We start from the raw sequence: 62,864 nt of genomic DNA, 5'->3' as shown, positions 1-62,864 counted from the left end.
CATGTGTACCCCATATTTTAGTTAGCCATTTGTCTGTTGATGGATACTTGTGGGGCTTCTCACCTTTTGGCTCTTGTGAGTAATCCTGCTGTGAGCATTGATGTACAGGTATTTGTCCAAGTCCCTGCATTCAGTTCTTTTAGATATATACCCAGGAGCGGATTTCCTGGGACATTTGGTAAGTCTCTGCTTTTGAGTGGTTCTACCATTTTATATTTCCACCCCCAATGTTTAAGGGTTCCAATTTCGCCACATCGTCATCAACATGCATTTTCCTTTTTTAGAAATTATAGCCATCCTAGAATGTGTGAAATGGTGCCTCATTTTGGTTGGCATTCTGATAACTAATGGTACTGTGCTTATTGGCCATTTCTATTTCTTCTTTGGGAATTTGTATTCAAATTGATAGCTCTTTAATTTTCAGGCAAAATACAAGGAAGATGTTATCAGAAGAGCAATAATTGCAGAGAAAATACTTCACATTTCTTAAGGACTCATGAATTCCTTCTCTTACATGGTATATCAGTCTGGAAAGTAAGTTCCTCTCTTACAATTCTGATTCCTTGAGGGTTGTGTGTGCTGTTGATACGTTTCTGCCGTTTTGTTAATCCTGGTGTCCAGCTCAGCATATCTGCAGCAATCCTTGGTTACAGATGAATTTCACGGGATTAGGGGTAGGGTAGAAGACAGGCTTGGAAGAGGTGGGAAACCAGTTCTTTGTGAAGAACGTTTAATTTTATTCCACCATACCCAGGACACTAGGAGGACTAAAGCCTTCCCAGCATGTTTCCCGGGTCGCCTGCCCCTCTTCTGCTCGGCCCGTCGCCGCCTCACTCTGTCCTGGAGTTGGGAGAGGCTGTGCTCTGTGGAAAGGCTTTCTGCCCTTAATGGTAGAGCAGGATTGAAGACAGTGGTTCAAACTTACCTCGATGGGTCCAGTCTGGAGATGGAAGCTGGAGGAGGAAGGGGGACAAACAACCTTTTCTCCTTAAATTTTCTCCTTGAAACCCCAAGTACAGTCTGCGGTGTTTCCTCTGCCTGCCCCATTACTTTGCCAGCCCCCTCCTGGTAGTCCCTGAAGGCCCAGCTTGGAAGCCTCAGCAACCTTCTCTGAGTCCTGGGACCGGGCCAGGCCTCTCCTCGTCCAGTTGCACCTCGCAATAGGTGAGGGATTTTACAGTGAGCATCTGTACACCCACCACCGGGATTCTATTAAATTTTTTAAAGTTTGGCAAATAATAGAAAACCAAGAGGTTTAGATTCTAATGTCCTCTTACAATACTGACTTGAAATGTTTAATATTCTGAAACTTAATTTGGTATGCTTGAGTAGAGCCTAGAGTAAACGGTGAAATAACCAAGCTGTCTTAAGTAGATAATTGAAGAAACAAGCAAAGGGAAGGGGTTTTTCCCTAGGTCTTCCCTGGAATAATGGAGTTAATTCCTCGGGTTCAAGGTTGGAATGCACATGGTGCATAATAGCCCATCTGCTCCTCCCCACACACACACCTATTTTTTTTTTTTAACTGTGACACTGGAATTGGCAGGTGATGGTGAATTTCTGAGTCTTTTGGGGTACAGTAGCATCTGCTGTTGAAGTGCATCTAGTGTCGTAGATGTAGTGTCTGCAGAATATGAAAGCACAGTCCTAGCGCCGCCCGGTGGTATGTCGGTTAAAACTCTGTCTAAACTCTGTTCAGTCGGTGCCATCATGGGTCAACAAGCTCCCTGCAGCCTGGGTTTGTAAATAACTATTCGAAACACAGCCACATCGTTCATAAATGCATTGTCCATGGCTGTTCTCTTGCTAAAATGGCAGAATTGTTGAAACAGACTTTGGCTTCCAACCAACACAGGCGAAGCAGGATTGAATCTCAATAGTTGCTGAAATGAAATTTCTTGAGGACCGGGCATTTTACAATAGGTACTCAGTAAATACTGAGTGAATGAATAAATTACACGGAGATGTGTCTACACACAATTTAAAAGTCTGAAGCTTTTCAAAGAAATTAGATTCTAATACTTCAAGTATACAAATATAATTGAAAAAATAAATATCCATCTACCGTCCACACAGTGTTAAGAAAGAAACGTTCCTCATACTGTTGAAGTTTCTTGTGCATAGCTTCCTGATTTCATTCACTTACCTCCCCACAAGAATTATCTATTATCCTAAATTCGGTGCTTAGCATTCCATGTGTTTGTTTATTTCATCATTTTACTTTGAGATAATTTTAGATTTATAGAAAATGTGCAAAAATAGAGTTTTGGTATACTTTTGTCTCAGCTTCTGTTAATATCTTGCATAACCATAAAACAATTAGTAAAATTAAGACCTGCACGTTGGCTACCTTAACTAAGCTATAGACATTTTTGAATCTCACAGGTGTTTCCCGTAACGTCCTTTTTCTGTTCCAGGATCTGAGACCCCCCACCCCGAATTCCGTTAGTTGTCGTGTCTCACAGACTCCTCCAGTTTGTGACGGTTCCTCAGTCCTCATTTGTGACCTTGATACTTTTGTAGAGTAGTGATCTCTTATTTTGAAGAAATCCTCAGTTTGGGTTTGATGTTTTCTCATAAAAGTTAGTGTTTATTCACCAGCTGAAGGATATTGGCACTGTTTCTGCTTTTTAGTGATTATGAATAAAACTGTTATAAACATTCACTTACTAAGTTTTATGTGAAGATGTTTTCATTTCTTGGTAAATAGCTGGGATTGCTGTGTCACAAGGTAGGCACATGTTTAATTTTAGAAGAAACTGCCAAAATGTTTTCCAAAGCAATGAACATTTTGCAATCCCACCAGCAACGTGTGAGAGTTCTGGCTGTTCTGCATCCTCACCACACTTGGTAGCACCAATTTTTTTTCTTGTTTTTTCAGTTAGTAATTATTCTAGGTGCATAGTGATATCTTGTGGTCTCAGTTTGCATTTCTCTTATGACTAATGGTGTTAGCATCTTTTCATGTTTATTTACAGTCTTTATATCTTCTTGGTAAATGCTCAAATCATTCACCTATTTTTTTATTTTTTCTTCTTGTTTGGTTTTAAGAGTTCTTTATATTATTGTGGTTACAAGTCCTTTGTCAGACATGTGATTTGCAGGTGTTTTTTGTACCTTTGTCAAAAATTAGTTGTGTAGGTCTCTTTCTGGGTTCTCTATTTTGTCCCATTGGTCTGTATTTCTGTTTTTCACCATATCACCCTATACCTTTATATTAAGTTTTGAAATTGGGTAGTGTGAGTCATCCAACCTTGTTCATTTTCCTCACAATTGTTTTGGCTATTCTAGTTCCTTTACCTATCCCTATACATTTTAGGAGCTTGTTGATATCTACAAAAATGTCTCCTGGATTTTTATTGGGATTGAGTTTCATCAGTGTTTTATAATTTTTAGCACAGAGGTCCTGTACGTTTTTTGTTAGATTTAAACTTAGGTATTTGGGGAGTGCTATTCAAATGGTATTGCTTTAAAAATTTTTAATTCCATTGTTCGTTATTAGTAAATAGAAATACAGTTCATTTTTATACATTGACCTTAACATCCTGTAACCTTGATGAACTCAGGTACTAGTTCTAGGAAGTTTTTTGGAGATCCTTTGAGATTTTCTGTGTAAACAATCATGTTTACATAGAAACAAGCAACAGTTGTACTTATTTTCAATTTGTGTGGGTTTTATTTCCTTTTCTTGACTTAATGTGCTGGACTCCCATACAGTGTTGAATAGAAGTAGTAAGAGAGGGCATCTGCTTATCTTGAAGGGAAAGTAGTCACTCTTTACCAATAAGTATTATGTTATCTATAGAACTTTTATAGATCTCTTTATAAGGTTAGGGAAGTTCCCTTCTATTCCTAATTCGCTGAGTGTTTTTGTTTATTTGGATCATTAATGGATTTTATCAAATACTTTTTCTGCATCTGTGGAAAAGACCACCTGATTTTTCTTCTTTAGTTTGTTAATATGTTGAATTACACTGATTGGTTTCCAAATGTTGAACCAGGCTTGCACTCTCAACATAAACCCCACTAAGTCATGTTCTATTATCCTTTTAATATACTTGACTTGCTAATATTTTGGTGATGATTTTTGTATTTATGCTCATGAAGAATACTAGTCTGTGGTTTTCTAGTCTTACGGTGCCTTTGTCTGGTTTTGGCATTAGAGTAATGCTGACCTTAAAGTGAGCTGGGAAGTGTTTCTACCTCTTCTATTTTCTGGAAGAGATTGTGTAGAATTGGTATTCTTTCTTCTTTAAATGTTTGATAGAATTAATCAGTGAAACCATCTATCTCTGGAATTTTCTTTTGTTGGGAGGTTTTTTTAAAACTACAAATTAAATTTCTTTACTAGTTATGGCAGTATTTAGATTATCAATTTCTTACTGAGTGAATTTTGGTAGTGTGTGTCTTTTGAAGACTTGGTCTATTTCATCTATGTTGGCACATAAATGAACACAAAAGAGTTGTTTGTGGCATTCCTTTTATCTCTTTAATGTTTAGGGGATCTATACTTATATCTTCTCTTTGGTTCCTGATATTGATAATTTGTATCTTTTTGTTTTCTTGGTCAGTTTGGCTGCATGTTTATCAACTATTGATTTTTTCAAAGAACAAGCTCTTGGTTTCAACAATTTTCTCTATTGCTTTTCTGTATTTAATTTTATTGATTTCTGCTTTCCATATTTCCTTCTTACTTTGAGTTGAGTTTACTCTTAGTTTCTTAAGAATGAAGCTTAGGTTATTGATTTGAGAACTTTCTTTTCTATTACAGTCATTTAATGCTATACATTTCCTTCTAAGTACTGTGTTAGCTGTATTCCACAAATTTTGATATATTCTCATTTTCATTTAGTACAAAATATTTTAAAACTTCATTGATCCTCCTCTTTGACCCATGGATTATTTTAAAGTGTGTTTCGAAATTTTCAAATTCAGGATTTTTCAGATATCTTTGTTATTGATTTCTAATTTAATGCTTTTGTCATCTGGAAACATGTTTTGTATGATTTCTTTTCTTTTTAATATGTTAATGTTTGTTTTATGGTCCAGAATATTGTCTATTTGGTGAATGGTCCCTGTGTGCTTGAAAAGAATATATAATCTGATACTGTTCTATAAATGCCAATTAGGTCTAGTTGGTTGATAGTATTGTCTGTTTTTCCTTTCACTCCTATCAGTTTTACCTCATGTTTTAAAGCTATATTGTAAGCTAAAATACACATTTAGGATTTTATGGTTTGGGGAATTGATCCCTTTATTGTTATGTAAAATCCTTCTTTATAATAATCCTTATTCTGAAGTTTACTTTGATATTAATACAGCTACTCCAACTTTCTTTTGATTAGTGTTTGCTTAGTTTTATACCTTTTTCCTTCATCCTTTTACCTTTAATCTATTTACATCTTTATATTTAAAGTGAATTTCTTTTAGACATTATATAGCTGGTGTCTTGCTCCTTTAGTCGATCTAACAGTCTCTTCTACTTGGTGTATTCTGACCATTGTCATTTAATGTGATTATTTTGTATATGTAATGGATTAAAATGTACTATTTTATAAGCTGTTTTCCATTTTTTTCTGTGTATCTTTTCCCTCTTTTTCTGCCTCATCTGGGTTAACCAAACATTTTTAATGATCCCATTTTATCTCTTCTATTAACTTATTATTTATACTTACTAAAAATTTTTTATGGTTGACCTAGGGTTTACAATATATATCTATAATTAATCAGAGTCCACCTTGAAATAATAACATAATCACTTCACATAGAATAAAGACTTTGCAACAATATATTCCCAATTCCTCCTTGCATCCTTTTGTTGCTGTTGTGATAGTTTACTTCGTTTTTAATTTCAGAAATTTTTATTGAAGTATCAGTGGCATACAATCTTATATTGGTTTCAAATATACAACACAGTGGTTCATCAGGTGCCTGTATTATTAAATCCTCACCCCCTCCTAGTGCGGTTCTATCTGTCAACATAGGAAGGTGTTACAGGATCATTGACTGTATTCTCCATGCTGCTCTACAGTCCCAGTGACCAAGTTATATTATGATAGAGAACTTTTGTGCCTCTTTATCCCCCTTATCCTCCCCACTCACCCCAGCCCCTCCTCCATGGTAACCCCAGTCACTTCTCAGTGTTTGTAAGTCTTTTTGTTTATTCTGTTTTGCTTTGTTTTTATATTCCACAAATAAATGTAATTATGGTATTTGTCTTTCTCTGCCTGGCTTATTTCACTGACCATAATACTCTCTAGATCCATCCATGTTTTTGCAAATGTCAGGATTTCTTTTTTTATGGCTGAATAATATTCCATTGTGTATATGTACCACATCTTCATTCATCTGCTGATGGACACTTAGGTTGCTTCCATGTCTTGGCTATTGTAGATAATTCAGTGATAAACATAGGGGTGTATATATCTTCAAATCAGGGATTTTGTTTTCTTTGAGTATATTCCTAGAAGTGGAATTACTGGGTTGAATGGTATTCCTACTTTTAGGTTTTTTTTAGAACCTCCATACTGCTTTCCACAGTGCCTGCACCAACTGACATTCCTACCAACAGTGTGGGAGGGTTCCCATTTCTCCACATCCTCACCAACACGTTATTTCTTTGGATACTGGCTGTTCTAACTGGTGTTAAGTGATATCTCACTGTGGTTTTGATTTGCATTTCCCTGGTGATTATGTGCAGCATCTTTTCATGTGCCTATTGGCCATCTGTATTTCTTTGGAGAAATGCCTGTTCAGGTCTTCTGCCCATTTTTAAATTGGATTATTTGTTTTTGGGGTGTTGAGGTGTATGAGTTCTTTATATATTTTGGATGTTTGATTACTGTAGCTTTCTGGTAGAGCTTGAAGTCAGAGAATGTAATCCCCCCAGTTTTGTTCTTTCTCAGGCTTGCTTTGGCTATTCAGGGTCTTTTGTGGTTCCATATGAATTTTAGGATTATTTTCTCTAGTTCATTGAAAAATTGCATTGAATCTGTAAATTACTTTGGGAGGATGGCCATTTGGCAGTATTCTTCCTATTTAAGAGCATGGAATAGATTTCCATTTATTTGTGTCATCTTTAATTTCTCTCATTAGTGTCTTGTAGTTTTCAGACTAAAGGTCTTTCACCGCCTTGGTTAGATTTATTCCTAGGTATTTTATTATTTTTGCTGCAACTGTAAATGGAATTGTTTCCCCAATTTCTCTTCTGCTAGTTTGTTGTTAGTGTATAGGAACACAACAGATTTCTATTATTACTTTTGTGTGCTGTAACTTTGCTAAATCCAGTTACAGTTTTTTGGTGGAATTTTTAGGGTTTTGTGTGTGTAATATGTCATCTACAAATAGTGACAGATTAACTTCTTCCTTACTAAGGTGGATGCCTTTTATCTCTTTGTCTTGTCTGATTGCTATGGCTAACAACTCCAGTACTATGTTGAATAAAAGTGGTGAGAGTGGAGATCCTTATCTAGTTCTTGATCTCAGAGGAAAAGCTCTTAGCTTTTTGCCATTGAGTATAATGTTGGCTGTGGATTTGTCCTATATGGCCTTTATTATGTTGAGGCACATGTCGTTTATACCCATTTTGTTGAGAGTTTTTATTATGAATGGATGTTGAATTTTGTGACATGCTTTTTCAGCATCTGTTGAGGTGATAATGTGGTTTTTATTTTTGTTAATGTGTAGAACATTGATTGATTTATGTATATTGATATCATCCTTGCATTCCTGGAATAAATTCCACTTGGTCGTGGATGATTCTTTTTATGTATTTTTAAATTCAGCTTACTAATACTTTGCTGAGGATTTTTGCATCTGTGTTCATAAGGGATATTGGTCTATAATTTTCTTTTTTTGTAGTGTCTGTCTGGTTTTGGTATTAGAGTGATGCTGGCCTTATAAAATATGTTTGGATGTATTCCCTCTTCTACTTTTTGAATACTTTAAGAAGGATGGGTGTTAGCTCTTCTTTAAATGTTTGGTAGGATTTGGCTGTGAAGCCATTTAGTCCTGGGCTTTTCTTTGTTGGGGAGTTTTTTTATTCCAATTCAATTTCATTGTTAGTAATTGGTCTGTTCAGATTTTGTTTCTTCCTGGGTCAATCTTGGGAGGTTGTATTTTTCTAGGAATTTGTCCATTTCTTCTAGGTTGTCCAGTTTATTGGCATATAATTTTTCATAGAATTCTCTAATAATTACTTGTATTTTTGTGGTGACCACTGTGACTATTCCTTTTTCATTTCTGATTTTGTTTATTTGTGTACTCTTTTTTTCTTGACAAGTCTGGCTAGGGGGTTGTCTATTTTCTTAACCAGCTCTTTGATTTGTTGGGTTTTTTTATCGTTTTATTCTTCTCTATATTATTGCTTTCTGCTCTGATGTTTATTATGTCCCTCTTTCTACTAACTTTGGGTTTCATTTCTTTTTCTAGTCTCTTTAATTATGAGTTTAGACTGTTTATATGGGATTGTTCTGGTTTCTTGAGGTAAGCCTGTATTGTTATGTACTTCCTCTTGGAACCACCTTTGTTGTTCTGGACTGTTTATTTTTGTTTTCATTTGTTTCCATGTATTGCTTGATTTCTGTTTTAATTTGTTCATTGATCCATTGATTATTTAGAAGCATGTTGTTTAGCCTCCATGTGTTTATAGGCTTTTTTGTTTGTGTGATTTATTTCTAGTTTCATACCATTGTGGTCTGAGAAGTTGCTTGCTACAATTTCAATCTTTTTAAATTTATTGAGGCTCTTTTTGTGGCCCAGTATGTAATCTGGAGAACATTCCATGTACGCTTGAGAAAAATGTGTATCCTGCTGCTTTTGGGTGGAATGTTCTGTAGATATCTGTTAAGTCCATCTGATCTAATGTGTGTTCAGTGCCTCTGTTTTCTTACTTATTTTCTATCTGGTTGATCTATTGATGTGAGTGGTGTGTTAAAATCTAAAATGAATGAGTTCCAGTCTATTTTCCCCTTTAATTCTGTTAGCTTTGTTTTACATATTTAGTGCTCTTAATGGTGGGTACATAGATGTTTATACTGGTTGTATCCTCTTGTTGGACTGACCACTTTACGTAATGGCCTTCTTTGTCTCTTTACTTTCTTTGTTTTGAAATGTTTTGCCTGATAAAGTACTGCTACTCTGCTTTTTTCTCCCTATTATTTGCATGAAATCTTTTTCCACCCCTTCACTTTCAGTTTGTGTATATCTTTGGGTCTGAAATGAGTCTCTTGTAGGCAGCATATAGATAGGTCTTGTTTCTTTATCCATTCTGTCACTCTATGTCTTTTGATTGGTGCATTGAGTCTATTTACATTTAAGGTAATTATTGATAGGTATGTAGTTCCCATAAGGTTCATGGATAGCTTTCTAACTATATATATAACAGTCTATATTAAATTGAAGATTGCTGTACTTCAAACACAGTCTGAAAGTACTTTTTTTCTTCCTCCTCCTCACTTTATATATTTTCCTTTTTTCTTTTTCTTCCTCCATACATTATGTAAATGTCATAAAATGCATTTTTTTATGTATTCCTGAACTGATTTTGTGGATAGTTGGTTTTACTACTTTTGTTTCAGTTTCATATTGTTAAGTAATTGGTCTGCTACCTTTATTGTGGGTTTATTTTTACTTCTGAAAACTATTTAGGCTTAGGAACATTTCCATCTACAGAAATCCCTTTAACATATTCTGTAATGCTGGTTTAGTGGTTATAAATTCATTCAGCCTTCATTTATCTGGGAAGTGTTTTATTTCCCCTTCAAATTTGAATGTAGTCTTGCTGGATAGAGGATTCTTGGTTGAAGGTCCTTCTGTTTCAGTACATTAAATATTTCATGCCACTCCCTTCTGGCCTGTAAAGTTTCTGCTGAGAAGTCTGCTGATAGCCTTATGGGGTTTCCCTTATAAGTAATCTTTTTTCTCTCTTTGGATGCTTTCAATACTCCTTATCCTTAATCTTTGTAATTTTAATTATGTCTTGGCAGTTGTCTTCCTGGGGCTTTTTTTGCTAGGGGCTCTCTGTGCTTTCATGGCCTGAATGATTATTTCCTTTCACAGATTGGGAAGTTTAAAACAATTATTTCCTCAATGAAACTTTCTATTCCTTTGTCTCTCCCTCCTACTTCTGGTACCCCTGTTATGCAAATATTGTTTCATTTGGATTGGTCACACAGCTGTCTTAGCATCCTTTTATTCCTAGATTTTCTCTTTGTTCTTTATCTTTGCTGTGTTCCTGTTCTCTAATTCCCATCTCATTGATTGTTGCCTCTACTTGAAGCAATCTATTATTCATTCCCTCCACTGTATATTTCATTTCAGTTTCTGTATTCTTCAGCTTTGAGAGGCTCTTTTTCAGTATCTCTTGTTGAAGTCCTCCCTGAGATCTTCAGTATTTTTCTGCAGATCAGTGAGCATAGTTTTGGCTGTTATTTTGAAATCTTTATCAAGAAGATTGGTGATCTCTGTTTCATTTAGTCCTCTTTCTGGTGTCTTATCCTGTAGTTTTGTTTGGAACATATTCCTCTGCCTCATTTTGTCAGGTTTTCTGTGTCTTCCTTTGTATTAGATGGATCTGCTGTGCTTCCTGGTCTAGAGAGTAATGGCTTTATGTAGAAGGCATCCTATGGTGCCCAGAAGCTAGGACTCTCCTCTCCACACTTGGTTCTCCTCTGCGGTGGAGCCCCAGGTGCTGTTGGTGGGCAGTGTGTGTGGCTGTCTTTCTGTCTGCTGGCAGTGGTCTGTCTCGGTCCGCTGCAGCCAGCCCTTTGTGATCAGAACAGTGGCTTCTTCTGGGATCATTGTGGGTGGGGCTGCCCTCTGCTCTGCAATGCTGGCAGGGCTGCCAGGTTAACAGGCTAAGAGAGGGCTGGGTAAGTTGGGAAAGCCTCCCCCTGACTGCCAGGCAGCAAAGTCTCATGCTTTGGGGCTGAGTGGGCTGGCACACCAGAGGGGATGGAGCATTCTGGGGCTCCCAGGATTACCTGACATGTTGGCCCAAGGGAGGGCCGGGGAAGTGTTGTCCACCTGCCCTTTCTCCTATGGAGGAAGTTCCATCCAACCCTCACCCTCTGGCACCCTTCCACTGCTGTCCAGTCCTTCAATCTGCTGCCTCTGCTTTGGGTTTCAGCCGCCCTGGCAGAGTGTGCCCAGCCTCCACAAGTGGCTAGGGTCTTAGCCTCCCGGGGTGTTCTGCCTGTCTGCCCTTGGTGTCCAGCCCCACTAATCACCAGAACCCAGCGCCATGGACTTGTGCTCCCAGGGTAGATCTCCAGAGCCAGGTGTGCAGAGTTCCTGGGTGCCTGTCCCCACCCCGCTCTGTTCCTCTCCCTCCTGCCTGTGGGCTGGGATGGGGGAAGGCTTGGGTCCCGCTTGGTTGCCCCTCTGCCACTTCACCCTTCTTTGGGTGGTCTCTTCTTCCCCAAGTGTAGGTGGCCTGTTCTGCTGTCTTCAGGTCATTTTCAGGGTCAGCTGTGTTTGCTGTAGTTGCTTCCTTGGTGTGTGTGTGGGAGGAGGTTTCCACCTGCCTTCCTACACCTCCATCTTTTTTTCTTGTAGATACAGTTTACTTTTATGTATCTTCTAAACACACAGTACATTGTTAGTATAAATTTTGCTTTGTACAGTAGGCTATCTTTTAGAGCAGAAGTTACCAAACTAAGGCCTATCGGCCACATTGACCCTGCTCCTGTTTTTTTGTATGGCTAGCAGTTTAGGAATGGTTTTTAAATTTTTTAATGGCTGGGAAAAAAAAACGTTTTGTGACACTTGAAAATTACATGAAATTTAAGTTTCATTGTCCATAAAGTTTTGTTGAAATGTAGCCACAGTCATTTCTTTGTTTTGTCAGTGGCTGCTTTTATACTACATGGCAGAGTTAAGTGGTTGCAACAGAGACCATAAGGTCCATGAAACCTAAAATATTTGTCCTTAAAGAGGAAAAAAATTACCCCTGTTTTAGAGCAATTAATAAGAACAAGATTGATTTTAATTTTACCTACATTTATTCCATTTCTAGCCCTCTTCTTTGTATGGATCCATGTTTCTGTCTGATACCATATTCCTTCTGCCTGAAGAACTTTAACATTTCTTATAGATTAGGTCTGCTAGCATTAATTCCCTCAGTTTTTGTCCCAGAAGTACCTTATATCCTCTTCACTAAAAATATATATTTTTCTCTAGTTTAACAGGGTTTTTCACTTCATTATTTTCTGGTTTGCATCACTTCTAAGTAGCAATTTGCTGTACTTATCTTTGTTCCTCTGTTTGTCTCTTACTATGGCTATCTTCAAGATTTTCTTTCTGTATTTTTAAAAATACTAAAAAATGTAATATGTGAAGGTGTCCTTTAATTAGCCATTTATTTCTTTAAACCCCATTCTCTCTCATCTCTGGGATTCCAGTTGTACATGGGTTAGGCAATTTGGTATTGTCCAGCAGCTCTTAGATGTCTTTTTTTTTTCCCCCACCCTCTTTTTTTTCCTTATATTAAAGTTTGGTATTTCTTACTGACTTACCTGATTGTTTCCTTGGCTGTGTTGAGTCTGCCCATTAGCTCAGGGAAGGCATTTCTCATATCCAGCATTGTGCTTTGCATTTCTAGCTGTTCATTTTTTTTTTTTTTTATGTTTTCCATCTCTCTGCTGAAAATACCCATCTTATCTTCCATGGTATTGCATGTTTTCCATTAGAGTCATTAACATTAAATTGTCTTAAATTCCATGTCCCAATCTCTAGGTCAAATTTGTATCTAGTTCTGATGTTTTTTTATGTCTCAATTTCTTTTTAAGTCAGACATCTGGACACCGAGGTATATAAATAACATTTGTGTCTGGAAGTGGGAACCTTTCCTCTTGCTAGGCCTGTAATGGGGCAGGGCGTGGGTGGAGGTCATGTGATCAGTGCTCAGTCTGGGTTTGACGTTTGTTGTTGCTGCAGTTACCTTCAGGTCACCATGGACTTCAAATTCCTATGGTGACACCTGGGGTTTAGGGTGGGTGCTTATTATCACTATGTCTACCCTCAGCTTCAGGTCTTCTCTTTGCACCTAAGGGAAGGTCTCTGCCTGCCTTTGCTCTTCTCTGCACCTCTCCCACTGGTATTCCAGTCTTGTTCCTAGAGGTTTAACTTGGGAGTGGGGTGGGGGGGGTGGTCCTTGTTCTGATTAAGCCTTAGGTTTAGGCAGGAATCATGTGTCTGGGTCCCAGGAGAGCAGCCTTCTCATTTTTTTTCCTGCTCCTGCTTGGCCCAACGCATACTCCTGCCTCTCCACCTGGGATAAATTTTCTTTTTCCTGTTCCCTTCTCCCAACTGCTATGAGTTTTTACCTGCACCCTAAGGATGACAGTGTTTGTGCCTTTCTCCCACAAATTAAGGTTTGTATTTAAGGCAAAAGCACACAGTGGAGTTTGTTCTCTTCCAGCTCTGCCTGTTCCATTCTGCCAGATCTGCAGAACACTTTCTTGGGACTCTTTCTGATCTTTTCTATGAGCCTTAGAGAAATAATCTAAGAGAGTTCAGAGTTTTGTGTGTTTTGATTAGGTCAAAACTGACATTTTTGTACAGATCTTTTATCTGTGTATAACTTCTGTTCATTATTGAGAAATCCTTTCTGTCAGTGGATTTGTCCTTTTTCCCTTGTAATTCTGTTCGTTTTTGTTTTATATATTTTGAGTCTATATTATTAGGTACATCCCCCAGTATGAGAGCTGGAACATTGACAAGTAATTTTCATCTAGGCATTTATGAGCTTTTCCCATCCCAGATAGGCAGAACCCTCCCCAACCTGGGGGTAACTACTATCCTGTCCCACTCTTTTCCTTTTTTTCCCTTGATTTTTAAAAAAATTAAGGTATCATTGATATACACTCTCATGAAGGTTTCACAAGAAAACAGTGTGGTTATTATATTCACCCTTATTGAGTCCCCCCCATATCCCATTGTAATTGTTGTCCATCCGTGTAGTAAGATGCCACAGTCCCTATTTGTCTTCTCTGAGCTACACTGACTTCCCTGTGACCTCACACACATCATGTGCACTAATCATGCATGATACCCCACAGTCCCCTTCTCCCATCCCCCCCTTCCCTTTGGTAACCACTAGTCCCTTCTTGGAGTCTGTGAGTGTACTGCTATTTTGTTCCTTCAGTTTTGCTTCGTTGTTATACTCCACAAATGAGGGAAATCATTTGGTATTTGTCTTTCTCTGACTTATTTCACTGAGCATAATACCCCCTTTTCCCTTGATTTTTAAAATACTCCACAGCTTTCTCATTTGTTGGTTTGTGAGTTATATTGCATTTATATTTAAGTGGTTTACTTTAAAATTTTAATATACATACTTTGGAAAATCTCACATTTATCCCTAAATCTGCTGTCCTCCTCATAATACAAGGAGCTTAGAATGCTCTAACTCCTCTTTCTTCATAAGTACGTACTCTTCGTCTAATATTTCCATCTTACCCTGATTCTCTCGCACAAACTATCAATATATTTTTGTTTTATACAATGTTAGTTTCAATTTGTCCACTTTTTTCTTTTGCACACCATTCCTTTTGCACCTCATTCCTTCTGTGATCATTTTCCTTCTTGAAATAATTCCTTTAGAATATCTTTAGTGGGAGTCTATTGATAGTGAACATTCATTATTGGTATCTAAAATCTATTTGCCTTTAATCTTGAATAATATTTTAGTTGGGTATGCAATTCCAAGTTGACAGGTTTTTTTTTTTTCCTCTTAGTGTTTTGAAGATAATTGCCTTCTGGCCTCTGTTGCTCATGAGAGGTCTGGTGTTGGTCCAATTTCCAATTGTCATTCTTTGATAAGTTCTTTTTTTCTCTGGCTGTTCTAAAGATTATATTTATGTCTTGGTTTTGCTTAATTTAACTAAAACATGTATATGTAGATCTATGTTCTGTTTTTTTCTGCTTGGGATTTATTGTGACTTTTAAATCTATAGAGTCATGCTTTTCATCAATTCTAGAAGATTTTCAACCATTAACTTTGAAATGTCAAAGATGTGTTACATCCAAAAGTAAATAATGAAAACAATATGGGGAAAGAGGTGGGTTGTGTCCACAGTGTCTCCTTTCTACACAGGAGATAGACATCCTAAATATCTCTGCTGTGAGTGAATTGTTACACCACCATCTAGAGGTAAACACTGACACTGGGAGCCATTCAGGGAAAAAAATGAGAACAGGGTAATGAGGCCACTCATATTCTCAGAAAGAAGTTAACACTAAACAAACATTGTAACTCCATAAATGTTTTACCCTACACCCAAGGATAATCCTCTCCATCAGCAATATTTAACTGGAAAGATCAGGCTGGGTGTCTCTCCCTTGAGTTCCCATGGCATCCTATTCTTCCAAGATCATCACACAGCACATGGAATTTTATGACTTGTTTTCTTGTCTGTAAGTTACAGTGTGAGCTAGACTGAACACCACAAGCATAGGGACTGTGCCAGGCCTATTAAAAGTATGTCCCCAGACCCGGCCTAATGGCTGGTGTGTAATGAAGACCCAAAAATGCATTGCACCAGAGAACGAATAATTCGAAGGTAGATGTATTACATCTCTCATAGATAAACCAGGTATTATGCTCAATGTCATAGGAAAGTGGTTTTCTGAAGTTACTGGATTTCACTAACAGTAAGTTAAAAAAATTGACCTTATATGGAATTTTAAAAATCTACCATAAGCATTTCACAAAATAAAATATATTTTAACACAAACTAGGAAACAAATAGGATACTAGTTCCTTTTGTGAAAAACTCCCTATATTGTCTTTTTAAAAATCTCATATCCTAGCTGGTCAGTAAAAACATCCCTCCCATTCACAGAAGGGCTATTGCGACCTATTGATACAGAAAAGTAGAAGGTTTCCTAGCTGCATTTCTAGAAGGGAGATAAAGTGGCGAACGCTCCATTGTGCCGTGCTGAGTCGGGTACTGCTGGAATCCCAAGGGGACGAACATTGATCTGGTGTGGAATTCTGTGCTGTTTACCAAGTCTGTTTAGCCGCATTACCTGACTGAGTTCTCGCAACTCATGAGGTAGATGCTACTCCTATTTTACAGGTGCAGAAACCCCTTTCTCGCGGGAGACTTGCCCAAGGTGGCGCACAGCCCTGGTCGAACCCAGACCCTTCCTAATTCAGGGCTCAATCCAGTACAACCTGCTGCCTTCCTGTAAGGTAGGAAACAGGAACGACATCGGAGGGGAGTGTGCCACTCGGAAAGCTGTAACATCTCGTAGGATGAATTCCGGCAAGCGTGGACCGAATTGTGCACCGCTGTCTGGGCCAAAGCCCAGGGGGACGGCACAGAGCCAGAGCAGCGGGTCTGCAGGAGAGCCAGAGCGCGCGGCGTGGCCGGGCCCCGCCCAGGTGCGGGGCGTGGTCTTGTGGTGGGCGGGGCTTCCTGTCCCGGAGCGCCGAGCAGGCGACCCAGCGGAGCGCGGCGAGACCTCTATGGCGAGCGGCGGGTCTCCAGGCAGCGGCCGCGCAGCTACGCGGCCGCTGCACTCGGCGCAGGCGGTGGACGTGGCCTCGGCCTCCAGCTTCCGGGCCTTCGAGATGCTGCACTTGCATCTGGACCTGAAGGCCGAGTTCGGGCCGCCGGGGCCGGGCCCGGGAAGCCGGGGGCTGAGCGGCACGGCGGTCCTGGAGCTGCGCTGCCTGGTGCCTGAGGGCGCCACTGAGCTGCTGCTCGACTCGCACCCGTGCCTCGAGGTGGCGGCGGCGGCGCTGCGGCGGGAGCGGCCCGGCTCGGAGGCGCCCGCGGAGCCCGTGCCCTTCCACACGCGGCCCTTCTCGCGCTACGGCCAGGCCCTGTGCGTGAGCTTCCCGCAGCCCCGGCCCGCAGGCGAGCGCTTCCAGCTGCTGCTCACCTACCGCGTCGGGGAGGGGCCCGGGGTGAGTGCCCAGCCCGCGCCGGGGAAGGAGGGGCGCGGGACGCCCGCGCGCGCCGCCTCGCCTGTCCGCGCGTTTCCTGCGCGCCGGCCCCGCTTCCCTCTTCTGGCTGCCGACCGTCCCAGCCGCCGCGCTTTCCAGCCCTCCGCGCTCGCCTCCCCGGCCACTGCAGGGGCTCGTCCGGATTGTTCCCCGTTCCTGTCCGCACACACCGCCTTCCCCGAGTTTCCATTTCTGCGGGCGGAGTAACCTTAACCTGCGCGGCTTTCTGGATGAAGAGCTGGTCATAAACTGAACTTGATTTTCACGGGGTTTGGTTAGGTCCCCGAATGGAGCTGCTTAATTCCTGCTGGTTCGTTAGCCCCGGAGGCTGACCCGGCCCCTGGTCCTGTGCGGCCTCCTGCTTCCAGGGCACAGGGGAAGCAGCTCCGAACCCCGGAGTTGTTCCCTTCTGTGAAGCCCTGGGTTTGATGAACTAGAGAATTTGAGTCAAAGTGGGAAGTGGAATTAGGATGTACTAGACTTTACAACAGCTTCTCACTGCTGATTGACTCTTAAATCTTAAATCGGGACAGGGGAGCAAACGCTGGCAGTGAGAGGGTGGAAGCTTCTGTGCCCCCATCCGCTAAGGGTCGGGGAAGCCTTCGCGAGAGGCCCGAGGCTGTGGTTGCTAGTCGTTTCCTGGATAAGGTGATGTACAAACTTCACAGGCGGCTTGCCTGCAACTGAAGTTAGCCTGTCTGGCTAACAGCTCCTCGTTTGCTCTTAGAACTGGCTCAAAGGGCAGTTCTAATTCCATTTTTCACCACTCGGTGAATAAGTGAAACATGATAGAACTTGTCTGAGAAATCAAAGTGCAAAGCAATGAGAAGGGACCTCTAGGGCAGAGGCGATCCCAGGGCCCCCCGGGGAAAGCAACTCCTGGAAATGCCCCTGCTGCTCTGTTCTACTGTAGCCCTCTTTAACTTAAACTGTAGAACTATAAAAATGGCCTCTGCAGGTGGCACCTCAAATTTAACATCAAATTAAACATCAAAACTAAATAGCTTTAATTCAAGTCATAATAGCAGAGATCTGTGCTTTACCAAGATCTCTCCTCTGCACGGTCACACTTGTAATTATTTGTATGGCACTTGTATTTATTCTTTCTCATTTCCACCACCCGGGTGAGGGCTCTCAGCTAATCACCAAAGGTAGCAGCGTCACTTCAGACTCTCTCTGTAGCGTATGTACTGCCAGCCGCCTCCGTTCTCTTTTCTTTATGTCATTAAAAAAATAAGCAAAGATGAGGAGTAAGGAATTGTGGTGGAGGGCATAATGGCCAATATTAAATAAGATGTGCCATGGAAAGGGTCTAGTGCCAGACAGAAGTTAAATGAGCTGTCCTGTAAGTGCTTAATACAGTGTCAGCTACCTAGTGAGTTCCCTGTGTAGCTCTGATTGTCAACTCATTAATTTTTTTTTCATTAATAGGGTTTATTTTTTTAGAGCACTTTAGATTCACAGCAAAACTGAGGGGAATTTCAGAAAGGTAAAGTGCCACATTAGTCACATATTGAGGGTCCATAGTATCAACATGATTCGTGACTGATGGCCTTGGTCGCCTGGTAGTGCTTGTGGAATTTCTCCACTGTGACGTTACTCCCTTTCTCCCTCTTTCTATCTGTACTGTACTCTTTGGAAGGAGACTCACTGAATTTTCACACACACACAAACCAAATTCCAAGCAAAGCAAGCCCAGCTTCCCCAGGTGGCATCCTAATGCCTCTTACAGACTGATTTCAATCCCTGAGTTCAGAGCCCCGCGCCACGCCTGCCTGGGCACGCCTCCCACCTGAAACGGTCACCAGTTCCCACCCTTGCCCTTCTTCATGTTACTGCCCACCCCCTTGGGAATGTCTTCTCCCTTCCTTTCCAAACATGAATCCTGCTCCACTTTGAACTGGAAAGTTTTGCTTCCCCCCTGTGAAACCTTCCCAGAATCCTGTAATCCTTTTCTAAAGTTATGTTTGGTGCTGACATATCCTCATTCCCCCCACAGTTATATCTATGTTGTAAGTGAACTTTTTGCTGTAGGCAAAACCTGGCTTTGTTATAAGCATTCAGATTTGCCCTCAGCCAAGGACTAACAAAGTAAAAATCCTAGCCCATGCAGGGTTGATGTTAGGAATGGAGAACATACTAGTCATGGACACCCCCCCAGGTTAGTTCTGCTTTTCTGTGTCTTTTATCCCACATTCAAATACAGCTGTATTGTTTTTGTTTTTGTCCATGAGGAACCACTACAGTGAGAAAGATGCAGAGAAGGAAGACAGGATGAAAGGGGTCAGAGGCCAGGTCTGGAATTCTCAAGATGACCCATGGGATACAGTGAGGAATGGACCCTTTGTGGTGTCTCTGTCCTGTGAAGTCACACCTTGTCATGGATTCCAGGGTGCATTAAATACACATTAGCAGGGAGCATTTTAGTCAAAGCCAAACTGGCTGGCAGAAGGACTGTAAGGATTCCCTAAAATTCTCCCATGCCAGCCAGCTCCTTTCCTCTGGTCGGGCAGAGCTCACGCAGTGTGTGTTAGTTCTGAAATGTTCTGTTCTCTTAGGTTTGCTGGTTGGCTCCTGAGCAGACAGCAGGAAAGAAGAAGCCCTTTGTCTATACCCAGGGTCAGGCTGTCCTGAACCGGGCTTTCTTCCCTTGCTTCGATACTCCTGCCGTGAAATACACGTACTCAGCTCTCATTGAGGTAAGAGAGCTACGGTTCAGTGTGCCGCCTTGGGGACTGAAAATATAATTTCAGCTCTGTCAGATCATGTGTCAGTTAAAGTATTACATCCATCCAGTGGTACCTCTGAAAGCTTCCTTCACCTACAGAAATGTTATTTGTGTCAGATTGTATCAGTTTCGCACAGTTTAGTTTCTTGAACCTTTTGTTTCAGGATAGACTCCGGTCATTAACACCGCCATGCAGGTTGCTTGTGTTATTCTTCAAGCTGAGCAAAAGCAGGCTCTGCCCAGGTGCGATCCCCTAAGCTTTCTCTGTTGTCAGGTCCCAGATGGCTTCACGGCTGTGATGAGTGCTAACAGCTGGGAGGAGAGAGGTCCGAATAAGGTCTTCTTCCAGATGTGTCACCCCGTCCCCTCTTATCTGATAGCTTTGGCCATCGGAGACCTGGTTTCTGCTGAAGTTGGACCCAGGTAGGAGACGCAGACCCCGCAGGTAAAGTTGGCTTGACCTGGGGGCGTGGTTCTTGGGGCAGCCCCGGTCCTCTCTAAGTGCATGGCCTTTCTGTAGCAGAGAGCGTGTGGCATAGTCCCCCTGGAGAAGTGCTCTTTCCCTCCCTTCCTTCCTTCCTTCCGTCCCTCCCTCCGTCCTAATCCTGCTGCCTGGAAAGAGCCTGTCAGGGCTGCTAGTCAGCAGTAACTGCTGCCCTGGGCCACCTTGTAGAGTGAGATTGGAGCCTAGGAGGCAGTTTAAAAGGTTCAGCGTTATTAGTATCCTTAAGTTGTAAATTCCTTCAAGCAGAGCTATATTTGCTTTCTTATCTTTGTACCAAATCTCCCCGTTTTCTCTAGCATTTAATTCCTGGAAATACATGACTTTGATCTCACTGTTTCCCTCTGGGGAGGAAACTGGAAGCTCCTTCCCTGTCTGCCCCAGACGCATAAACCTGGTCCTCTGGTGACAGGTACCTCCGTGGAATTAGATGGGTTTATTGGAGATAAATGTGGATTTTGTCTGGTGTCCTGACCGGGAGTATGGGGTTTTTGCTGGCAGTCACATTACCTGCCGGTATAGCTTAATCCTAATGTGAGAGGGTCAAAGGTTGGTCAGTAAAGCTGGGACGCTGTCCCTGGCTCTGTGGCTGTTCATTATCTCTGGCCCTGTTCTCTGCGCCTGCAGGTGCTGGAATCCTTTGCAGGATTAGTTAACAGTCCTCGGACTTCGTAGCTGGGCTGAGCAGCACTGCCGGGAACCTGAACCTTAGTTCCTGGGTATCAGGGGAATGGCAGATGGGATTCCACAGTGAGCACACACACCTGTCAGAAGGCAGGTGCTCAGCTTTCCATAGGGCTGTCTTCCTGATGGTTGGGAGAGTAGGTAACCAGAGCAACGTCAGCTTTGCTGTTGACAGGAAAATAAGTGAAGGAATGCCATTTTAGAGAATTTAATCTTAACAAGTTTCTGTTAGAGTATGAACAATTGATGGGCAGTGAAGGAACAGTATGTTCTAAACACCCTGGATGATAATGACTGTTTTGAACCTTCTGTAATCAAGTGACCTGGACTGATGTCACAGGACATCCAGGTGACATAATCCATTTAACTGGTGGTGATGACTTACTCCTTCCTCCATCAGGTAGTCCCTGCCTCAGGGGTCCCTCCTAGGGTCGTGTGAGGGCATGTTAGATGGGAGGGTCTTCCCACAAAGTATGACCAGTCCCGGTCCCTGTCACTGCAGGAGGCGAGTCCTGAGCAGAAGAGAGTAATAGATAAATTCCCATAGTCCCTTTTATGTGTAACCTCATCCTCACCTGGCGGTGAGGGAGATGGTTACGTTGCCGTTTTGTAGATGAGCAAACAGAGGCTTTGGGGAAATGTCTTGTGCAAAGTCATGTCGTTGGCAGAACTGGAATTCCAGTTCAGGTATTTCTGTTGTAAACCCAGTGCTTTCTGCACTAGACAGTGATGAGATTCTGGCGTGACTGAGCACTCTGATTTCTTTGATGGACATAGATGTCCTGGCGCAAGTATTTGGACATCCCCTGTCTGGACTGGTCCTCACCTTCCAGCCGTAGCAAGCCGAGCCGAGGTAGCCTGGTTGGAGGACATTCCTAATTGTGATGTCCAAGGGGGTGACTGACCAGTCCACAGAGTAGTGAAGACTTTGACTTCTATGTGGTTTTTTTCTCACCTGGTGCCCTGTCACATCATCTTTGGTGACTTTTTTTTTCCAAAGCCTGGGGTTGAGTGTGGCTTTGGGGTTTCTTGACCTCCTTTGCTCAGGGAGCCTAATGCACCCAACTCAGTCCACCGCACTCGAGGCCACACTCTCACACTCTAGAATCTAGGTCTTGCACGTAGGCATTGTGTGATCTGTACCATATCAGAAATGTTAAACACCTTGGCCCCATTCATCCTCTGACATCATGCTGCTAACCTTTCGGCCCTCTGGTGGCCTCCCTCCCATAATGTCCCACTGTATCTGCTTCTCCAGCTCCTGCAGGCCTGCCTGCCTTCAAGCTGTGCATTTCTTCACAAGCAGGCAGCCTCTCTGGGCCTGGCAGTACCCTTTTTGCCCTGCTCGGCCTGGGTGTTTGAGAGATGGAGAGAATAGTGAAATGGTGCCGACTGACACCACTACATGTTTCTGCTTTCGTGTTGAAAAGTTGAAATTAAAGAAAAGTTGAAATAGACATTTGTGTGGTTTTCAGAAAAAATACAAATGATTTCGGCTACAGACGTGCATTCGGTATTGCTCAGTGGTCCTTTTATTTACTTCCTACCTCACTCTCCTTGAACTAAGACTCCAGACAGCTGCACTCCCAGCAGATAATCTGTCGTCTACTCTATTGAGCATATTTACGCCATCAGATAGGATTCTGTCAGCCTCCTGTCCTCCATGTAGAAAGTATCTTTTCTGCTTTCTGCTACCCTTTCTCCCTCTGGACTCTGAGGAGGGGTCTGTCCTTCTGTTTAAAGCCAAATTGCATCATCCTAGCCATTGATGCAGACCCTCACCTGTTCCCTGGGGCTTTGCCTCATGTTTACCCCTCTCTCTTCAAGTCTGCAGGGCCTCCCCCTCCTTTAGCTCAACCCCTAACCATGTCCCCATCTCTAATAGCTGAAACAGAACAAAAAACAAATTCAAACCCAAACCTCAGTGACTCCACTTCCTTCCAGCACCCTGCCTTCTCCCTCCCTTCTGAGCCGAATTTCTTAGCGTGTAAACTTACCGCCCCTTCTCCCTTTACTGCTTCCACCTGTTGGACTCCAGCCCCCGCCCCTCATGCCCTTGGATCTCCTGTAATAAGCGAGCGTGGCCTTTACGCCAACCACACGTGGATGCTTTTCAGCCCTCGTCTTGGTGCTCTGCTCTTTTTCACCTGCCTCTGTTGACCCTCCTCTCTCTGGCTTCTGTGACACGACTCTGTCCTGGTTCTGGGACCTCCTGGTTAATCCTTCCTGGTCTCTCCTCTGCCCAGCGCCACGGGTATTGGTTGGTGCTTCCCAAGATTTTGTCCTTGACCCATTTCTCTCTCCTAGGTGCTGCTCTTGGGGACACTCACTCACTCACGTAGTTGAGCGTATGTTCTGTGTGCTGTAGCTAGAGTGATCGCTCTCAGAACTTCATCTGATAGTATCACTGTTGCCTTAAAGTGTTCTGGGCTTTGAAGGTTCAGCGTGTCACCTGGCATTTAAGGGCCTCTCCTGCCCCACGCTGCACCCCCTTCTGCCCGCCCCCGATCTGGCAGTGGACACTCTAGGGCCCTGGATGCTTGGTGGACCCTCGCAGAGCAAGTATCCCACTGCCAACCCTTTGTTTCTGCTGCTCGGGAACACTGACTTTGTTCCCTGTTCTCCTGTCAGAATAGTTCCTGGGGTTCTGCAGGGGCAAAGAGGAAGCCTTCCCTCCATCTGTCCTCAGACCCATCCATTTGGTCCCTGTGTCTCCCTTCAGGAGAATGGTTCATGGAGCACCCCGGGACCCTCGGCCAGGGCACATTCTTTGGCTGCAGGACCCCTGAGTTCTGGGGTCAGCTCATCCTAGAATTCAGCGAATGACCTCAGGCTAACTGTCCTCATCAGCCCCAACTGTCCCCTGAACTAGATCTTGATTTTCCCCCTTTTCACCTGTTTCCCCTTCTTTTTACTATGAAATGTTCATGTAGAAAATAGAAATAATAATGCTTTGAACACCTGTATGCCCATCCATTTTGCCATATTGGTTTTATTTGTGTGTGAGTTTGTTTTGTTTTTGCTAGACTATTTAAAAGCAAGTACATCAGGATGCCTCTCCTAAGAATGAAGACATTCTCTCTTAGAATATATTATAGTCCTACAATACCATTATGGTATCTAAGACAGTTAACACTTTTCTATTAACATTAATAGTTCTCTACAGTTCCTTTATTTCCAAGAATTCTGCTGTGAGAAGCCTTCCTCCATTGCTCCTGAAAGTAGGGAGAAAGGCCAGTGTTGAGCGTACACACCGCTGTGTGAAGGGCTCTGATGTGCTGCCTGATGTCATCCTTGCTGCTCGTTTTACAGATTAGGAAACTGAGGCCCAGAGAGGTCAAATAACTTTTGCGAGGTCACATCAGGTGCTGGAGAAAACAAAGTAAAATCATAGCGCCATGGGTTTGAGCCTGTCGTGTATGGCGGGCAGCCACCACCTCCGAGAGGCTGTCTGGGATTGTTTCCCAGGGTGGGGAGCAGTCCGTGGGATCCGGCAGGGGATCTGGTCTTGCGTCTCCTGTCTCTCCGGCTGTCACAGTCGTTTGTCTCAAGTACGAGGCTGACGCCAATTTTCTACAGGTGCGCTCAGGATCGGGTCCCTGAGACGGTCTCCAGACGCCACTGTGCTTTCTGTGCGCTCTTGTCTTTAGGAGCCGGGTGTGGGCGGAGCCCTGCCTGATCGAGGCTGCCAGGCGGGAGTACGACGGGGTCCTAGAAGAATTTCTGGCAACAGGAGAGAGACTTTTTGGGCCCTACATCTGGGGAAGGTGTGGTGTCACGTCAACTCCGGTGCCCTTTGTTCGCAGAGCCCCTGGTTTCCCACTCTCTCCCTCAGGCGTTGCCTCCCTTCCTCTGTCTCCTGGCACAGGCCCTCCAGGCCCCGGGAGGGAAGGACAGGAGGAGAGGAGGGGAGAAGGAGAGGAGGGGAGGGGAGAGGAGGAGAGAAGCCCAGCCTCATCACTGCTGCTGAGGAGGGAGCCAGAGTGAGGGCTGTTGGTGTGAAAAGCTGCCTCGCTGTTGGCTGAGTCTGGGACCCAAGAGACCATGGCCGGGGGCCTTGCTGGCCTGTCCTTCCTGGTTGCCACACCCTCCATGTTTCCCTTTGACACCTTCAGACTTTAGGCTCCTTAGATGAAAGGCTCCATTTGGTCTCTGTGACCCCACATTGGCCACCCTCGAGCTGAGTGACGGAGCTTGTAACACGCCCATGCCCTGCTTGGGAGGACAGGGCCCAGAGCCACCTCTGAGAGGGCAGACCTGGGACTAGGAAGCCCCCATGCGTTGGCCGGAGGCCTGAGGAGCCCGGGCATCACCGTCAGCCCTGGGTGGGGGCCGTTCGCTGCCTGCTCGGTGGCTGCGTGGCTCAGGGCTCCAAAGGAGGCCAAGAAAGTTTTGGCTGGGAGTATGTGAGGCAGGGTCTGCCCTGGCAGAAGGTGTGGCTTCTCTGTGACCTCCTGCTTTCTTGGCAGGTATGACCTTCTTTTCATGCCACCATCCTTTCCGTTTGGAGGAATGGAGAACCCTTGCCTGACCTTTGTCACCCCCTGCCTGCTAGCTGGGGACCGCTCCTTAGCTGATGTCATCATCCACGAGATCTCTCACAGTTGGTTTGGGAACCTGGTCACCAATGCCAACTGGGGTGAATTCTGGCTCAATGAGGGTTTCACCATGTATGCCCAGCGGAGGATCTCGACTGTCCTCTTTGGTAAGCCAGCTCAGGGGCCCATCCTTCTCCTGAGGACCCTGTACCCCGTTCCTCAGCCTTTGAAGCTACCGTGATCTCCTCAGGTTTCAGGATTCAAGTGGGTGTGAAAGGAGCAGACAGCTCTGGTGAGAGGCCATAGAGGGCTAGACAAAAGTTAGTTTTATTATCTCTCTGATCAAAACCGATTTGGCATATGTGAAAAAAACACACCAAAAAATAGTTACCCATAATCTTACTGTTCAGAAATAATCAGTGTATGCCCCTTCATTTTTCTATGGGTGTGTGTGAATCACCAGATCTACATGGATTTACAATGGTCTTTTCTTTAACATAATAAAGTTAAGCATTTTCCCAAGTCTAAATTTTCTTCTATAGCTATATAGTCTCAATGTTTCATAATTTATTCCATCTCCAGGAGATAAGTTTTCAGTTTTCCAATGAAATATTTTGACACACATCCTTACATATAAATGCTCATGCATAACTCAGATGATTTCAATAACATAAATTCCTAGAAGTATACTTTCTGAATCTAACACATATTGCCCATTGCCTCCCAGAAAGTTAGAACAAATGTATGCTTTCATCCAGAGTACATAGAGCAGGAGCCTGTCTATGAATGTCTTAATCAGCCACTAAGAATCCTGCAGGCAGATACGTTATCCCACTGTGCAGGCAGGGAAGCTGAGGCCAGAGAGGTAACTTGCCTAGAGTCAGAGCATCTCAGGGTGGCGGAAGTGGCCAGCTCAGAAATCCAGTCCCTGACTCCTCCACTGTCCCCTCAGTCATTTTTAGAGCCAGGAGAAGATGTAGAGACCCTTAGAAGTTTTGGGTGACAGTTTCTCTTGTCTGACAGGAAGTCAGACAAAAATCTGTTTTCAGAGAAGATCAAATTGCTCTCTCTAAAAATAAAAATAGATTGATAGGATAGGGTAACTGTCAGAGGAAAAAGTGTGTCGTCCCCCATGTAGGGAAGGGACCAGCGCCTGAGCTAACCGAGTCCTTTGTAGCCCAGAGCAGCAGGAAGCTTGGGGCTGAGCCAGGTCCTCTGTCAGTGACTCTGCGACCTCGGGTGACAGGTGACAGTTAACCTTCAGGTGGCCGTTCTTGTGGTCACAAGGGGGCAGCACAACCTCTTCTGTTAGGAAAATGCACTTAGATGTGGTGACGCTGCCGGGGTCTATTTGTCGTTTCTTTCTGTCCCAGGGGCGGCTTACACCTGCTTGGAAGCTGCAGCAGGGCGGGCTCTGCTGCGGCAGCACATGGACATCACTGGCGAGGACCACCCGCTCAACAAGCTCCGAGTGAAGATCGAACCAGGTCCAGCAGGCCTCTGTCCAACACCCCCTCCCCGAAACTGAACGTGGAGCCCCAAGTTACTTCAAGCTTCGTGTTGATCGCTGCACCCCTAGATACTCTCCTTGGGAGGGAAGAGCCCTCCAGAGCTCTTAGCCATTCCCTGGCCTCTGGGGAGGCCAGACCCACGCCATTCCTGCCAGAAAGGAGCTCTGCCTGATTCTGCACAGCCCTTAATGGCTTACAGTTGCTTTGCATTTACACGGGTCCCTGTCACTTTACGAGGCTCTTTGCCATAACGTTTCAGGTCAGAGCAGACCTGTGAGGTTTGTAGAGTGAGTATTAGCCTATTTTACGGAGCATGTGACTGAGCACCAAACAAGTTAAGTGACTTGTCCAAGCTCATGCATTTTGTTTTCTAGCATTTTTGCTTAGTTCCATGTGTGACTAATCTAAAACCTTTTGGTGCATCTGAGGCTCACGTTCCTTGGTGCCACTGACCGTGAACATGAACTTCCAGACTGGTAGTTTATCTTCGTCTAACAAATTCCTAGAAACAGCCCATTGTTCTGGAGGGGAGGTTGAGTGTAGGTGGTGGCCAGTCGGGCTGGAGGAGGCACAGAGATCCATCTCTTTTCTTCTTAGGTCCGTAGTTAATGGCCCTTTAAGAGCACTTTTTGACATGCCTTGAGAGAGACCAACATGGATCTGGAAACAGTCCCTGACGCTGGCTTCTGATCTCTCCCAACAGTCAGGCCTTGGGTCTGGAGCTAGAGAAGAACCCTGAGGCGACAGGTCGTACGTGTCTGCTTTCTCTGCAGGTGTTGACCCAGATGACACCTACAATGAGACCCCCTATGAGAAGGGCTTCTGCTTTGTCTCATACCTGGCTCACTTGGTGGGTGACCAGGATCAGTTTGACAATTTTCTCAAGGTACCGTTGCCTCAGAGATGAGGGGAGAGGGAAGGGGAGCAGACGGAGCAGCTGGGCCTGAGCATAGGCTGGAGGGAAACAGAAACGGGGTCTACTCGCCGTGGAATTCACGGTAACTGGAGTTCTCCTTCCTCACAGGCCTATGTTAATGAATTCAAGTTCCAAAGTATCTTAGCTGATGACTTTCTGGAATTCTACTTGGAATATTTCCCTGAGCTAAAGGAAAGGAGAGTGGATTCCATTCCAGGTGAGCTCTGGCCCGCAGGTTTCTAGGAGATAGTAGAGAATTCTGATTTACCCTTGGAAAGACTAAGGTGGGTTGGGAAGACATTGAATCAAGTCATCTAGTATGTGGCACTTTGGGAAGAAACCAAGGTCCCAGTTCCCAGGCATGACTCCTCACAGCCCCCCTGGGCCTCCCCTCCCCGCTGCGTGCCCTTGCTCTCCGCTCACCCCTGGTGCCCGGACACACGTGGTCAGTCAGGCAGACTACCCAGATGCAGCCGCGGCCCCTGCCTTGAGAGCGCGGCATCACCTCAGACCGCCTTCTGGGCGAAGGAAAATCCCAAAGGATGCCCTGATTTCGGCTTGGGAGGTACTGCTTCCTGAGGGAGAGTGGAAAACAGCATGTCACCCCAGAGACGCGGCCCTGCCTCATGCTGTGACCTCTGAGTCACTCCGCTGTTGCTGTGGGGAAGTCAGCTGGGATTGGTCAGACTCAGCACCTACTGTCTGGTTGGGGCCCATGTTTCAAGGTCATGAGGCTCTGCAGCGAGCGATAGTTAATAATTACTGAGTGCTTATATGCACCAGGCAGCATGCCAAACTTAATGCATATTGGAATCCTCACAGTTCCCATTTTACAGAGGAAACCGAGGCGTAGAGGGGTACGTAACATGCCTGTGGCCTCCCAGCTAGCGCAGCAGAGCCGGGAAAGGAGCCCAGGCAGCCTGGCGCTAGAGCCCCACTGCCCAGCTCTGCCGTCATCTGAAGGCGAACATGAACTTGAATGAAGCAGGGAAAGCATCCGTCCGCTTGTTTCTCAACAGAGCGTTCATTTGGGGCAGAAAACCCTGGGTCCCAGCAGAAAGGGGGGCAGGTCCGGCCTACCTGTGACAGGCCCTGTCATGTAGGGACCCCGCTGGAGCAGGCAGTTGTGTGGGAAAGTGATGGTGGCCCCTGGAGACAGGATGAAGAGGCCGTCAGGAGCTTGAGGTCTCTGGGCGCTGCTTAGGCAGGAGGACCGTGGTGCTGCCAGCGAATCCCGACAGGATTTCTCTCCCTCTGCCCAACAGGTTTTGAGTTTGACCAATGGCTGCACACCCCCGGCTGGCCTCCCTACCTCCCCGATCTCTCCCCTGGGGACTCCCTCATGAAGCCTGCTGAAGAGCTGGCGGAGCTCTGGGCGTCTGAGGCGCTGGACATGAAGGCCATTGAAGCCGTGGCCATCTCGAGCTGGAAGACCTACCAGCTGGTTTACTTTCTAGACACGATCCTCCGGAAATCCCCTCTCCCACCTGGTAATACGGAGGGAATTATGTCTTGGGCCTGGCGAATCATGGCTCCTCGTGTGCAGAGGTTCACAGCAGGGCCTAGAGGGAGGGAGACTCCGAAAGCATACGTGGTGCTCGCCCCGAGGCGGCTGTGGCTGTAGGTGGGAGGGTCCAGTGGACACAGCACTTCACAGGATTGTGTCAACAGAACGATTAGGTTACACTCACAAGTGCGGCAGGGAACAAAATAATAAACTTAGCATTCCCCGAGTCTTGGAGTTATGCAGGTAACTTTGAGCTCTTTGCCTCTGTTAAGCCATTTGATCCTCATAACTGCTCTGAGGTAGGTGCTCTGATTATAGCTCCCAGGTAATGAGGAATGAACGTGAGGCCCAGGTGGGTCCCATAGCCAGTAAATAGTGGGGCTGGGGTTCGGGCCCCGTCGGCTGAAGCTCTGGACCACTGAGGCTGTGTTGCTGCTCAGCCAGAAATCACGTTCTCCCAGGGGTGTTGATCAGAAAACAGGTGAAAGGCAGGATGACTGAGCAGGTCGGCGGCCGTAGGAGAAAGAGGTGTGTTTTAGGGGGTGGGTGTGCTTTAATACGGGGAGGAGACAGCGTGATCGCTGGAAGTGTGGTGTTTCGGGAGGTTTGCAGACGAACCTGAGGAGCCCCGGTCACTGGGAGAATTTATACTTCAGGGCGCAAAATGAGCAGCGCGAGGGTAAAGCAGGCGGTTGGTGACCCTTGGAGTTCCTCCCCGGCCTCAGGAGGCCCTTGGACAGACACACTGTGTCTCTGAGAACGGAGCATCATGGGGTTAGGCCTCTGACACATGGCTCTGCTGGCAGTCATTTTTAACCATTTCTTTTTTCCAGGGAATGTGAAAAAACTTGGGGAGACATACCCAAAGATCTCAGATGCCCAGAATGCAGAGCTGAGACTACGATGGGGCCAAATCGTTCTCAAGAGCGACCACCAGGAAGATTTCTGGAAAGTGAAGGGTTTCCTGCAGAGCCAGGTGGGTGCCCAGCCGGCCTGGCAGCACCCTGTGCATAGAGCCTTACCGACTGCCCTTCTCCCGAGGGCAGGGGACCCACGGGTGGATCCCGGCTCTGCAGTCGCGTTTGTGAGTGTGTGTGAGTGCGGCTGGAGGAGGCGTCTCCCTGGGGAGGGACCCCCACAGGCTGTGGTTTCCGCAGATGCGCTGGTGGGGCCTGAGGGCCAGAGCTAACCCCTGCCTCAGACAAGGGCTGATGCGTAGCTCAAGGGCTGGTCCTGGAAGGGGGCAGGGGATAGACAGGCTGATAGGTTCCTTTCCCCGGGGAAGCCTGTGACTTGAGAGGGTTGCAATGGCAGCTGGCTCCTGGGTGCCCCATGAGGGCTGCCCTGCTGGGGAAGGGACGGGGTCTCTTTGGGTGAAGGACATCAGATGCAGAGCAGAGTGGGCGCTGGGCTGGAGACGGAGCGATGCTTAGCTGTCCTCATCTGTTTGTGGCGGGAGCTGCAGAGGTGTTCTCCAGGCCTTGTGCCAAGCTGTCTCTGGTTGGTGTGCCTCTGGCTTACGGATTCCCCTCTGCTTGGCAGCAGGTGGACCTTCCTGGCCCTCAGGTCTGTGTGGGCCTCCTTTGCCACCTGCCAGCTCGGTGGGTAGCCACTTAGAGCTTGCTCCAAGTTTGGAGCGCCGTTGTGCCAGCCCTCTGCATTTGCTTTGTTGAGTGTGGACGTCCCTCTGCTGTTGTGGACTGGGGTGGAAACTGAGGTCTGTCTGCATGAATCTTTGGCCCCCAGGAAGATGCCAGAATAAGAGCACATGTGTCTGGGAAACTGCTCATTCCAGCACTTCCACATCCCGTGTGGCCCCTGACCACGACTGCTGTGAGACTGGCGCTGGGAGCAGGGGCCAGGCGGAGCCTCTGAGCAGGCTGCTCAGGCCTGTGTGTGTGTGTGTTCACTGCAGGGGAAACAGAAGTACACCCTTCCACTGTACCACGCGATGATGGGCGGCAGCGAGGCGGCACGGTCCCTCGCCAGGGAGACCTTCGCGGCCACCGCCTCCCAGCTCCACAGCAATGTTGTCAACTACGTGCAGCAGATTGTGGTGCCCAAGGGCAGTTAGAGGCTCCTGTGCCAGGCCTCTGCCGCTGCAGATGTTGCAGACTTTCCGAAGAATTGCTCCCAAATCCCACTTCTCCAGCCAGCTTCCCGAAGTGTGTACCCCCCAGGAGGGTCTGCTCCCTGGGCTGGGCGTCTGTCCGCAGTGCGGGCTGCGGGCTGCGGCCGGGAAGGCGGCCTCCCCGCCTTCCTGCTCCCTGGGGAAGAGCAGAGGGTTTCCTTCTTTCTTTTTCTTTTCTTTTTTCCTGATTCTTGAAGTACTATGCAAAGGGCTGTGTTCTGGTCTTTTTCAAGTTTAATCTTTAATAAATACAGTGAAAAGTGTTTAGGAGATAATGTGTTGAGTGACTGAAATTTGTCCTCCCAGGTGTCCCCTCTGTGGGCAGGTGTTCTGAGAAGGCCCCTGGGGGAGACCCCAAGGATGGCCGCGTCTCCCTGTGCTCAGGACCTCCCGGGGCGGAGCAATGGGGTCCTGCACGTGCAGGCAGCATACGGGGCGGGACGGCTGGGACACGGCCGCAGCTGAGGGAGCCCATTCCAGCTCTCGGAAGGCAGCTCGGTTCTGTAGCGCAGCAGCATTCCTGTTCATCCTTTCTGTTGCTAAAAGAATATGCATTTTAGTATTCTCCCTCCCACCTTATCATCCCTCCCTCACCTGCCTTTGCTCCTGGGCAACTGTTCCCACAGTGGTAACAAGTAGAGTCTGTTCAGAACTGGGCACCGAGTTCTGATTTCCTGGCTTCAACATGGGGATCTAAGCCATTAGCAACTGGGGCACGGGGTGTGGGATGAGGGAAGGGCTGCAAAGAAATGCTTAAGTATATTGAAGTCACCTTCCGTAAATACAGGTTACTTTTGAACCATTCTCCATTCATGGCTGTGTCCTTGGCTTTGAGGTTATCAGTCCAGGCCTCCTCCCTTCTCTGCACAGGGGCTGGGAAAGAGGACACAACGTAGGCAATGAAGTAGGCTTGTTCTCCCTCCTGGCAAAAGCAGGGGAATAGTGGAGACCAAGTGGCAGGCTGGTGAGGGCCTCTCTCCCATGGCGCACCCAGTTTCACCAGCAGAGAGGGGACCTTGGGTCTGAGGAAAGGGATGTGGAGGCCCAGGACTGTAAGAGCTCCTTTGGGCCCCGGCATTTTGAAAGCCAGCAGTTTCTGTATTGCAGGGCCGTGCCTGGCAGTATATTTAGGCAAGGACTGTCTGGGGGCCGTCCAGGTACCTCCCTGCTCCCCAGGTGGGTGTCTCGCTTATAGCTGTGAGATCAGCGACTGCCTTAACCCTGTCGGTATGAGACCCGTAAGCATTGAGGCGCTGCGAGGCAGCGTTCCGGACCTCCTGTGCTGGAAGCTGGCTGCGGGCCTGGGCCAGCTGTGTGGGGAGGGCAGGGCATTGGGAAGGCCCCTCCCCGCTCCCCAGCGGCCTTGACCACTCTCGGGAACTTCCCGCCCCACCCCATTCCCCCCAAGGCACTGCCTGCCCGGCTCAGTCTTTCCCACCTACTTGGGCAACATCGCTGGCTGTTATGCTACTGAAGGGATTGCAACTTGGACGTAAAGTGCTAGCGTGTAGGAATTCCTTAACTCAGCCCCGTTTCTACTGTGAAGCCCCATGAAGGCAAGGGAGCAGACCCTTTCTCATTCTCCGTCGTCTCATCCCACCCTCTGGAGCCTTAGCCAGGTGTTCTCCGGGGCCAGGGAGCCCGGGAGCAGCCCTGGGCTAGAAGCCGGTTCGCCTGCATTCCAGGGCTGGGGCTGGCCGGAGGGTGTGCCTGCCTCAGGCTCCTTCGGGGAGGCCCCCTGAAGGGCTGGGGAAAATCCTGCTCCCAGAGCCTGACTCGCCTGCCACCCCTGGCCCAGTGCTGGGGGCCCAGGACCTTAACCCTCTCTCCTACACACCCAGTAGTTTCAGGGACAAGGAGGGTGAGAAGCAGATGCCCTGCGAACTTCTTAGTCCCCGGGGCTGCCGAGGTAAAGGGGCCGCCCTGGAGGTGGAGTCACCTTAGCTGCTGAGCCGTTCCACCCACTGAGGCTGCGTTTGGCCATGAACAGCCCAGAGCTGTGGCATTAATGAAGGATATGAGGAAAGAGATACTTTTAGACACATGAAAAACTAGATTTGGAAGACAGTTTAGGGATTATGAAGCCGAAACCTTGTTTTTATAGATGAGGAAATGGAATTACTGATCCCATAGTTGGGGTGACCCCCAAACACCAGTCCTGCATCCTGACTACCCCTTGCTGCCACCCCACAGTGTCTCCAGTGGGTCTATCAGACACGGTCCCCTGTGTTGGAGGCCGAGTTCATACAGAGCACCACACATAGGAAGGGTTCACTTTGCCCATAGAGAGGGCAAGGCCTCTGGAGTTGGGGGACCCCAGAGCCAGGCACATGGCGTAGGGCAAGAGCACTGCTGGTGGATTTCAACCTCAGCTCCGTGCTTACTAGCTCCAGGCAGCCGGGCGAGTCATCCAGCCCCTCTGGGCTGCAATTTTCTCATCTGTGAAATGGGGGTAGCCATACATTCCTCACTCTGTGTGTGTGTGTGTGTGTGTGTGTGTGTGTGTGTTAAATGGAGACTAGGTTAGATACATTCCTCACAGGGTGTGTGTGTGTGTGTGTGTGTGTGTTTCCTCACAGGGTGTGTGTGTTTCCTCAGGTGTGTGTGTGTGTGTGTGTGTGTGTGTGTGTGTGTGTGTGTGTTAAATGGAGACTAGGTTAGATACATTCCTCACAGGGTGTGTGTGTGTGTGTGTGTGTGTGTGTTTCCTCAGGTGTGTGTGTGTGTGTGTGTGTGTGTGTGTGTGTTAAATGGAGACTAGGTTACAGGTGCCTGGTAGATGGTAAATTAATACTAAGCATCCCCTTTTCTCTTTGAGTGACGTGACCCAGGTAGTCAGGCTTCTGACCACTAGAGGGTAGCAGGCGATACTGGTAAACTGGGCCCAGGGAGTGGAGATCAGGGGAGAGACCAGGTAGAGGGGTCAGCATATCCACGGAAGGCTCGTCAGGGTCCGAGGGAAGAACTCTGCTAGTCAAGTCCTTCCAGAAGTGGCTGCAGCAGCTGTGACTTGGATGGCGTCTGGGCAGGCCAAGAGTGCCAAGATCTTGCCAACAAAGTAGATGCCAGCCAGTGGGCCCAACAGTGGGGACTGGGGATGCTGGGGCCAGGGGCTAGGCCAGCAGGCGTGGCCCCACCCAGGAACCCATGAATATTCCCTTTGGACACCCTTCCAGCCTGAATCCCTGGCATTCTAGGAAAAACCCCCAACCTTAAAATCTTCGCACCCTAGCAGGCGTCCTTGTCCTCAGATCTCCAGACATTTCGGGGGGCTAGCAGCATTTCCGATCCAGTTCCCCACTCCACAGCCCATCCCTGCCCTGGCCTTCAGAGGAATTTCCTGAGCCAGAGGGTGGCCGAAAGTACAGATGCCCACCCCAGTGGCTCTCCCGCCACCCACCCAGGCCAGTACCCTGTGCCCAACCCCAGAGGGTGCAGGATGACAGATTCGGACAATGATTAAACCAGCTGGGCCAGATTTCCCAGCACCGCCTGCTAGGATCCCGGCCAAGTGGCACAAAATATGCAAATCACCTGGGGCCAAGAGCCCAGTCTAAAGGCCAGGAAATCCCCTCCGTCCAATGAGCCAGCAGCTCGGGTTACCGCTGGGGCGCGCAATAAAGGCCCGCGCGCGGGGAGGAGCTCCCGCTGGCCTCTATTTAGGGAGGGTGGGGGGGAGCGTGGCTAGACGCCTCCGCGTTACCTGGTCGGTCTCCTTTCCTCCTGGATTTCTCTCTGGCTGCTGTCCCTTAAACCTGCCTGACTGCCGCACCCGCTCCCGCCACTCTGGTAGGACCGCCACCTGCCCTTGGGAAATTTTGAGGAAGGGGCTAGTGGATTTGTAGTTCTAAGCCTCCCCCCCACGGCTCTGCAGTGTAGAACCCCCTCCCGGGCAGGAGTGTAGGCGGAGGGGCGTCCTGAGGGTCTGAGAGCCAGGAACTGAGCCTGGGAGGGACAGTGTGGCCGTGACTGACAGTCGCACCCAAGGACCCAGGTGGGCTGAGGAGGGAGCCCAGCAGGAGGCCTGGGCACCGCCCCTGCCGCCCCTGCAACCCCCAGTCCTGAGGTCTCGGAGCCAGTGTTGAGGCTCCTGCCGCCCCAGGTTGGCTAGAACAGAGCTGGAAGGGGAGAGGAGGACCCTGGCCCCTCATCAGCCTCACCTCTCTCCCCAGGTAGCCTCATGGCTGCAACCTGTGAGATCAGCAACGTTTTCAGTAACTACTTCAGTGCCATGTACAGCTCGGAGGACCCTACTCTGGCCTCTGTTCCCCCCGCTGCCGCCTTTGGGACTGATGACCTGGTACTGACCCTGAGCAACCCCCAGATGCCACTGGAGGGCACAGGTGGGTCTCAGCAGGCTGGGCTGGGTTGTTTGGGGGCAGGGGAGACATGCTCTAACAACCTGTTAGATAAATGGGGTGTCGGGCGGGGAGTAGGGCCTCCCGAGCAGATTCCAGGGCGAGGGGTCGGGTGACCTGGAAAGGCTGAGGTGTTAAGGGTCTTGGGGGCTGAAACTGGCCGAGGTGCCAGGCAAGGCTGTGTGGAATACCACTCCCGGCCCCTTCTCCTGGGCGAGTCCGCTGAGAGGTGAGGGGGTCACACAGGAATCCCAAGTGGGTGCCAGGACTGGGCTGTAGGGGTCTGCAGGGTGGACTGAGTCGACGTCATGTGCCCGGCCCCTTGTAGAGAAGGCCAGCTGGTCGGGGGAGCAGCCCCAGCTCTGGTCAAAGGCCCAGGTTCTGGACTGGATCAGCTACCAAGTGGAGAAGAACAAGTACGACGCGAGCTCCATCGACTTCTCGCGGTGCGACATGGACGGGGCGGCGCTCTGCAGCTGCGCCCCCGAGGAGCTGCGTCTGGTCTTCGGGCCCCTGGGGGACCAGCTCTATTCCCAGCTGTGGGACCTCAGTGAGTCTAGGCACGGGTGCCACTGGGCCCCAAGACTGGAGCGGGGAGGCCTGCCCCCTGCCCTTAACTCCCTAGCTTGGGAGGCTGGTCAGGGATTGGCCCCAGAGCTCAAGCCAAGGTCAGCATGGCTGTGGGAAGGACCTGGAGCCCCAGGCCAGGGGGCACAGCCAGAGAGAGAGTCCCTGGGGGTGGGGGACACCGCCTGGCCTTGACCCCTCATTTCCTCCTCAGCTTCCAGCTTTCCGGATGAACTCAGCTGGATCATGGAGCTGCTGGAGAGGGACATCAGCCCCTTCCAGGGGACCCCCGGAGACCCAGGCCCCTTGGGTGAGGGGACGTCCTTACTCCTTCAGTGGCCTGTCCCGCCGTGTGTTTGTCCCTCCCCAGAGCACAGAGCTGACCCTCCCTCCCCAGACACGTCTTCCCAGCTAGGGAAACCGGCAGCCCACCAGACCCGCAGGGAGCCTCTGCCTGGCCCTCCGAGCCCAGTCTGAGCTCTCACCTCCTCTTCCCAGACCAGGGAAGCCCCTTCGGCCAGGACATGTTAGAAGACTGCCAGCAGGCCAGCCCCTGCTACCGGGGCAGCTATGGCACGGGAGCCCCCTCCCCAGGCAGCTCCGACGTCTCCACCCCCGGTGAGCACCCCCGTCTGGGCCACCGCCTCCCTTTCCCCCAAGTGGCCCTGAGCCTTGGGTTCCCAGCGCCGGAACCCAGGCCTTCTGGGCGGAGCCGGAGCTGGCTGGACAGTGTGTCCTCAGAGCCTCAGCAGCAGGCCCGTCACACAGGAGTGGGCTGGTGGGGCACTGACTCCCGCCCCGCCGCCTCTAGGGACTGGCACCTCTCAGAGCCCGCGCTCCTCAGACTCTGGTGCAAGTGACATGGACCTGGACCCCTCCGACAGCAAGCTCTTCTCCAGTGGTGAGTGGGGGGGCCTCCTGGTCCCCAAGGGGCTGTGCCCAGGGGCCCGGCCCTTCCGCTCATCTCCACCATCCGCAGGCTTTTCCTATAGAGGGGCTGCCCGCCGAGTGCCCCCACCTCTCTGTGCCCTGACGCTCCACCTCCCCTCCCACAGATGGCTTTCCTGACTATAAGAAGGGGGATCCTAAGCATGGGAAACGGAAACGGGGCCGGCCTCGAAAGATGAGCAAAGAGTCCCGGGAGTGCCTGGAGGGCAAGAAGAGCAAGCATGGTGGGCTTCCCAGCGGCGGGAACCTGGGGGGCGGGCGTCCCTGCGGCCGGCTGCTGCTCCTCTTCCTCCTCCCAAGCCTGCGGCCCTCTGCACTGCTGCTGGCGGCTGGCTCTTCGTTAGGACTGTGCGCCGGCCAGGGCTGTATGGGGGTGGTCACACCTAATTCAGAGTCCGCTTGGTGGTCCTGGAGTAAATCCGAGGCCCCGGGAGGAAGGCCCATGGGGTAGTCTGGGTCTGCTGACCACCCACGGTCCGGCCTGCCTGCCGGGACACCCGTGGGTGTGAGGAGGGAGGCAGGCTAGTGAGGCTGGGAGCACCGAGGAGCCACAGTGGGCTCAGGCGGAGGACAGGGCCTCGGCTGCTGGACTTGCCCCCTGGGCGACGTGCAGGGAGCGGCCCTTCCACCACCACCTCTGCACCCGCCGGCCGTGGGCCTGAGTGTGCAGCTGCTGGGAAGCTCAGGAGACCACCCCAAGCGCTTTCTCGCCTCTGTGCTCTCACGCATGCAGCCCCCTCCTGCACACAGTAGGCCTGGTGGTTTTTTTCCCTGTCTTCGGGGGCTCACTTTTCCAGGCAGCTGTCCCTTGTCCCTGGGGCTGGGGCCAGCTCTGTGCTCCTGCACTTGCCGAGCTCTCACCACCTGTTGGTGTGTTTGTTTTGTAACTGGGGCCCCCACCAAGCTGGGGGCTTCTCGAGACAGGAGTGTGTCTGCATCAGGCTCATATCCCAGCCAGACATTAATTTGGTCAATGTTTGAGTGAGCCAAACGTCTGCGCTGTGTGAGATACGGCCCTCTTCCAGCTGGGCAGGCGAGAGGGCAGTGGCCTTTAGGACCTGCTGCATCCCTGGGCTGGGCGGGCCACCTGGCCCAGGGGGACAGGACCACCGGCCACTGACTAGGACTCTGGCTCCGTAGCCCCCAGAGGCACCCACCTGTGGGAGTTCATCCGGGACATCCTCATCCACCCGGAGCTCAACGAGGGCCTCATGAAGTGGGAGAACCGGCAGGAGGGCGTTTTCAAGTTCCTGCGGTCCGAGGCTGTGGCCCAGCTGTGGGGCCAGAAGAAGAAAAACAGTAGCATGACGTACGAGAAGCTGAGCAGGGCCATGCGGTAAGCGGGTGGCCGCGCCCGGGGGCCTGCCGGCCTGCCCCCACCCTGCTGCTGCCAGCAGGTCTGAGGCTGTGAGTGGGGCTGGTAGCAGCGTCTGCTTACGTCACGGGTAAAATGCTGTAGCGCGGAGAAGGCGGCGCCTGGCATGTGGTGAACGCCAGATCTCTTCCGACGGTGCTCCTCTGTGTTATCTGCAAGGCTTTCCCAAGGGACACCTACCTGCGGGAGGACCCTTAGCAAGGTGTCCATCCAGACCTGGCATCCGCTGCTGCAGCAATTAAGATGCTTGTCTGTGGACCTCAGTTTCTCCTCAGTCATCGCGAAGGTCCCTTCCAGGCCTAAAGTCATGTTCATGTTGGGTTCATGATAAGCCCAGAACACAGCCCTGAGATAGAAGCAAGGGCAGAACCAGGTACTCTGAACACAGGTCCAGGCCAAGTGCCGCCATGGGGCCAAGACGGCTCCTCTCTGCATTTCGGAAGAAGAGTTTCAGAAAGTAGGGCAGGTGTGGGTTAGTTGTGCTGAGCCAGTGGGACAGGTCACCTGAGGGGAACGGGGCCAAGCGGAGGGCGTGGGCAGCCCAGGGTGTTCCTGCCTCGGGGCCCCTGACCGCCCCTGTCCACCCAGGTACTACTACAAACGGGAGATCCTGGAGCGGGTGGACGGCCGGCGACTCGTCTACAAATTTGGCAAAAACTCCAGCGGCTGGAAGGAGGAAGAGGTTGTCGGGAGTCGGAACTGAGGGTCCAGTTAGACCCGGACCCAAACGCACGGACTTGCGGTCTGCAGCCCCTCCTGGGAGGACCGCCAGGCCCCCCGCATTCGGGTGTGTGCCCTGCTCTGCTGTGGAGAGAAGCGGAGGTCCCAGAACCTTGTCAGCCATCGCCCTGGGATCCAGGCCTGCGGCCATCCTCTCTGCCCCCCACTTGGGATCACAAGCCCTGGGCTTTGGAGTGACCTGGCTGCCGACTTGGGCTCAGTGCAGCTCCGTGTGTCTGGGGCCACCTCCGACCCAATCCAGACCCTGGCTGTGGACAGTGCCGTCCCCCCTGCAGATGCCTGGACTGAGCCACGGAGGCCGGGGGAGGCCGCAGGGCACCGTAAGCAGGGGGGACAGGATGGGGCCCTCCCTCACCTGCTCTCTGGACTGGCTTCCACCTCAGTGCTTGGACACCGCGGGCGGGGGTCAGAGCACTCCCTAATTTATGTGTTATAAATATGTCAGATGTACATAGAGATCTATTTTTTCTAAGACATTTCCCTCCCTTCTCTTCTCCCACTGAGTACCAGTGGCCAGACCGACTGTTCAGGTGCTCTGCTGGGCCAGTGGGTGTTGGGGCAGAGCCAGGGTCCTCAGGGTGCAGCCCCCAGCTCCTTTCTCCTGTGAATGGAGGCAGAGACCTCCAATAAAGTGCCTTCTGGACTTTTCCTAACCTTTGTCTTAGCAACCTGTGTACTGAAATTTGGCTTTCTGGATTGAATATGGTCATGGTGCAGCGGGAGGGCACCAGGGCAGGGGGATTTGCTGGGCTAGAGGTGAAGGCAGAAGCCGACTTGGGGTAGCAATGGCTTTACTACAGCAGGAGAGCTGGGTTTAGAGACAGGCTGGCCGGGGGCTGGAAGGGGATGCGTGAGAGACTTCATGTCAGCAAGGACGTGAGCTGTGCGAGCTGAGCAGCAGGCTGTCCTGCCGGCACGACACATTGGCTCTGCGACCCTGGCCAAGTCAGTCCTCTGTGGGCCTGCTTCCTTGCAGAGGACCTGCTTCCTTGCTGTAAAGCTGGGGTTTGGACCCGATGTTTTCTAAGACGTCTAGAATTGCATGTCTGGCCTTGTGGAATAGGTGCTTTTGCATTCCAGCCAAGTTGGCTGTGAGCTGAATATATGTAATATGAATCCTAGCTTTCGTTGTCTGACATGAAATCAGGGTGATGATCCTGTGGAGCGAGGAAACAAACAAAATGGAGAGGAATCCTTCGTGAGAAAGAACGGGGGAAGGAACAGACACGGACAGCCCAGTCTGTGCCCTGCTCTGTGCTAGATTCCATTTCACCCTATTTAATGCCCCCGTAGGAAGAGGATATTGGTCATTCCCATTTTACAGATGCGGAAGGTGAGCTTCAGTAGGGCCAGTGGCTCCGCCAGTGTCACCAGAATGTTTTTGGGGGCTGTCCTCTGGGCTGCCTCTGACTTGGTCCTCGGTGGATTCCAGAACTCTGCCACCCGACTGCACGCTGATAATATGTCTCGGTTTTAGGGAGGACATTTTACTGATGGGAGCTGAGCTGGTTGCAGGGTTCTTTATGAAGAATAAATACCTTCCAGTGGAAAGTACGTTAAGTTTGAGGCTTCAAATTCCAGAGAGCATGTTACAAAGCCATTTTGTAAATTTGAAATGGTATTTAGTTGTCTTAGAAATACCAGATTATTAGCTAAAGGATGTGGGTAAGGAAGAAGTCTTAGAAAAACGGGTGTGTGTATGTAAGAGGGGCTTGCTCTGGAATGGATCAAGGAATGATAGAAAAGGGGGGAAGTTGGTTGGGGAAAGTAATGGGGTCATGAAAGAACCTAGAATCTTCTGGGGCCATTTTGGAAGAGGTTTCCCTGCTGAAGTGTGTTAGCCAGAGACAGTAACGAGTAAGGGTTAGGTTAGCCCGGAACAGACCTGGCTTCCACGCTGGCCAGCCCACTTCCCAGCTGGGGATCCTGTGGCAATTTAGCCTAATAAGACCTCATTTCTTGAAAGTCAGTAGTGTGCTAGGCTCCCAGTTCCCTCACGCTGCCTGGGGGGCTGCCCTTGTTGCCCAGTCACCTCACCAGGAGTGGAGGACAAGCCTTGGGAGCCCAGAGCACACATGCACCACCTGCCTCGACCTTCGGGGTCTCAGCTCTGAAGAGGGATGCTGCCAGGGAGGGCCTGCTCGGCCAGAGCTGGGAATGCGGGCCAGGCCCTCACCCTCTGCCCCAGGGCAGGGAGCGGCTGTGCGCTGCACTCTGACCTTTGCGCGCCCTGTTCAGTTTATGAGGTGCTTTCCTCATCCCGTGATCCCAGCCCTTGAGGAGATGCGCCCCCATGCCCCTGGTGAGGCTACTGGCTGGCCAGGTAAGAGTCGGGCTAGAACCTTGCACACTGGCCTCCAGGTAGGAGCCGGGCAGCAGGACCCCTAGGCTGCGGGGCGATGGGGGCCCTGACTGGGTCAACACCTGGGCAGCCCTGGGGAGGGCCCCTCTGCACCTCACAAATGACAGGTTCCTCACTCAAGCAGTCTTCTGCCCCGACCCTGCTGTCCACCCCCTTCCCCCATCGGGACCCTGCAGAGCACAGGCTCAGACCCATAGGCTGGCCTTTCTCATCCCCCCCAGCGCCCTGTCTGTGGGTGTCAGCCACCTGTACCCCAACTCTCACCAGCCCAGGAGCCACTGGGGCCAGCCACCAAGGAGTCCCAGCCCTGCCTCTGGCCCAGGGGCTTTGGGTCTCCTTGGGCGTGGTCAGGCTGTTCAGACCTGCCCTGAGCTGCTGGTCACCTCTTATCTGCTTCTGTGGGGTCGGGCGTGCTGCCGGGCAGGTCAGAGGGAGGTCACCCCTCCCGTGTTTGGGTGTGTTTGGGTGTGCCCGCGGGGTGGGGGCACTGGGCTTCGGCCCTGGGGCAGTTCCCGGAATCCTGCTCACCTACCCTCTGGCCTACACCTCCCACCCAGTTTGGGGGAACCTAGCCTCTCTCCTGAGGGACCTGGGCAAGGTGGTTGCGAGGGATTTGCTCGAATCTGCACTTCCGCTCCAGTTATCTGTGCCCAGGGCTCCTTCCTTCACTGCCCGGGAGTTGCTGCAGCGAGAACTGGGGCTTACTCATCGCAGCGCCCTGCATGGCTCCTGGCACAGACAAGGTGCTCCACAAATATTTGTTGAACCGCCCTGTGACTGTCCCCACCTCTCCCTGCCCTGGCCACTGCCTGCCTTGTGCTGTGCACACACACACACTCACACTCCCTCACACACGCACTGGCACACACTGACACCTACACCCACACATCCTCACATCCACCACAGCCTCAGCCACCACTCACCCCTCCACCCACCCACCGAACCTCACACATCAGCCTCCAGCCCCTGCCCCTGCAGCGGGTCACACCCCCTGGCCCATCCCCCCTCGGGGGCCTACTGAGCCCCTCTTTGAAGCATTTCCTGACCTCCCTTCTGCCCTTTCTCCCCACCGGGCAGGCTCGGGGCTTCCCTGAAGTCAGGACCAGTTGTATAATTTGTAGGACCCAGTGCAAAGTGAAATCTCAGGCCCTTTTAACAATTATTAAAAATTCTAAAGTGGCCACAGCAGAGCACTAAACCAGGCTTGGAGCCCTTCCAGGCGAGCTCTCCTGGACTGCAAGGGATGCCCAGCCACACGCCATGGAGCTTTTTGAGTCTCACGGAGGCCCCCACCATGCCTTCTGATACACACACATCTGCCGTGATCATGAAAACATGAATAAGTTGCCAATCTTTTTTAAATCAGGAAAATTTTCACAGAGTAACTTGAATTTGTGGTTTCCCTTAAAAAGTCAGTTGGGACCACAGTGTGCAGAAACCCATTCATGCCGTCCCCTGTAGAGCTTCAAGTTCACCATATGGCCACTACACCATACATATGTGGCCCCAGAGGCGGGGAGTTTTTAACTCTTGGTCGAAAATGTCTATGCCTGCCTCCCCCCGTGGCTCCCCAGGTGGAGAGCTCATTTTGTAGCCCCTCTACCTGGCAGAACAAGGGCTTGCTGAGGATGCCAATAGCGAGTGGGTGATGGGATGGGGAAGGAACAGTCATGCTCGTGAGTATGGAAGCCCAGCAGCCCCTCTACTGTGAGGGCCGAGGATGGGTACCCACGCCCCTGATACTTATTAGGAGTACCAAGGTCTCTCATCTCCAAAGCTACATTAAGCACATGGCACATTGTGGGCATTATGCACACTGGAATAATGGCGCAAGACCTTCTGTGCTGGGCGTGGCTGCTTACCCCAGAGTGCCCAGAGATGCCACCAGTGCCCAGCAGCCCTGTCTCACCCTGGTACCTCTCTTCCTACAGAGGGAGGAGGTTTGGCAGAATTTCATTCATCTCTGCAGTAGCTCTTCATGTATTTCTTCTCTTACCCCTTCTCTTTTCAGGAAGAACAGTGCCCTAAATTAGTGTCTACATCATAATCGTCTACCAGCGATTTATAGAACAGAGTGCTAGATCCAGATGAACAAGTCCCACTTCATAGATGAAACTGAGGCTCAGAGAAGGACAGTGACATGCTCAAAGTCACACAGCATGCTGCTGGTGCAGAGCCTGAGCTTCAAAAACTGACTCCTAATTAAGCACCTATGAGGTGCTCAGCAATGTGCCAAGTTGGTGCTTCATACATAATTCATTCATTCCGTCAGTGAGTATTCACTGAGTGTCTGCTGTGTGCCTGGCTCTGTGCTGGATGCAGCGGACCCAGTAAGGAGGCGGTCACTCCGGGATTGTAGAAGGTCCAGGCTGGAGCCTAAGAAATTCCAAGGACATCTACATGATCTCCCAACAGCGTGCAAGGTAGGATGAGCCCCGCGTTTCACAGATGAGGAAACTGAGGCTTTGGAGAGGTTAAGAAACAGCTCACGTTTTCAGAGCTAGTAAGTTTAGGAAACCAGGCTTTGAACCCTGGCTTCCTGACCCTCTTTCCTCAACCCCACAGCTGACTGTGCTTTGAGATGCACTAAGTAACACGGATACCTCACAGCTGTGTGAGTGAAATCTCCCTCACTGGACACACGGTTTGAGAAGTGTCCTGCAGATGCCCAAAGGTGTGCTTGCATGGGAGTGGATTCAGTCAGAGATGCTTTCCAGGTACCCGATGATCGTATAGGAAGGGTGGAGAGTTTTCGGATTTGTGATCCTCACAGGGATGTTTCTTGGGAGCGTCACCTCCTCCTCCTCGTCGTGCGCTCCTCCTGTGCCGCCGCCTCTGCGTGCAGGGCTGGGCTGGGGCAGCAGCTGCAATTAGCCCAGCTCAGCCGCCCGTTACTGGAACCTTCGTGTCGACTCTGGAGTTGATCCTGGAAACCACACCCAGTGTCCCACATGACTCAGCCTCACCTGCCCACCTCCACACCTGCCAGCCTGGGTGTCCGGGCTGCCGCAGAGGGGAAAGTCCCAGCATCCTTGGGTCCATCCTCAGCTGCCCCACGTGTTTGCAAGGCAGGCTGGAATTTAGAGTCCTCAGATCATAAGCTGGTTCCTTGGCTGATTGCGAGCCAAGAGGGAATACTCCAGCCAGGGCAAATGCTGGGGTTTGGAAAAATAGAATGTCAGTGGAGGATGTGTTTTCTCTCTTCCCTATCATTGTTTGAAGTGCAAGCAGCTTAGCTTAAGACCATGAGAAATATTACCTTTCGTATATCAAACTGGCCAAGAATAAAAGGAATGCCCCTGAAGTCGAGAGCTGGTGAGGATGTGAAGAAACCAGAGCTCGCCATAAACCCTTGGTCTAGGTCTAGGTGTGAATTAGGAGACCCTCTCTGAAGAACAGTTTGACAGTTTGTTTAAAAGCCTTAAAAAGCATGCATACCTTTTTACACAGTGATTTCATGTCTGAGAATTTTTCCAAAGAAAATAATCGGATAGGTGCACAAAGGTATATGTACAAGGGCTCTCAACTGTGGTAGTGTGCTAAAATTGCAAGCAAATGGTAGCAGCCTAAGTGTCAATCAAAAGAGGATATTTGATCACATACTGGGCAGCTATTAAAGAGACCCTGTGCAGCTATATTTACAGACCTGTAGAGTTGTCCATAATATATTATTAAGTGGAGAAAAAAAGGGAAGTTTGCATTCATTGTGTATGGTACAATCCCACGTTTACAAAATGTTAGTGATTGTGTCTGGGTAGCAGTATGGAAAATAACTTCCTTTCTTCTGAAAAAAAATAGATTGTGTATATTTTACCACGAGAAAAAATTAAGCCATTTCCCATTTTGAAAGAAAAATAGGTATCAATGGGATTAGGAAGTTTCCAAGGGCTGTTACTTACATCTCTCCCGCATTAAAAAAGAAAATGTTGCCAGGGTGTTTCTTCTTCTCAATCACTCAGAGGCAAGAATTACTCCTTTCGATTGGTCTGGAAACCTTTGATTAGGACTTTGTCCAAAGGTTCACAGCAGATCATAATGTTCTGTTATTTATTCTTTCTTATCTCACCTGTACTGGGTCTTTGGATGAGCCCATTGAAGCTGTTGTTTATCTCTGGGTCCATTTTTTAATTTCTAGCACTTGTGTCTCTTTGACTCTGACAGTTGCCAACTCTACTGAAATCCCCCATCTAGTCCTGGATCTTGTCTACCGTTCCTATTGGGTTACCTCCGAATCTGGTTCTATCAGGTACTTTGTTGCTTGACAGTGGGATTTTTTTTTCTTTTGTATATCTCATACTTTTTAAATTAAATGCTGGACAACTGTGTGGAACAGTACAGACAGATAAATAGTATATATGGCTGGAAATGGGTACGGCTTTTCTGCTGGGCCATTAGTGTGTGTGTGTGTGTGTGCGTGTGTAAGGGCCTTGAGTCAGTCGGTCAGTTTAGTTGTTTGGGCTGTGCTGTTACTATGGGTGGCTGCCTGCTGTGCCCGTGGCTTCGCGTCCCTCCAGCATCACCCGTGCTGGGGGCTGGGTGTTCTCGGTGCTCCTGCTGCGCCCTCTGCTTTCGGCCTCTGTGCACCTGGGGCCCAGAAGGGCTCTCTCCGTGCTCTCTCTCTGGTGGGGTGGGGGGCACTGCTGCCATTTGGCAGTGTGGGCCTGCTGGCACCAGGGGGATCAGCTCAGGACGATCCTATTATCCCGGCCCAGGCTCTGCCTTAGGCAGGCCCCACGTGCCCGGATCTCAAGGGTGGGAATTTTTCAGTGATCGGGTCCCTCCTTCCTGCGGCCGCCAGTCTCTGCCTTGTGCCTATGGCTGGTCTCGTGTGGGGAAATTTCCTGCCTGTCCTACCGCTGAGGGAGACCTGGACTGTTTCTTAACCTTAACAGTACTGACATTTTGAACTGGCTAATTCTTTGATGAGGGGTCCGTCCTGGGTGTTGTACGATGCTCACCAGCATTGCTGACCTCTGCCCACCGAATGCTCACAGCACGCCCCTCTCTCCCGCTGCGACAGCCAAGAATGTCCCCAGACATCGCCCAGTGTCCTTGCCCCCCAGCCCTGCTCTCAGGCTCTCAGACTCTGGGTCCAGGACCTCTCTCCCTCTCTCCCTCTCTCTCTCTCTCTCTCTCTCTCTCTCTCTCTCTCTCTCTCGTCTTTGGCTGCTCTGGAGGGATGCCTGGCTGGGGCTCAGGCCTGCCACCGGCAGCGGGCAGCCCTCTCGCCCCTGAGCAGGCTGTCCAGCCTCCTGGGCCCCCGTGGAGCTCTGCCAGGAGTGAGGGGTAACACTGGGGATGGGCAGCTCCCAGGGGCAATATCCCGTCACGCTCTCCCCCAGTCGTCTCCCCCATTCATGAAGAATTTTAGCAAAGTTCTTCTCACCTGCCCGCCCCACAGCTGGCCCGGCTCTCCTGGGAAAGGCGTGTTGGTCTCGGGTTCTAGGTTTCTGCTTGGTTTCCCTGTGACCCCAGCTCTTTCTGATGGATTCAAGAAAAGTTATGATTTTGGAGTTTATCTGATATTTTTTGTTAAAGGGTGGAACGCCCTTTCAGCTTTCTGCATCCTAAGTGAGAAGACATCCTTCCCTAATTCTTTATCCGTATTGAGGCCACCATCTCACATAGGCTGTTCACATGGGTTCTCTTGGGGGGCTCTAGACCTCTTCGGTAGTCTTAAGAAAAGTAAAAGTCCCCCTCCTGTTCCTACTCTAAATGTACAGATATCTGCACAAGATCTCACCCATCAGTGGATTCTTCCTGACGTGTGCTTCATTTCTAGTGACTTATCCTCCAGATAGACTTTCTTTCGCATTGGTACAAGGAAAATCAATGCAGAATTCTTTGGAAAAAAAATATTGGAAACAAATTTTTTAAAAGTCACTTTATTGAGTGACTGTTATGTGCCAGATGTTGGTAGTATTTTACGTGAGCCAACTCCAAACCTTCACACCCGCTTTGAGGCACGTCTGTTTCATCCTGTTTCATTGATGAGAAAACCAAGATGCAGAGAAGCAAGGCCGAGTACTCGCGGTTTCACAGCTAGTAAGTTTAAAACTAGTGTTCAGACTCAGGCAATTTGATTTCAGAGCTTATGCGCTCAAGCATGATGTCTAAATATCTGCTCACAGAGTAGAGACTGGAGAAATTCAAATGAATTAAAAAGAACAGGTGGTTCTGCATAAATTTATGTGGATTTAGTGGACAGAGCAGATGTATAACAATGTGGATAATAATGTGTGAGAGAGAGAGAGAGAGAGTGAAATCTCTAGAAGGATGAAAAATAAACTGGCAAACTGTTACCTCTGGATACGAGTCAGGGTGGGTGAGAAGACTTTGTGTAATACAACCCGTCATTCTTTTTTAACATTTCACCATGTATAAGTATTATTTTAAAAATGTTTTTAGCATTGTTTAGAAACAACATCTCATTAACTTCACAATAGTCATATGAGGTAGGAACTGTGGTCTCCAATTCACATTAAATCAACCAAGACTTACTAAAGTTAGGTGACTTGTCTATAATTCACAAACACTAGATAATGGAACCAGGATCTGAACTCAGCGTGTCCAACCCAAGTCCAGAGCTTATCCTGTTATGTTATGTTATCCCCATGGATTAGTCTGCAGTCATCCATTTCTTTCATAAAATATTTATTAAGCACCTACCATGTGATCATCTGGGGAGTTGCTGGCCTCAAAACTGATTTATATTCTCTAAGAGAAGAGAAACAAACATTTCTCACCTGTCCCAGGCTGACAAAGAGGAAAGATGGTAATGCCCAATACTGAGTGGGGTTTGGGGACACTAGCCTGTCTCACATTGCTCCTAGAAGTATTACATTGTAAAATCATTCTGAAAAGCAACCAGGTGAAGCAGAAAAATGTGCAAGTTTCGAATCTAGCAATTCAACTTCAAGGAATAGATTTAAGCAAATAATCAGGTAACTGTACAAAGATATATCTATAAGGAGATTCATAGCATCTTGATAACAACCAAAATGTCCAAGGAAAGGGGATATGTTAAATATACTGTCATATATATACACAACGAAGCACTATAATCATTGCTATATGAATATTTAATGACATGGAATGTCTATAGGCTGGTTATAAAAGAGCATGTACAGTATGTCTCAATTTTAGTTTTTAAATGTGGGGATAATTATAGGTGTGTGGATGCACAGAAAACAGTCTGGAGTTACACCTCAGCTTGATCTCAAAGGCCATTTTGGATGTTGGATTATGGATGATTTTTTCTTTTGTTTTTATGCCTTTCTGTACTGCCTGGATTTTCTTTTACAATAAGCCTGCATTGCTCTTAAAAAAGAAGACACATGCCTTTTCTATTTTGAAAAGTAAACATTAGTAATTCAAAAAGAGCAAAGTAAACAACACATCTGCTATTTGAAACAAGTCAACGAAAGTCTGAGTCATCTATTTATAACCTAGAATACTATGCCTCCATTAAAAATGATGACTCATTGAAGGATCTGCTATGTGCCAGACGTTGGTGATAGAAGGCAAGGACTCTCCCCTCACGAAGTCATATGAGCAAGCAGATGTTCACCACACATGGGGATCATGAGTGTGATGAAATTATTTACAAAGTGAGATTGAAACTGCAGGGCAGAGCACAGAATCTGCAAGCAGGTGTGGGCAGGTTCTGGGAAGATGAGTGGGAGCTCGCCAGAGCACAGAGATGGGAGGCATCCAGGCAAAAGAACACCATGTGCAGAGGTAAAGATCCATGAACTGGTCATGTCCATACAAAGAATGGTAAGAAATTGGGTAGGATTGGAACATAGCATTCCAGGCATCAGGGGCAAAACATGAGGCTGAGGGGTTCGTAGACAATGAAATGCTTTGTTAGATCCTCAGGGCAATGGCAGCCACGGAGAGGGTTAAGGTGTTTGAATGGAGTGGCAGGAGCCATCACTGATTTTTGGACCCGTCCTGATGACGGTGGTGTAGAGGGCAGATGGATGGGATAACGTTGAAGACAAGGACCCCGGCCAGAAGCCTGTTACCGTTCCCAGTAAGAGGGGATGAGGACCTGGCTGACTGTGGTGACACGAGATTGGTGGGGGGCAGAGTCAGGCTGTCATGAAGGTAGAGCTGAGTGGGTGCAGGAGATGCCACTCTGACTGCTGGGCTTTTTAGACCTGAGGGGCTTGGGATCAGTAGGCAGATGATCAGAGTGGAGGTTTGGACCAAAAACATAGGCTTTAGGATCATCAAGCATATACATGATAGTCAAAGCTGAGGATCTGGAAATCACTTGGGGAAAATGTACGGAGAATAAAGGAGCAAAGAGTCCAAGGAGAGAGCTGCTGCAGGTCTAGGAGCTGAGTGGAGGGCGACGAGCGGGCTGAATGCAAAGGGGTGATCAGGGAGGCGGGGGAAAGCGAACACCGTGAGACAGCGTCACAGGCTGGAAGAGCCACACTTCCAGGTGGACGTGGTCGACAGTACCACACGCCAAGAGAAGCTTAAATGACATTTTAATCAGAAAAGTGCTATGGTTTGGAAATACAAGTGAGTAATAGTTTTGCTGGGGGAGCTGAGATTATAATGGCTAAGCAGCAAACGTGAAGAAATGCAGACAGGGTGTTCATTCACTCAGCCAGGTTTATCGAGCACCTTTTAGGACTTGGACGCTGGTCTGGGAATATGTAGGCTGTGAATGTGACAGAAAATGCCACTGTCCTCGTCTCATCCTCCAAGGTCTCCCAAGTACAGACTGCTTTTTGAGAAGGTGGATGTTACTAAGTATGAGGATAGAGATAAATTTTAATTTTTAAGATAGAAACATTGGACATGTCTGCATGTCAGAAGTGAAAGCCCAGTGGGTAATAATTTTCCATATATGCTACAGGTTGGAGTTTCCCACCCAAATTCTGAGAAATAAAATTCACATTTATAAGGGTCAAGTAGATGGTAAAGCAAAATGTCACACATATTCCTGATAAATCTGACACTGGAGAATGTGCATTTTTATCTGTGGGCAGCTCAGACCAATTCACTCATCCAGCTACAGACGTCTCTAGACTAGCACTTCCCAGCCCCCACCCAAGCTGAGGCCTGACTCTGTGAAATTAGACCTGCAGAAGCAGAACACAGCCTCCTTCGTTCCAGACAGAGAGAGGGAAGGAGGGTCTGTGGACCTCGGTCCTGCTCCCAAGGTCACCACATCCACTCCGTCCTGCCAGGAGAGAAGAGAAGGAGCGGACAGAAAGGCCAGGAGGTCACCCTCCCAGCCCCACCGAGGCAAGGAGGCGTAGGCGTGGCCCTCACGTCGGGCACTCTGCTCCTGGGCCATCTGGCCTGAGCCTCCCGGCAGCGCTGTGCGCTTGGGACTAGCTCATCCGCGAGTTACAGGTGAGTGACGAAGCCTCAGGGCGGTCGGGGTCAGTGGCCACACTGCCCTCTGAACCCGAGCAGCCTGACTGACTCCAGGGACCTGAGTCTTAGCTCCTGATCCTCCAAGTCGTGTGGCCTTGGTCTTTCAGGGGAGGGGGAGAATGGCCAATAGATCAGGGTTGCAAGAGAAGGAGACAATGAAGACTTCTCTGGCCCAATGCCAGCAAGGCCAAGAGGGAGAAACTGCTTAAATCACTGATCATGAATCCCAAGGGGACTTGGAGTTACCTGACCAGCCCCACTACGGTCCCTGGTCGACTCACCCTCTCGGTCTCTTACAGGATGATTTCACACCCTCTCTCTGGCCAAACCGCCACCTCCTTTCCCACCCTCACTCGCAGCTGAGGACCTTGTTTCCTATTTCAGTGAGAAAATGGAAGTAATCAAATGAGAGCCCCCACCTCGGCTCCCCCCGTCCCCGCGCATCTCTGCCTTCTCTCCTGCCCTTCCAGATGAGCTGTCTGTGCCTCGGGGGGAGGCCAGCCCCCTGCCTGGGCACTGAATCCCTCCCGACCTTGCCTGCTAGGGGCAGTGCTCCAACAATGTTCTCCCACCCACAGAGTTTTCCTCTTTCTTTAAATATTCTCATTGACATACAATTGTACTTTCATTTCTTCCATCATAGGAAACCCCACAAAACTTCTCTTGACCCACATTTCCTTCCAGCTACTGCCCATTTCTCCATTCCCCATGCTGGCAAAGAGCTGTCTGTAACTGTGGTCTCCTAAACCCATGGTGAGGCTTTGGTGCCCCCCGCTCCCCGACTTCCAGGACACCTCCTTAGGGGCCACTCCGCAGACGCCCTTCCTGGTGACTCCTCGCCTTGCCCTCTGAATGCTGGAGTGCCCAGAACTCAGTGCTCCGTCTCTTTCCTATCTCTACCCCCTCACCGTGGTCTTACTCGGCTCCTCGGCTCCATTGCTTTAGATGCCATCTACGCACTGACGTGCTCCCCTGACGACCAGACGCCCATGGCCAGTTGCCTTCCTGACATCTCTGCTTGCAACTCCAGCTCCATACGCTCAGACCCAGCCCTGAACTCCCTCTAAACACTTCTCCTGTCATAGATGTTAACTTCTTCCTCCTAATGGTTCAGTCCCTGAACCTTGGAGTCCTTGACTCCTCGCCTCCTCCCACACTTCATGTCTCTCTGCAAGCACATCCCGCTGTCTTCACAGTCACAATACATCCAGAATCCAACTGCCCCACCCACTCACTGCAGCCAGCCAGGTCTCTCATCCTGACTGACGCGAGTCTCCTAATTGCTCTTCCAGCTTCTGCCCTTGCAATCGTGTCCGTCTGCTCAAAGCCTCTGCAGTTTCCTTCCCATTCCCAGGAAAGGCTGAGACCCTCCCGGGGTCCGAGGCCCGACTCCACCTGTTCCCCTGCCTCTCCGATCACGCCTCTTACTTCTCTCTGCTGTGGACACCGACCTCCTCATTGCTCCGGAGCTCGCCACGGCCCTGGGCTTCTGAACTGCCGCTTCTCTTTGCCTGGCGTCCTCCCCGCACCCACAGGCTTTCACCTCTCACCCCCTTTGAGTCCTTGCTTAAATATCACCTTGCCTGTGAAGCCCCCTGATCTGATCAGCACCGCCCCCCACTCCCCGCCGGCCCTGACGGCACTCCTCACCTCTCTTCCTGTTTTGTTTTCCTCCTTTGTATTAATCATGACCCGATACACCACATATATGTTTACCTACTTTTTGTTAATTGTCTTTCTGCCCCATTAACATATAAGCTCCATGACCTTCTGGCCCATTGGATGCCCATCTCATAGAAGATATCCAATAAGTAGTTTTTGAGTAAATGAATGTACCCCCTCAAACTTCATGGAGGAATTCGTGGGCATCAATTACCACCGCTGGCCCCCTAGGCAGTGACCTCTGGCAAGGCCGAGGACCTTCCGCTCTCAGCGGCAGGTAACAACTGGTGTCATTGCCACTGAAGGACTTTTCTCCATGTTGTTGGGCTGGATGGCGAAACTGTGGATCAGCTCATCACAGGCCTTCCTCTGGGAACGGCAGGGGCTGGGGTTTGCAAGGAATTGGTGTGAAAGGCAGAGGGAGAGGGAGGGGAGGGCGCGGGGAGCCAGGCTGGGGGTGGGACTGAGCTGGGGGCGTGGCACCAGGCAAGGGGCACTGTGGCTCAGGGCGTTGGGGCCAGCCTGCCGGGTTGGGGTCCTCAGCCTCCCTTTGCGGTGGGGTCGTCCTGGGGTGGGCACCTCCCACTGCCTCAGCTTTCCCACCTTTAAACTGGGGCCTGTACTCATACCCTTAAATAGGATCATCTACGCACAGAACCTGGCACGTGATAGGCCCTTAAAAGCAGAGAGAAGGGCCCAGGGAACCTAAGGTCTGTCCTCACTTGGGGGGCCCTGCACTGGACTCTGGGGTGGGGTATGGCAGGGCCGGGACCGAGGGTCTGCAGACTTCCGAGGCGGGGCTTGGTGCACAGCATTTCCTGTGTTCCCTCCACCTGCAGAGTCGCCTCCTCCGCCACATTGCTGCCCAGCCACCGCGTGCCCCCCAGACTAGGCCGAAGGGCTCTCCTTTAGTGTCTGGCTCTTCCTGTGCACCAGGAACCTGGGGGCCGGGGTTTCCACCAGACAGGGAGTCGGGGGTGACTGTAGTCGGGAATGTGCCCTTAACTCAAGAGAGCCCCCTCTTCCCACTCGCTGAGGCATGGCGGGGGTCGGGGTAACGTCAGCCCTGCGGTGCAGGCCCGGCTGGTTTTCCCTCACACTGGCACCTTCTGGAGGGGGATCCGGTTACCGCGCCCTCGGAGCAGAGTGAATGTTTAACCAGCCCGAGCTGAGTGCCAGCCACCAGCAGCTCCCGGCGGTGCACAGAGCCTTAAAGACCTCACCTGGGTGGAGCCTTCACAGCGGACAGGGGACACAGGGGACCCTTGGCCAGCTCCGGGGTATGTGGTGGCTCTGCTCCATCTGCATTACTGCTCTTGAGTATTGTAAAATTTGTCCACAGTATATATAAATAAATATGGAAGCTTTCCTGATGACAAGCCACATTCTACATTTTGTATAAGCTTCGTGGCCTCTTAATCATCTAGCATTGTTCAAAACTATGTATGTGCATCTAAACTAGGATATATACCTTTTTAAAAATTTTTTATTAAGGTATGATTGATATACACTCTTACAAAGGTTTCACATGAAAAAACAATGTGGTTACTACATTCACCCACATTATCAAGTCCCCACCCACACCCCAATGCAGTCACTGTCCATCAGTGCAGCAAGTTGCCAGAGATCCACTATGTCCCTTCTCTGTGATACGGTGTTCTCCCCGTGACCCCCACACCATGTGTACTAAACATAGTACCCCTCAGTCCCCTTCTCCCTCCCTCCCACACCCCTCCCCTTTAGGAACCACTAGTTCATTCTTGGAGTCTCTGAGTCTGCTGTCATTTTGTTCCTTCAGTTTTGCTTCATTGTTATACTCCATGAATAAGGGAAATCATTTGGCATTTGTCTTTCTCCGCCTGGCTTATTTCACTGAGTATAATGTCTTCCAGCACCATCCATGTTGTTGCAAATGGTATGATTTGTTTCTTTCTTATGGCTGAATAATATTCCATTGTGTATATGTACCACATCTTCTTTATCCATTCATCTACTAATGGACACTTAGGTTGCTTCCATATCTTGGCTATTGTAAAAAGTGCTGCGATGAACACAGGGGTGCATATGGCTTTTTGAATCTGAGAAGTTGTATTCTTTGAGTATATTCCAAGGAGTGGGATTCCAGGGTCAAATGGTATTTCTACTTTTAGTGTTTTGAGGAACCTCCATATTGCTTTCCACAATGGTTGAACTAGCTTGCATTCCCACCGGCAGTGTAGGAGGGTTCCCCTTTTTCCGCATCCTCGCCAGCATTTGTTGTTCTTAGTCTTTTCGATGCTGGCCATCCTTACTGGTGTGAGGTGATATCTCATTGTGGTTTTAATTTGCATTTCCCTGATGATTAGTCATGTGGAGCATCTTTTCATGTGTCTGTTGGCCATCTGAATTTCTTCTTTGGAGAACCGTCTCTTCATATCCTCTGCCCATTTGTTAATCGGGTTATTTGCTTTTTGGGTGTTGAGGTGTGTGAGTTCTTTATATATTTTGGATGTTAGCCCCTTGTCAGATATGTCATTTACAAATATATTCTCCCATACTGTAGGATGCCTTTTTGTTTTGTTCATGATGTCCTTTGCCGTACAAAAACTTTTTAGATTGATGTAGTCCCATGTGTTCATTTTTGCTTTTGTTTCCCTTTCTCGAGGAGATGCGTTCAGGAAGAAGTTGCTCATGCTTATACTCAGGAGCTGTTTGCCTACGTTGTCTTCTAAGAGTTTTATGGTTTCATGACTTACATTCAAGTCTTTAATCCATTTCGAGTTTACTTTTGTGTATGGGGTTAAACAGTAATCCAGTTTCATTCTCTTGCATGTAGCTGTCCAGTTTTGCCAACACCAGCTGTTGAAGAGGCTGTCATTTCCCCATTGTATGTCCATGGCTCCTTTATCATATATTAACTGACCATATATGGTTGGGTTTATATCAGGGCTCTCTAGTCTGTTCCATTGGTATCTATGGGTCTGTTCTTGTGTCTGTACCAAATTGTCTTGATTACTGTGGCTTTGTAGTAGAGCTTGAAGTTGGGGAGCGTAATTCCCCCTGCTTTATTCTTCCTTCTCAGGATTGCTTTAGCTATTCAAGGTTTTTTGTGGTTCCATATGAATTTTAGGATGATTTTCTCTAGTTCATTGAAGAATGCTGTTGGTATTTTGATAGGAATTGCATTGATAGGATGCAATTGTGAATGGAACTGTTTTCCTGATTTCTCTCTCTGCTAGTTCATTGTTCATGTATAGGAATGCCACAGATTTCTGTGTATTAATTTTGTATCCTGCAACTTTGCTGAATTCAGATATTAGATCTAGTAGTTTTGGAGTGGATGCTTTAGGGTTTTTCATGTACAATATCATGTCATCTGCAAACAGGGACCGTTTAACTTCTTCTTTGCTAATCTGGATGCCTTTTATTTCTTTGTGTTGTCTGGTTGCCGTGGCGAGGACCTCCAGTACTATGTTGAATAGAAGTGGGGGGAGTGGCATCCTTGTCTTGTTCCCAATCTTAAAGGAAAAGCTTTCAGCTTCTCGCTGTTAAGTATAATGTTGGCTGTGGGTTTGTCATATATGGCCTTTATTATGTTGAGGTACTTGCCCTCGATACCCATTTTGTTGAGAGTTTTTATCATGAATGGGTGTTGAATTTTGTCAAATGCTTTTTCAGCATCTATGGAGATAATCATGTAGTTTTTGTCCTTCATTTTGTTGATGTAGTGGATAATGTTGATGGATTTTCGAATGTTGTACCATACTTGCATCCCTGGAATAATTCCTACTTGATCATGATGGATGATCTTTTTGATGTATTTTTGAATTCGGTTTGCTAATATTTTGTTGAGTATTTTTGCATCTGTGTTCATCAGGGATATTGGTCTGTAATTTTCTTTTTTAGTGGAGTCTTTGCCTGGTTTTGGTATTAGAGTGATGCTGGCCTCATAGAATGAGTTTGGAAGTATTCCCTCCTCTTCTATTTTTTGGAAAACTTTAAGGAGAATGAGTGTTAGGTCTTCACTAAATGTTTGATAAAATTCAGTGGTGAAGCCATCTAGTAGGACATATACTTTTAAAATGCTTTTTATCACTAAAGCTCTTGATGTTCTATCTGGTCATTCATCAGTCTTCAGATCACCTGTGACACCAAAACTACTTCCCACCCAGGAATTGAAACCAAGTACTGAAATAGTATGAGCAACTCAGAGCAGAATGTGCTTGACTGAGGAGAAAATGGAATTCCTCTCATTAAGAGGCATTGTTCCCCCCGGGGTGCTGCACAGACAAGGCCTCCAGGTGGAGATCTTTTTTCGCCATGATGACTCCATTCATATGTGAATTGTGTCTTTTTTCAAAAGAAGATTTCTTATGATGGTTGTGGATGTTTTCTTTCCAAAATGCTGCGGCTTATGTAGCCATTCTGTTTCAGAAGCAGGTTCACTGGCCCTAGGACCTGGTAGATGGTCTTCCAGCAAGGCAGATACAAATCATATATTAGAAAGTGAATTTTTTTTCTCAAGAAATATCACAAGATTCTGGATTAAAAAAAATACATATAAAGTTAACAAATTATGTATATACACACATACATTATGCATACATATGTACACACATTATATATAATTACATATATACTTACATTATGTATCTTTATATATAATACATATGATTATAGTATAATGTTATATGTGTCTCTTAACATTGTAGGAGAAAAAGAAAAATTCAATAAAAGATATCAGAGTTGAGGATCATATATACATTGATTTTATTTCACAAATATTTGATGAGCTACTATTATCTACGTATGTATACCGAGTACTGTGCTAGGTAGAGGGCACTACAGGGGAACAGACAGAGCCAATCTCTTCTCTCAAGAGTTTTACTGTCCCTTATTGAGTCAGATTCTTGAGCTACGGGACATCCAGTCACTGATTTCCCTTTGGCTTCTCGGACGTATCTGGATCGGCAGCCCCAAGGAGAACAAAGTTCCCCAGAACAGCCGAGTTGATTCTTTGAACGGGGAGCCCACACTTGACCCCTTTTCTGCCTCCTTCTCTGCCTCTTCCTCCTCTTGCCACCATGTTTCCTGAACTTTCTGGCATAGCAGATCTAGTTCTGGGCTTGCGCTCAGAAGATGGGATGAATGAGAAGTCCTCTGTTCTCCCAGCCTGACAATTTCCCCTCTCTAGTCACCCCTGCACATCGCCACCTCTGCAGATCTCCTAAACTATGCCTTATTCTAGTGTCTTCCCCTCTAAATAGATTCCCCTTCACATAATAAGCAAAATATGCCCAACACAAAAGAACAAACACGAAAGATTCCACTTACAGGCAGCACCTAGGAGAGCCAGGTTCACAGAGATGGAAGGTAGAATGGAGGCTGCCAGGCACTGAGGGGAGGCGGATGGGGAGGGAGTGTTTATCGGGACAGAGTCCCAGTTTGGGAGGATGGAAAAGCTCTGTCACGGATGCGCAATAATGTGAATGTACTTAGTGCATTGGCTGTACATGTAAAAATGGTGAAAATGCTCAATTGTGTGTTACATATATTTTACCACAATTTTAAAAAGCCTGTTTGATAAATATGTTTTTATGTGATGCCTGGAAGAGTTTAATTAGAAGTGGATTGAGACCTTAAAAAAAGGGTCCCTGTTTTTACTTAAATTTAACTCAAAAAGACACTTTCTATCTCTAGGTCTCATCAGGTGTTTGAAGTGCTAGTTACCATTTTCCTAGTATATGTTAAGATGAATTCACATTCATTAAATTTTTAGAAATGTTTGCCCATGTACCACCTGAGATCACTGTGTGAATGACTATGGATCGTGGGTACCATGCGTGCCCCACCTTGGGGTTGCCTGCCCTTCAGAAGGCAGCCTGGGATAAGGGGAGTATGGATGCTGGAAGTCAGCAGACCTTGTTCCCCATCCTGACACGGCCACATCTGAGCTGTGTGACCTTGAGCAAGTGGCTGAACCTCTCTGAAGCTTCATTTCCTAAGCTCTAAAATGGGGATGCCAAGAGTGCTCGTCTCATGGGAGAAGCGAGAGGGTTATTTGATGCAAGGCACATGAACTGGGCCCCACAGTGCACGCATCTCTCCTTAAAGCCGCTACGACCAGTGCAACTACTGAGCAGAGGACGAAGCCCTGTTTGTTCACCTCCTCCAGGAAACCTTCGTTCACACCCTCCTCCACTGCCCCGGCCTGGGTTAGAAACTCCTCTGGGATGCCCTGAGTCCCTGGGAATGTGTCCATCAGAACACTAGTGTCCAGTCACTGTCAGGACAAGGGACTGGGACAGTCGCTCCTGGGGACGTCCTCCCTGGTCGGTGCTGTGGGGACCGGCAGCTTCAGGGAAATGTGTTGTGGGTGGCGTTGTCCCTGATGCAAGGTGCCAGGTGTGTGCCTGCTGTGGGCTGCACGGGTCCAACAGGCGAGGCACCTTTAGCATCAGGGCCGCAGGAGGAGCTGGCTTCCCGGGGCCTCTATGGGGTCAGCGCACCAGGCATCCCCACACCCAGCCAAGGGCAGCAGAGAATGAGGGCCTGGAAGAGTGGTTCGCAGACAGTGACCTGAGGGCCTTTTCCAACGTGCCCTGACTTGCTGGTCCAGGGGCGGCAGCGATCTAACCACCAGCACATGGTGACCCTGCTGGTCCTTTAGCGTCTGAGGAGAAGCTTGGGAACCCTTCCAGTTCACCTCCAGCGGGGCGGACCTGCCTGGGGAACGGTAATAGCTATGGCCATCCTCACGTTTGAGCTGGGTTTGGCCATTTATGAGGCCCCTTCCTATTCATCACCTACTGGGGCCTTCATGTGATAGTTCTGCGTAGTCGAAGCAAGCGTCATGATCCCCACTTTGTAAGGACAGGACAAGGGCTTGACTGCGGAGTGAGACAAACCACACCCAGAGGGACAGGTACTCCGCGGGCCCACTGCAAGAGCGGCCTAGAGTGATGAGCAAGTTCGCAAGACACAGAGTGGGGTGCTGGGGGCCCGGGGCCGGGGCCGGGCAGCGAGGCTCTGCTTGCTGGGCACAGGATGTCAGCTGAGGGAGACAGTCTGGAGGTGGAGGTGGTGACAGCTGCCTAACGAGTGCAGGTACTCAGTGCCACTGAACTACACGCCTAAAAATGGTTAGAACGGTAAATTTTATGTTACATATATTATACCATAACTAGGAAACATTTTAAACTAACAGCTAACATTTAATAATATGTTCATGTATAATACAGATAATAATGTACTGACATATATATTCCTAACCCAGAAGCCAAAGCAGTCCAGGCAAATCATGTCTGTTCATAGCTGTCGAATGCACAGAATTTTCAGAGGCTCCTCTGGCCCACGGACTCAGAAGCACCTAATGGGCCCACCCGAGAGGCGGGGAGTGTGAATATCCTCATTGCCCCTGGTTCCTGGGTGAATATTGCTGGGCCCTTTCAGCGTCCTCGGCCCTCTGTCCTCCACGTCCTCTCAACTCCCTGAATTGGAACCGAAACCGGAAGAGCCTCCTTCCCTCTGACCGGCCACGCGGCACACACTCCGGCCGATGACGCAGCCCCTGTGGCTCTCCTGCTGTGTTCGGGCCACAGTCTGAGTGGAAAGGCCTCACCCAAGGCTGAGAATGCGGCCGTGAGTGGGGCTAAGGACCCACAGATGGGGGAACACAGAATGGTGGGGGGCACATTGTCACTGCTTTCTGCCGCTCGGTGGGCAGGTCCCCAGGCCCCTGCGGTGGGCAGCCTCTGGGCTGCGTGAGGCGCCAACAGAAGACCCAGGTTGCTTTTGTCCTCCCCCACCCACCCCTTGTCCTCTGTTTACATCCTTCCTTCCTGTAAGTGAGTTGGGCACCGGGCCCCACTGGCTCTGAGCCAGACACACCTGCTGGGCAGGTTGGGCAGAGCTCGGGCGAGTGGGGAGCGGGCAGCCGTACTGGCGGGTGATCCAGGCCCTAGGGGAGCGAGCTCTGCTCCCTCCCATGGCACTGCCCATGCCAGGCTCCTGCCGCCTTGGGCCAGGGATTCTCAGCCAACTCCAGGAGAATGAGATGCCTCCAGGGGGGCTCAATTGCCCGAGGAATGCCAGGAAGTTATGTTCAAGTCAGCAGAGGCTGGAGGGCCAAAGACTTCATCCTTAATGGGCATTTTCCCAGAGGGCAACAGGTCTAGGGGGAGACAGTGTAGAGCTGGTAACAGGATCCATGCCTGAGCCACCTGCCCCCTTGATGAGCAATGTGCCCTGGGCGAGGCGTGGGCCCTGGAGCAGGGCTCAGTCCCGCCTCATAGCCGGGGACGCTTTGCCCCTCTGAGCTTTGTCAGGACAGGTGAGTGAGAACCTGGCTCGCATCTGTGGAGGCGGTGAGGGGAGAAGGCAGGGAAGGGTGGAGGAGAGGCCCAAAGGTGTCAGGGGAGGGTGGATGGCAGAGAATTAGTAGGCAGAGCCCAGGAGAGTTACCCCAGGAGAGTAACTGACCAAGTGCACGTCAGATGTGTCTCCCTCCTGGTCTCTTCTGCCTCTCCCAACAACGATGACTGGACATTCAGTCACCAGCTGTGCACTGACAACCTACTACATGCCCAGCCCTTCGCTGTGACTGGATCGGGGCTGTGTTCACTGGCGACTACCAATCCGCGGTGTCACCTCTGGTGGGGACTGTCCCATCCGCTCCCTCTCCCACCCCCTCTGACACGCCTCCATACCTGTCCTCCGGCTCCTGCGTCTTGGCCTCCTCATTCTCTCTCATCAGATGATCCTGGGTCTCCTTCACCAGACCAGTGACGATATGGAAGAAGACACCCTTCAGTTCCCTGTCCCACTGAATCTGCACCCCCACCATCTTCCTTCCCAGCAGGGTGGAGGGGTGCCATCCCTGCCCCCTGTACCGGGTGGTCCATCCCTGCTCAACTTCCCAGGACGGCGTGGTCAGCACACAGATGCTCAGCTCCCACCCAGGAGGCCTAGTTCAGGGGGTCCTGCTTGCAAGTGGGAGGCTGAGTGTGCCCGCAGCTGAGAACTGGCTTCACCTGCCTGCCTGCATCACACCAAGGCCCACGGCTGACCCTGACTGTCGGGCACGACTGGTCGGATTCCGTCGTCACCTGCCCTCGGACAAAGGCCTGTGTCTGTACCGTGGCAGGGGTGGGTTTCCTCAGTGGCTCTTTGGGAATGAACTGCTCTCATTTCCTCCATGTGCCGCTCAGAGACTCAGCTCTTGGGAGCCTGGGGCCAGGGGTTTCCTAACCAGCCCCAAGTAAAGGGTCCCCACTGCCTAGCGAGCGTCAGGGCTGTATGCTGGGGTCGTATTGTCTACTGTCCACGCGGTCCCCTGGCTCTGTCGGTTTTGTTCTCAGCCCACACTTGGTCTCTCCAAGTCCATGGCCCACTGTCCCCTGCCATTTCCCACAAGCCCACCATGCCCAAGTCCAGTGGGACGTATCACCAGACCTGGGCAAGCAGCCTGATTACTGCCCCGCGGCCCCCTTGGTCATCTCCCCGTTTGCCTCACCTCTGCCGAGTGCACGGCCGCAGCCCCTGCTCCGGAGCTGCCAGGGCCCCTCTCCCCGCCACCCCCAACTGCTGGGACCTCAGACACCTCACTGGCCTGGCAATCCCTAAGCCAACGGCAGGTCTCTCAAAGGACCCCAGGTTGCTGATGGGCAGACAAAGGCCCAGCCTGAGGAGCTGCCTGGAGGTGGCATCTCTGCCCTTGAGAGGCACAGGGTCCAGCCGAGGCAGACCCTGGGGAGGCTGAGCCCCCCTGTATGGTGGCTGCTGTCTCTGCCAGGGCCTCTCCAGCTCCCCTGGCCGTTTCTGTGGAGCCACGACCCCACCTGTCTCCGACTATTATTGCTCCACCTCAGACCTTCTCCCGTCTGTTCAAGTGCATCACCCCGGGGTGAGCAATAGGGGCGGAGGGACGGGGACGGGGTGGAGGCGGCGTCCTACTCAGTGCGCAAGTGTTTTGCATACAGTGTCCCAGTCTCA

The 62,864-nt window shown here is 49.2% G+C and overlaps 2 protein-coding genes and 1 long non-coding RNA gene across 6 annotated transcripts; all 3 read left to right on the top strand.

The window, feature by feature from the left end:
- Nucleotides 1–16,408: 16,408 nt before the first annotated feature.
- Nucleotides 16,409–31,749, top strand: RNPEP (arginyl aminopeptidase). 3 transcript variants are annotated; one of them, XM_036909536.2, is made up of 12 exons: nucleotides 17,173–17,198; nucleotides 17,491–17,605; nucleotides 19,516–19,656; nucleotides 19,960–20,108; nucleotides 24,522–24,638; nucleotides 25,341–25,576; nucleotides 26,783–26,896; nucleotides 27,694–27,806; nucleotides 27,945–28,053; nucleotides 29,102–29,326; nucleotides 30,177–30,319; nucleotides 31,259–31,749. In XM_036909536.2, exons 1-12 carry the CDS (start codon nucleotides 17,188–17,190, stop codon nucleotides 31,415–31,417), a joined length of 1,632 nt encoding a protein of 543 aa, XP_036765431.1. In that variant the 5' UTR covers nucleotides 17,173–17,187; the 3' UTR covers nucleotides 31,418–31,749. The 3 variants fall into 3 exon arrangements, with proteins under 3 accessions (XP_036765430.2, XP_036765431.1, XP_036765433.1); XM_036909535.2 differs by lacking the exons at nucleotides 17,173–17,198; nucleotides 17,491–17,605 and adding an exon at nucleotides 16,409–16,918; XM_036909538.2 differs by lacking the exons at nucleotides 17,173–17,198; nucleotides 17,491–17,605; nucleotides 19,516–19,656 and adding an exon at nucleotides 20,815–20,937 and having other exon boundaries at nucleotides 20,020–20,108.
- Nucleotides 31,750–35,654: 3,905 nt separating this feature from the next.
- Nucleotides 35,655–40,116, top strand: ELF3 (E74 like ETS transcription factor 3). Of its 2 annotated transcripts, XM_036909541.2 has the most exons (8): nucleotides 35,655–35,817; nucleotides 36,161–36,382; nucleotides 36,614–36,709; nucleotides 36,898–37,017; nucleotides 37,211–37,300; nucleotides 37,455–37,571; nucleotides 38,488–38,683; nucleotides 39,311–40,116. In XM_036909541.2, exons 1-8 carry the CDS (start codon nucleotides 35,655–35,657, stop codon nucleotides 39,423–39,425), a joined length of 1,119 nt encoding a protein of 372 aa, XP_036765436.1. In that variant the 3' UTR covers nucleotides 39,426–40,116. The 2 variants fall into 2 exon arrangements, with proteins under 2 accessions (XP_036765436.1, XP_057364109.1); XM_057508126.1 differs by lacking the exon at nucleotides 37,455–37,571.
- A 9,231-nt stretch (nucleotides 40,117–49,347) lies between these two features.
- LOC130684983 (uncharacterized) lies at nucleotides 49,348–54,536 on the top strand. Its single transcript, XR_008999458.1, has 3 exons — nucleotides 49,348–49,604; nucleotides 50,837–51,206; nucleotides 53,970–54,536. It is a non-coding gene; the product is annotated as an uncharacterized LOC130684983 (long non-coding RNA).
- The last annotated feature ends 8,328 nt before the right edge of the window (nucleotides 54,537–62,864 follow it).

This window comes from Manis pentadactyla, chromosome 9 (assembly GCF_030020395.1).
Source record: "Manis pentadactyla isolate mManPen7 chromosome 9, mManPen7.hap1, whole genome shotgun sequence".
In the NCBI taxonomy this organism is placed as follows: Eukaryota; Metazoa; Chordata; class Mammalia; order Pholidota; family Manidae; genus Manis; species Manis pentadactyla.
Note: the sequence above shows the minus strand (reverse complement) of the source record. Positions and strands in the feature narration are given on the sequence as shown.

What these genes read in the sequence shown, in the direction of transcription:
- RNPEP (XM_036909535.2), top strand. Translation starts at nt 16,475, where the DNA reads ATGGCGAGCGGCGGGTCTCCAGGCAGCGGCCGCGCAGCTACGCGGCCG. An exon ending in GCGTCGGGGAGGGGCCCGGG is followed by an intron (nt 16,919 to 19,515) that starts GTGAGTGCCCAG and finishes CTGTTCTCTTAG; the next exon opens with GTTTGCTGGTTGGCTCCTGA. An exon ending in GGGCCCTACATCTGGGGAAG is followed by an intron (nt 24,639 to 25,340) that starts GTGTGGTGTCAC and finishes CTTTCTTGGCAG; the next exon opens with GTATGACCTTCTTTTCATGC.
- ELF3 (XM_036909541.2), top strand. Translation starts at nt 35,655, where the DNA reads ATGGCTGCAACCTGTGAGATCAGCAACGTTTTCAGTAACTACTTCAGT. An exon ending in GATGCCACTGGAGGGCACAG is followed by an intron (nt 35,818 to 36,160) that starts GTGGGTCTCAGC and finishes GGCCCCTTGTAG; the next exon opens with AGAAGGCCAGCTGGTCGGGG. An exon ending in CGGAGACCCAGGCCCCTTGG is followed by an intron (nt 36,710 to 36,897) that starts GTGAGGGGACGT and finishes TCCTCTTCCCAG; the next exon opens with ACCAGGGAAGCCCCTTCGGC.